We start from the raw sequence: 64,308 nt of genomic DNA, 5'->3' as shown, positions 1-64,308 counted from the left end.
TTTATTTTTTTAAAAAAAATTATTAATTTTTTAATTAAATTAATAAAAAATTATTATGCTGATATGGTAAAATTGTGCGTTTTAAATTGGAATTTCGATTGACCCGGGAAGTAAATTTGCGAAAAAAAAAAAAAAAAAAAAAAAAAAAAAAAAAAAAAAAGTAAAAGTTAGGGAGATAAAAATTTTGGCGTATTGACCCAAAGACTTTAAATATATTTACCCTAATTTTTTTTTATATTATTAAAATATTATTTCTTTATATAATACAATTTTCCTATCTGTCCTAATGTTTTTTTTATATAAAACTAGCCTGCAAGTCTGCAACCTGTGCGATCCACAGGATGGTTTTAAAAATTTCAGAAATGAAATATATATATATGCCCTAATTATTTTTTTAATATTATTAAAATATTATTTCTTTATATAATACAATTTTCCTATCTGTCCTCATGTTTTTTTTTATATAAAACTAGCCTGCAAGTTTGCAACCTGTTCATTAAAAATTTCAGAAATGAAAAAAAAAAAAAAATATATATATATATATATATATATATATATATATATATATATTAAGTAGGAAGCATGGGAAAAAAGTCTTCTATAATTGAAGAAAAAAACAATATAAATGCTCCATGAAAAAAAAAAAAAAAAAAAAAACGAAACATAATAATTAAATAAGGAAAATATAGCAAACTGATATTACATAGAGTTTCAGCAAAAACCTTTTATGGTAATTGAGTTATAGCTTCAACACCTACTGTTTTGCTATATTTATATGTAATTTGTACCAAAAACTATAAAAAAATACTTGATGAAAAAGAAATAGATAAGTCTTCATTAATACATGTACATTTGTGAAATAAAATAAAAAAAAATTAAAAAAAAAATGTTTAATAAAGTTTAATCATGATATTTTCAATCGGCTAGGACCACGCTTAATGAAGCGGGTAATTAATTCAAATCCCCTCCCTCTCTTGTACGTATATGTCAAAAAAAAAAAAAAAAAAAAAAACAGCATGAAGGAACATAATGGTAGAATACCAAAAAAAAATCACCATAAAACACATAGTTATTAGTTATTATTAAAGGATAATACGGATTAAAGTGAAACATGCAAATTGCAACTTTAAGTTGGATTCCATTATATAATTTTATATATATAATTTTGTTTTTTTTTTTCAATCCACCATAATTTTTCTCCACCCCCTTGCATGAACACAATAGCAATGGAGATTAAAGTTGAGATAGTCAAGAGAGAAACCCATGTCGAAACTGTAGAAAGATCCCAAATGAGTATTCTAACAAAATGAGTATTTAAATTTTATTTTTTTTATTTAAAAAAAAGGAATAGAATGATCAGTTTACGAAAATGGAAATGGTTTTGACGAACTTTTAACTCTTCAAGACCCTTTTTCATAGTGAGCCTCTTAAAAACATTAATGTAAATGACATTTTTAAAGACAAACGTTTCAGTTTTCACCAAAAATGAGAAAAGAAGTCTGGAAATTTCTCTTTAATCCAAAGCGCCATCTTTGCATTCAGAGTTTTATGTGTTTGAACAATATGAGTATTCTAACAACCAAGCGGACGAACAAAGAGCTGGAATACAAAGGCACTCCTAAAAACACTGTAAGTGGCAGTTTGAAAGGCATAATTGAAGCAACATATACCATATAGAAACATAGTAAACACAATATAAACTAAATTTTAAAAATATATATAATAAACTTACTCGGTGTAGATAGAGGGAAGTTTCAGAGGATAGTGAATTATATGAAGACTGAAATAATTGGAAAGAACAGCGGAATAGAGGAAGAAAGGAAGATCGTTATAAAACTGGAACTGTTTGTTGTAGAATGAGATATTTTCACTTTGTGGGTAAAAGAAAATGTACAAACGTTATCTGTTTTTTACACTTGATGGTAGTTGAGCGTGAGGAGAGAGAGAGAGCAGTTTGATAAAAAAGTGCGAAAGATACTAATAAAGCCTAATGAAGCGATGTAATAACATGTGTTTTGATTTACAAACTTAAACGCACAATTTTCTTTAGGATAAAAATATCTTAAATCCCTGAATCAACCTGTTAAAATTAAAAACTCTCTAAGTTTTTTTATCAACAATTTACTCTCTGAGTCAATCGAAATACTAATAAACTCTTTACCGTTAAATATTTTTAACAACCGTTAGACACCTTATTAAAATATTAATTTAATTTTAAAATTTAAATATAAAAAAAAAAAAAAAAAAAAAAAAAAAAATTGAAGAGGTGGCCAGGAGTGGCTTGTGAGCCACCCAAATCCCCGATGGGATGGCCGCAATTTCTAATTTCTATCATCATCGGAAAAATAAAAAATAAAAGGAATAACTTCAGAAAACCCCCCTGAAGTTCCAGCCGATTTGAAAAGACCCCCCTGAATTTCCAAAGCTCTCACTTAGACCCCCTGAACTTTGGTTTTCTCTCACTTTGGACCCCTTTAACATTAAACTACGTCGTTTTGGATGTTTTATACCCATTTTACCCTTCCTCAAAACTATGTCGTTTTGTGTCCTAAAATCACAACACATATCCAGCCCAAAACGACGTCGTTTTAAGCATAATTTTTTTTTTTAATTAAAAAAAGTAAAATATATATATAATAAAAAATAAAAATAAAATAAAAAAAAAAAAAAAAAAACGGGGGTGGCTCCTTGGCCAAAATGGGGTGGCCGGACCACCCCATTTTTGGCCAAGGGGGTGGCTATAGCCACCCCCTGGCCGATCTGGGGGTGGTCGAGCCACCCCCATGGCCAAGGGGGTGGTCCGGCCACCCCCTTGGCCCCAAAAAAAAAAAAAAAAAAAAGGGATGGGGTGTTTTTGGGGGTGGCCGGACCACCCCCAAGGGGCTGGGGTGGTTTCGGCCACCCCATACGGCCGGTATGGGGTGGCCGAAACCACCCCAGCCCCTTGGGGGTGGTCCGGCCACCCCATATGCACCCCCCCCGCCCCCCGTTTTTTTTTTTTTTTTTTTTTTAACCCTTTTGGGGGTGGCCGGACCACCCCCATGGCCAAGGGGGTGGTCCGGCCACCCCCAGACCGTCCAGGGGGTGGCTCTGCCACCCCCTTGGCCAAAAATGGGGTGGTTCGGCCACCCCATTTTGGCCAAGGGGGTGGCTGAAGCCACCCCAGTTTTTTTCTTTTTTTTTTTTTTTTTTAAATTTTAAATTTTTTCTTTTTTAAAAAAAATAAAAATTAATGCCTAAAACGACGTCGTTTTAGGCTGGGTAATTTTAGGACACAAAACGACGTAGTTTTGGGGAAGGGTAAAATGGGTATAAAACATTCAAAACGACGTAGTTTAATGTTAAAGGGGTCCAAAGTGAGAGAAAATGGAAGTTCAGAGGGCTTAAATGAGAGTTTTGGAAATTCAGGGGGGTCTTTTCAAATCGGCTGGAACTTCAGGGGGGTTTTCTGAAGTTATCCCAAAATAAAAATTAAAAAAAAAAGGGAAAAATATAAAAAAGCCCCCCAAACTACCAGCCGTTTTCGATTTAGCCCCCTAATGTTCGAAAAGTGATAAAGTAGCCCCCTAAACTACCAAACTATTGCATTTTGGCCACTCCGTTAGTCAAAACCGTCAGTTTGGATGGAAATAGCAAAACGACGTCGTTTGTTACGAGTAAGTTACTACAATACCTTTTTGGGAAAAATATAAAAAAGCCCCCCAAACTACCAGCTGTTTTCATTTTAGCCCCCTAATATTCAGAAAGTGATAAAGTAGCCCCCAAACTACCAAACAATTTCAATTTGGTCACTCCGTTATTCATTACCATCAAATATGATGAGAAATTTAAAACTACGTCGTTTTGGCAATGGTAAGTTACCAAAATGCCCTTTTTGAAAAAAAAAAAGAAAAAAAGCATATTAAAACAAGCAAGCAAAACGGCGCCGTTTTGCTTGAAATTAGGGTTTCCTTACACTTACCAAAATGACGCCACTTTGGCAAGTGTTAGGAATTAAAAGAAAAAACTCTAGACCCCACGCAGGTGACCCACGAAAAAACCCCCAACCCTAGTTTATCTCTCTCCCCAAAACCGCCGGCCACCACGTCGTCTATCTCCGACAGCCTGTAAATCTTACCCATAACTCAATCTTTTTATTGTATTTCATGGTATAGCTGTCGGATCGGTGTTGTTTATCTACGAACGTGGTTTTTTTGTTTGATTTCTACAATGGGTAAGAATTTTTCGGTGGCGCTTCGTAGCTAGTGGATGGTGTGGCCGGTGGTGATGGATGGTGGTGGCAGGGGCAGTCGGTTTTGAGAGAAAGAGAGAGAGGGGTGTTGCATTTTTTTCACTTGAGGGAGAAGGTTGCCGGAGATAGAACGACGTGGTGGCCGGCGGTTTGGGGGAGAGAGATAAACTGGGGTTGGGGGTTTTTTCTGCATGGGGTTTAAGGTTTTTTCTTTTATTCCTAACACTTATCAAAACGGCGCCGTTTTGGTAAGTGTAAGGAAACCCTAATTTCAAGAAAAACGGTGCCGTTTAGCACGCTTGTTTTAATATGATTTTTTTTCCTAAAAGGGCATTTTAGTAACTTACCCTTGTTAAAACGACGTAGTTTTGAATTTTCCATCATATTTGACAGTAATGACTAACGGAGTAGCCAAATTGCAACTGTTTGGTAGTTAGGGGGCTACTTTATCACTTTCTAAACATTAGGGGGCTAAAATGAAAACGGCTGGTAGTTTGGGGAGCTTTTTTATATTTTTCTCAAAAGGGCATTGTAGTAACTTACCCGTAACAAACGACGTCGTTTTGCAGTTTCCGTCCAAACTGACGGTTTTGACTAACAGAGTGGCCAAAATGCAATAATTTGGTAGTTTGGGGGGCTACTTTATCACTTTTGGAACATTAGGGGGCTAAATCGAAAACGGCTGGTAGTTTGGGGGGCTTTTTTATATTTTTCCCAAAAAAAAAAGAAAAGTTTGTTATCTTTTAATCTCTATGATCATCTCCTTATTTTCCTTTTTCTTTTTGATGGGTTTGAGTTAACTACTTATTAGTAAACGAAAAAGAAGAGTAGAACAGGGAGAAAATTGTGACGTTGTGGGTTGTGAAAAGAGGGCAAGATAGATGTGTTTTTTCCTTCTTGCGCTCTTGTTCCCTTAGTTCCCTCTCAAAACTTTGCTTTTCGGCTTCCAATTTGATTTCTCCCTTTGTATTTCTGTTTTTCAGGTCCCTTAACTCTGTTTGGATATACTGGGATTCTGATAAAGTTCCAGATATGCTAGTGTTTTCCATTAATCCATCATCCAGACAAATGGCTTCAATCCACGATTCAGGCTTTTCCCTTACGCCCTGGTCAGCCAAAACTCAGTCAACCTGCCGCCATTGCTGCTGTGCATAGCAGAGAATGACTTGGTGATAGACAGAGATGGAGTATTACGAAGCCATGAAGAAGGCTAACAAGGAAGTGGAGCTGTTGATTAGCCATGGAATGGGACATAGCTTCTATCTTAACAAAATTGCCGTAGATATGGACCCAAATACGGCTGCCCAAACGGATAATGTTATTGCAGGATCAAAGAATTCATCAAAAAGCACTAAATTAATGATTACTTGCATTTAATTACTAAGCAATTTTCTATTATCCCTGCAATAAGAAAATTTGTCCCTGCAATTTTCTATTATCCCTGAAAATCTGCCCAAACGGCCACCCCTACCACCCATGGGATGGCCATGGGTGGCTGGGGTGCCCACCCCATAGGGGTTGGGGTAGCTGGCTACCCCTTTAATTTTTTTTTTTTTTAAAAAAAAATTAAAATTAAATTAATAAAAAATTAATATTTTAATAAGGTATTTAACTGCTGTTAAAAAAAATTGATGGTAGAAAGTTTATTGGTATTTCGATTGACCCAGAGAGTAAATTGTCGGAAAAAAAAACTAGGAAGTTTTTAATTTTGACGGATTGACTCAGGAACTTATGATATATTTACCCTTTCATTTAAAATAAAAACTACTTGTCAGCAAAATAGAATACCACATGTCACAATATTAGTCTCTCCTTATGAAAACTCTCCTATTATATATACTAGCTTAGAACCCGTGCTATGTGCGGGATTATTCATTATAATTTGATTTTGAAACTTAAAACACATATCCAATGCATTTTTTATTATAGGTCAAAAAAATTGTGTAAAAAAATATATCATGCCTATTTCAATAGAAAAAAAAAAATACAAAAGGTTATTCAAGAGTATATTGTTGAACATAGTGACACAATTACACATAAGTTTGCATGAATATATAAATTACATAAAAATATATTATCATAAGAACCATATATAATTTTAGTTTTAATCCATATAAATTAAAACATATTAAAAAAATTTCATATGTGTAATTTAAAACCAGTTGGAATGAGTTAAAACATAAGACCCTTAAATCATAAGACTCATAAAACATATTAAAATATTTATTCTCATATGAGTAGTTTTATTTCTTGCATAAAAAAAAGAGATAAAAAATCGTTGAAGGAATATTGGAACACAAAAAAAAAAATAATGAACAACAAAGTCAATTAAATTTACAAAAGAACAATAAGAAATTTGAATGAAAATAATATATAAATTAGAACATAAAATAAGAAATGAGTAACCCTAAACCCTATAACAATATATTGAGAATGGTAGCAAAATTGAGAGCAACCCTAAACCCAATAGGTTTTTGTGTAATACCTATTATATTTCAATACAAATAAAACTCATAAAATTTTGGGCATTTAAAAAATAATACAAAGCAAAATAACAAATCTTTTTTTTTTTATTATTTTTATGGATACAAAAATAACAAAATCTTTCACTGATCAATATTTAATGCAATCAAATAAATCATTTCAATCTTCCTTTAATCTAAAAAATAAATTAAAACAACCTAAATTCATCCCCATATGTGTAGTTTAAAATGAAAAGCATAAAAAATAATAATAAAAAAAAAAAGGCAAGAAAACATGAATTTTGATTATCAAAGCATTAATATAAAATTAGCATAAAATTTTAATATTTTTGGTGTAATACCTATTATATTTTAATACAAATAAAACTCATAATTTTGAACCTTCAAAAAAACAAATGAAAAAAAAAAAAAAAATGAAAAGCATTGTAAGCACTCTCAGATATTAAAAACATGGACACATGTCGCAATTCTAAGCACTCTCAGATATTAAAAAAATGAATACATGTCGCAATTCTAAGCACTCTCTACGTCAAAACTAAACAAAAATCGTGATTTAGGGTAAGAGAGATAAATGTGAGTTAATAAAAACAAAGGTCAAAATGAATTAATTAAGGAAAAATCGTACACTTAATTCATTAAAAAAAATAGAAAAATGAAAAACCCCTTTTAATATTTGCACGGTTCAATTATTAATAATTATGAGTAAAAAAATTTAAAATTTAAAGAAAATATTGTTGGTGCGAAAAAAAAATGGTTATAATTTCATTTATATTATTTGTTTCCTTATTTGATTTGGACATTAATAATACTTAATTTATTGAATAATTTATGTATGGAAAACTCTTGAAATATAATCAACACAATTAATTACGCTAATTAATGACCAGAAGTAAAAATAAAAAAAAACGGTTCAGATACTAAAAACATGGACACATGTCGCAATTTCAAGTACTCTTAGATATTAAAAAAATGAACACGTGTTGCAATTCTAAACACTCTCTACGTCAAAACTAAAAAAAAATCGTGATTTAGGGTTAGAGAGATAAACGTGAGTTAATGAAAATAAAGGTCAAAAGGAATTAATTAAGGAAAAATCGTACACATAATTCATTAAAAAAAATAGAAAAAGGAAAAACCCCTTTTAATATTTGCACGGTTCAATTATTAATAATTATGACTAAAAAAATTTAAAATTTAAAGAAAATATTGTTGGTGTGAAAAAAAAATGGTTATAATTTCATTTATATTATTTGATTTGGACATTAATAATACTTAATTTATTGAATAATTTATGTATGTAAAACTCTTGAAATATAATCAACACAATTAATTATACTAATTAATGACCAGAGGTAAAAATAAAAAAACGGTTCAGATATTAAAAACATGGACACATGTCGCAATTCTAAGCACTCTTAGATATTAAAAAAATGAACATCTATTGCAATTCTAAGCACTCTCTATTTAAACTCTCAGATATTAAAAAAAATGAACACCTGTTGCAATTCTAAGCACTCTCTATGTCAAAACTCAGCTTTTATTATATATATATAAGTTAAAAAATCTTTAAAAGATTATCAACAACAAATTTTTTAAGGGTATAGTAAAATCACAGTTTAACGTATCAGTGCGAATTCGCTCTCAAGGTTCCTCCGTCGGCTGATGGAAATTCCGATTTCGCAGAAACTGATGGGGATAATGGGAAGGTGCAGCCTTTGAGGTGGCACTACCCATTGTCCGTCAAGGCCATTAGGGAGAAACCGGGATTTGGCTGGACGGAGGTTATACCAGGATCGACTTATTGATTTTATTTACGTTTGTTTTTCCAATTAGTTTTCTCTCTGGGACCTTGCAATTCCCTGGGTAGAAGGAACGGTTTTCCACGCCAATATAGGAGGTGGAAGGAGTACGAATGATGAATCAAGAACAGCAAATGGCAGAGGATTTGTCTCGAATGTGGGCAAGTTTGTCTCTTTAAGAAGTGGAGAATTCGGAGTTGGAGATCCAGAATCATGTATGGGAGGTAGGTGCTCAAAGGGGGAGGACGTGCGTGGTAGGAAAATTGATTGCAGACCACTTAGTGAGCAAAGAACTCATATGCTCCACACTAATGAGAGGATGGAAGCCATCAGGGACACCATCTTTTAAGGTGCTGGGGGATAATCTTTTCCTGGTGGAATTTGTCAATGACAGGGACAAAAAACGAGTATTGGAGGGGAGACCATGGGTCTTTGAAAGAAACCTATTTGCTGTGGAGGATTATGATGGCGTAACATCTCCAGCAAATTATAGTTTTGACAAAGCATCCTTCTGGGTTAGAATGTTAAACCTTCCCCTAGCCTATATGAGTCTGGCAGTGGGCCAACAAATTGGTTCATCACTGAGTCAGGTGGAGGAGGTGGACGTGGACGAGGGAGGCATGGGTTGGGGTGCATTCTTACGAGTCAAGGTTACCATTGATCTCCACAAACCCTTGGCGAGAGGGAGAATGCTGAAAATCAATGGATTGTCAACATTGGTAGGTTTTCAATACAAAAGACTGCCAAAGTTTTGTAGTCGCTGTGGAGTACTTAAACATGGATCGACTGGTTGTTTAGCAAACACTAGCTCACGGAAGCAAAATGCTACTATTGAATACAAGGCCTGGCTTCGCGCACCATCGCTGAAGAGAGTTTTTGGAGGCAGATTTGGTCATAGGGCGGATCAATGTGAGCAACAAAGGCGAGAACATACCAGGGAGTATGGGGGATCGGGATATAGCAAATGGAGCTCCCCCAAACGGCCACGCCCTGCATCGGAGGGGCAGGAATGGGGTGGAACTACTACTGACGCAGCGGAAGATGGGATGGGATCCCCTTTGGCAAGCGAATATAGGAGCACTAAATGCTTTCCTATTGAAACATTACCCGTTAATCAGGATTTCGGCAAGAATAATGAGGATTTTGGCAAGAATAATGGGGAATTGCATCCAGGTGGGAATCGAGGAATTAATATCCCTGAGGAAACTGCAAGGAATATGGACACTGATAGGGTGGAATTAGAAGGGAAAGATACATCACAGAAAAGAGAAAAATCCGGAAAGAATATTGTAGGTATTAACTCTGGTAATAAATTCCAGAGCTCCCAAAATATGAAGGTGACAGCTAGCGGCTATAGCATGGAAGACATACAAGCGGCAATGCATGGGACTGAAATTGGCATGCAAGGTAGTGAGGAGGCACGCAGCATTGAGAGCCACGTAAGGGCATCGGGCCCACAGGGAGTTGGGTTTGTTCTCACGCTCGCAGAGGTGGAACATTGTATCAAGAACACCTATACGGATTCTAGTGTTAGGAGAAGAGCCAGCGACCCTTCGTGGACATGGGAAACAAAGGAAGGGGGTGGAGTGAAATTTCAAGGAGAATCTGATGGTGGCAATGGGAAAAGGAAAGTGAGAGAGTTCTCGGGAGGAGGGAAGGAGTTGGCACAAAAAGGTCGAACAGTGGGGGGAAGAACTAGCAAGCCTAGTGGAGGGGCATCAAAAGACAACAAATATGGTTCGGGATTGGCGGTGGCTGTGCAACAGGCTCGCCAACCGCAATGAGTGTATTGAGTTTGAACTGCAGGGGGCTTGGGAACCTTTGGACAGTTTTGGAGCTTCGCTGTTTGGTGAAGGAAAAGAAACCCACGATAGTTTTCTTAATGGAAACTAAATTACGAACGGACCGCTTGGAAAGGGTAAGAATTCAGTTGGGCATTGATTATATGTTTGCGGTAGACTGTGTAGAAAGGAGTGGAGGATTGGCACTGTTTTGGTTAGCCGAGATGGGAGTTGAAATTCGAAATTATAGCTGAAGGCACATTAGTGCAAACGTGCGCTTCTCTATCAAACTCTATTATTGGCCAATGAGATTTGTTCAATATGAAATTTATCTTTTATTTTCTGTTTTGTGGGAAAATCTTTTCCCGTACTGCATCAATTTTGGTATCGAAGCTTTATGCTCAATTGTTTTCTAAAACAATCAACAATCTGGGTGTTATATTCTATAAGCACATTGGTATTCGCTGACGAATGAAGTTTGTTGGGGCTTAGCTAACTCACTGTCAACGTCTTCAAATGAAGAAGGGCTGAACCGTATAAGAAGACCTTCAACAAACATTGCCCAGGTGGGCGTTCCATGGCTTGTTTCATACCAATCATACCATTGAACGACTTCCCCTTCAATATATCCAGATGCAATGTTAACTCTGGAAGTTTTTGGTGTTTCATAGAAACGAAAAAATCGTTATGCTTGGGACACCAAACCAGATGGATCATCTTCATTCAAACGAGAAAAGTACATCTTCATGCGCGATAAATTGTGTTCATAAATGTGATTACGTACTTTGTGCTCCTCCTCGATGATTTGAAAAATAAGCTCATTGAACTGCTTAAAAAACCTTGAGAAATTCCTAACATTTGGCTTTTGGTGGCGTTTGTAGAGCATACAAATTTTATTTTTGCCATTATACGGAATAGCCTATCCTCAGAATAACAGATTCGGGGTTAAAGTTATCTTAAATGCGTATCTATAGATTGTAGTTCTACTAATAATCCAAAATAAACACTAGTTACTTAAATGCGTATCTATAGAGCGTAGTTCTACTAATAACCCAAAATAAACACCAGTTACTTAAACGAGCTTGTACCCCGTGCAATGCACAGGTTGTACGTTTTTTAAAATGACAGGACAGGAAAAAAAAAATAATAATAATAACAATTAGTGGATGTATAAATGACCGAAGAAAAAAAAAAAGGTTTCAAGCATGGAAAAAAAAAAAACCCTTCTATAAAGCTTTAAAAGAAAAAGAAAAGCCCCATACTTTGGTCCGGATCCGGCTTAGGTGCGGTAGTGCAAAACTACCGCACCATGCGGTAGCCCAAAACGACCCAGTTTGGGGTCGTTTTGGGCAATAAAAAATAATTTTTTAAAGTAAAATTAAAAGAAAAATAAAAATATTAAAAAACTAAAACCATTAATTGCGATTTCAATAAGTGTGATTTTAAAAATTGCGTTTTTAAAATCGCACAGGCGTTTGGTAAAACATGCTAAAAAGTATTTTTTTTATTAATTGAGTGTTTGGATAACATTAGCATATAATTACGGTTTCATGACCAAATTACCAATAATGATGAACGAGACAAAGAGGATGAAGAAAAAAAAAGAGGGAAAATAAGGGTTTTAATATATTTTAGGTGGGTATTCTTAGTATTTTATTAATTTTCACTATAAAAAAGGTAACTATTGCGCCAAATATCTTTTTAATAGAAATCGTAATTTTGTTTTAAATTCGCACTTTTTCAAATAAGCACCATCTAATCAGCTTATGGAAATCGCAGATTTTTTTGCGATTTTAAAATTTGTGTTTTTAAAATCGCAATCCCAAACACCCTAAAATTACGATTTGGTTTAAAATCGCAGATTATTTTCTTAAAAACGTACTCCCAAACGCTCGCAAACGCACCCTAAAAAAATGACAATTAATACTCCTTCAAGTCCTGGAGACCCAGAAGCGCAGAATTCCTCCTCAAGCTCTCCAAAGTGATCACCCCCTTGTACTTGTCCATCAGCAACTGATACTCATTACAGAGCTCCCTTATAAGCCCATCGCCACCCAGTTTGTCAGCCATCATCGGCAGCATATCCTCAAAAACAGCCCCTTTGCCGATCCCTGCCATTGATGATGAAGACCCTTTTTGTTGCTTGTGATTTCAGAGAAAAGAGAGGGAAATGAAAACAGAGTTGATCGCGGTTGTCAATGGTTGAGGCAAAGGGACTGAATGAACACACACACATAGCCCATAGGGAACTGGGAAGAGGGGATCAGAAGGAAGGGGTTCTTGGAAGGAACACGTAATGCCCAAAACAACCCTAAAAAATTATTTTTTTTATTGCCCAAAACAACCCTAAAAAATTATTTTTTTTATTGCCCAAAACGACCCAATTTGGGGTCGTTTTGGGCTACCGCATGGTGCGGTAGTTTTTCACTACCGCACCTAAGCCGGATCCCGGAGGTCCCTCTTTAGCTTGTAAGCCAGCCAACCAAAAGCCCCATACTCCCCAACCACCACACGGCGGCGCAAGAACAGCAACAGGAAGGAGAAACCGCAACAGTGGAGGAACAAAAAAGATTCAGCAATCAACGTAATCTCCCAAGAACGAATGCTCTGATACCAGAAATTTGAGAATCCTATCACAGCGTTTTATAGCTGAGAGTGTTGTAGCATAGAGGATGTCGGTGCTGATCGCGACGAGCTTAGGGGACATAGTGGTGGATTTGCACACTGATAAGTGCCCCTTGACCTCCAAGAACTTCTTGAAGCTTTGCAAGTGAGCCATTTATCTTGGAATTTGCTCGTTTTGACGAGTTTTGTAGATTCTATATCATTAATTTGAGCTTCCGTAATTATTTTGATGAATAATCTTTTTCTATCTTAGAAACTATGGCTATATGAAATTTATTTTCTGAGTAGGATGAACGATATATCTAAGAAACTATGGTTATACGATATCTCGTAATTTTTATTTGTTTCCGTCGTTGCAGGATCAAATACTATAATGGGTGCCTATTTCACACAGTTCAGAAGGATTTTACCGCACAGACAGGTGACCCGACTGGAACAGGGTCAGGTGGCGATTCAATCTACAAGTATGAACTTCTCTCTAAGTCTAGAAGTGATGTATATAACATTTTCCCATGCTATATACCAAAATTGTGCCGGAGATTCTCTATTCTGATGGCCGTGGCCGTGGCCGTCTACACTTCTTGCTTCTTTGCTTGTAATTTCATGTGACTGTGCTTTGTTGTTAGACAACTTGGGTAGTCTATTTCTTGGTATCTTCTTTGATAAGTAAACTTTAGTTCCTACATAACAGAACTTAATTGTTCCTCACTAATTCTCCTTTCAGATTTCTATATGGTGATCAAGCTCGCTTTTTCAGTGATGAGATTCATCTTGACTTAAAGCATTCTAGGACAGGCATTGTTGCCATGGCCAGTGCTGGAGAGAATCTTAATGCTTCTCAGGTATGAGAATATTTTAGTTGCTAAACAGTATTGAACACTCTTTTCCAATATATATCTTCACGACGATGAAGAAACAATCAGAGTAATCTTTGCAGCTTGTGGAGAATTATACTTTACTAAGTTTTAATTCTAACCTATTTGTGTGCTTATAATTGCTTTTTTTTTTTGGGTCAGTTCTATTTGACATTGCGTGATGATCTGGACTATCTAGATGGGAAGCACACTGTGAGTCTCTACCAATCCCACTGAACCGTTGGTTACATTTCCATTAGCAATAATTGCTGCTTTCTGAAAAGAAAAAAGGAATGTTTACTTTTATGATTGTTTCATTGGCTAGTCATCTACTTTTGTCGTATTGTATGCAATTTCAATCCCATTGGTTCAATTGAAGATGCAGACACAGTTTTCATGCTGAGAAAAACCATTGCAAGAATTGTTCCTTCTTTTTTGGTATAATCATTGAGGGGTATAATTGAGATTTCACATGCTTTCTTCGAGGGTAGAGTTTTGTTTGGTCGGCAGCTTAAGGGAAAAGATTGATGCTAGGTAAGTTGAGAGCGATGAATGTTGTGGTGGTGGAGTGGTGTTTCATGTCCAAGAAGAATAGGGAGTCCATTGATCACCTTTTAATTCATTGTGAAGTAGCAATAGATTTATGAGCTCTATCCTTAATCTGTTTGGTGTTGATTGGGTTGTTCCTAGAAGGGTGAGAGATTTGTTAGTGAGTTGGGTAGGTCAGGTAAGGCATGACAATATTATGGAAGTATGGAGGTTGGCCTTGTTGTGTTTAATGTGGTGCCCTTTGAGAGAGTGGAATGCTCAGAGTTTTGAAGATGTAGAGACTTCGGTGATCGAACTACGAAGGATTATGTTCAACTCTTTATATACTTGATATCCGCACATCATAGGCTTGATTTTCTAGTTTTGTGGAATTTTTTTTTTTAGCTTTTGTTTATATTTTTCTCCTGGTTAAGGGTTTCCCTTGTATACGTATTGTGTACTAGGGTTGCGCCCCTCTACACTTTTTAATGCGATTGAATAAAAAAAAAATGTTTCTGATTGAAAAATAACTAAAGCATAATATTATTTTTATTTTTTTATTTAAAAAATTAGAAACAGAGGGGGATTATTGAAAATCAAGTAAAATTCAAGGTACTAGCTTTTTCTTTTTTTGTTTTTCCATAAAAAAAAAATGCTTTTAAGAGGAAGTTTTAGCAAAAGAAAAAGAAAAAAAGCGAGAGATATCATGTTTCGAGGATTGAAGGAGGTGGTGATTTTATAAGATGCCTTCTTGTTTAGTTAATTTAGAGTACGCTCTTGAACATGAGATGCTTCTTTATTAGTTAGTATGGCTTTTTTGAGCATTTGGATAACATGTAATGTGGGTAAAATTTTGAAGAAAATTGTTGTTGTTTGTCTCACTATCTGAATATGACGCAGCTTCTGTAATCGTGTGAAGTCCTGTTATGTCACTCTTTTTTGATTTAGTTTCTCATTATAAACTAGTGCTTGAGTAGGGGCAGAACCACCTTAATGGGTTGGGGGGGGGGGGGGGGGGTTCTTCAGCACCCCCAAAATTTTTAAAAAGCTCCAAAATATATTTTTTTTATGAGTATTCTCCTTGCAAAAATAATTTTTCACCCCCCAAATTTTGTTTTGTGAAAAATGCAAAATTAGTCCATGTGGTATACCTGATTTACAATAAGCTCTTTTTAGTATCAAAATGTTTTGAGAGATCCCTGAGGTATTCATAAATAACAAAATACTCCCTACTGTCAAATTTTGGGGGTTCTTCAGCACCCCCAAAATTTTTAAAAAGCTCCAAAATATATTTTTTTTATGAGTATTCTCCTTGCAAAAATAATTTTTCACCCCCCAAATTTTGTTTTGTGAAAAATGCAAAATTAGTCCATGTGGTATACCTGATTTACAATAAGCTCTTTTTAGTATCAAAATGTTTTGAGAGATCCCTGAGGTATTCATAAATAACAAAATACTCCCTACTGTCAAATTCCGTCAAAAACTTAATGGATTTTGTTAGTGTGCCATTTTTTTTTTTTGATAAGTAATAATGCATTAAAGAGCGCAAAGGGGCGCAACCCAAGTACATAGGTAGTATACAAGAGAGCGACTAAGTAAGGGAGAAAGAAGAAGAGAACATAAAGAGAAAATCAGGAAAATTGATCACTAAAGGAGCAAGCCAGCCTGTAGTCCATGTGAATAAAGTGTACAAAAAGAAGTGAATAAGGTCCTCAAGATTCCTCGACACATCCTCGAAGCATCTCGCATTCCTTTCCTTCCAAAGACACCAAAGAAGACAAAGGGGAGCTATCTTCCATACCACAGCACTACTCGTTCTACCGCCTGCCCACCAACTGGCAAACATCTCCTTTACGCTTCTAGGCATAACCCAACACATGTTAAAGCGAGAGAAGATAACATCCCACAACTTGCGTGCGACCCCACAATGAAGAAAGAGATGATCCACGGACTCCCCATCCGCCTCACACATACAACATCGATTAATCACAACGATACCTCTCTTCCAAACATTATCCAACGTGAGAGGTTTCCCAAGGGCAGCCGACCATGCGAAAAACGCCACTCTCAAAGGAGCCTTGGTGCGCCAAATGCTTTTCCACGGGAAGTGGTTAGACACCTTAAAGGCAAGCATCCTATAGAAAGAGCGTACCTCAAACTTCCCTTTTCTTGAAGGGATCCACCACATCCGGTCCTCCCCTTCCCCCCGAATCGAAGACGAGTACAAGAGCGAGAAGAAAGAGGCTAAGGCCATCTCCTCCCAATCATGAATACTACGGGTGAAAGTAACATTCTAGTGAACCATCCCATTTACACACTCCCGGATATCCGCAATGGAAGCATCCATATTGCGAGCAATATTAAAAAGACCCGGAAAGGCATCCTTGAGAGACGTCTCGCCACACCAACAATCCTCCCAAAATTTGACCTTCCCCCCCAAACCAGGAACTAATCTGAAGTGACACCGAAACAACCTCCAAACCCCACAAATGTGTTTCCATAACCCCACCCCATGCGTTCCACGAGGAACTTTAGAACGCCAACCACCCCAATCCACCCCATACTTTGCCACCAAAATACTTCTCCACCAAGCTTCTTCCTCATTAGCAAATCTCTATAACCATTTCCCCAAGAGAGCTTGATTAAAAAGACGCAAGCTCCGAATCCCTAGACCTCCCTCAGCAATCGGAGAACATACCTTGTGCCAACTAACCAAATGGAACTTAGTCTCATCCTTGAACCCCCCATAAAAAATCCAGTTGAATTTTCTCAATATGATTCGCCACGGAAATAGGAATGGGAAAGAGTGACAAAAGATAGGTGGAGAGATTGGATAGGGTGCTCTTGATGAGGGTGAGCCTCGCCCCCTTGGACAAATAAGAACGCTTCCAAGGGGCCAACCTTCTAGCAATTTTCTCCAACATGTCATCCCAAATAGCCAACTGCTTGAAGGATGCCCCTAGCGGAAGACCCATGTACTTCAAGGGCAAAGAACTAGTGCCACAACCCAAAACACCAGCCAACTCATCCATCTCTACCGAATCTCCAACTGGGACCAAAACAGACTTGACCCGATTAACTTTTAACCCTGAGACCGCCTCGAAGCCAATAATGAGAGCTTTAATAAATCTAACATGTTTAGATGCTGCCCCACAAAACACCAGCGTATCATCAGCAAAGAGAAGATGGAAGACAGAAACCCGCTCATGCTCACCGGCACCCACATAGAAACCATTGATGAAACCTCTACTGATAGAGACATTAATCATCCTGCTGAAAGCCTCCATGACCATGATGAACAAAAAAGGCGAGAGGGGGTCACCTTGTCTAACCCCACGCGAACTCCCAAAGAAACCGGAAGGTGAACCATTGATCAACACTGAGAACCGCACCGACGAGATACAATGTTCAATCCAAGAGCACCATTTGTCACCAAAACCGCACCTTTTTAATAAGTAGAGTAAAAACTTTCAATTCATGTGATCGTAAGCCTTTTCCATGTCCAACTTACATAAGAGACCGGGATCCTCAGATCTGAGACGGCTGTCCAGGCATTCATTGGCAATAAGCACCGAATCCAAAATATGTCTACCTTTGACGAAAGCATTCTGCGGATTGGGGATGACCCGGTTCATGACTCCCCTCATTCTATTGGCTAAAACCTTCGCAATAATCTTATAAATCCCTCCCACAAGGCTAATAGGATGGAAGTCCTTCAGATCGGATGCCCCATGCGACTTCGGAATAAGAGCAATGAACGTAGCATTGAGACTTTTTTCGAACTTGCCTCGATCATAGAACTCCACAAAAACAGCCATGATGCCCTTTTTGATCACCTCCCAGCAATCCTGGAAGAAAGCCATAGAAAAACTATCCGGGCCTGGGGCCTTATCCCTATCCATTTTTTTGACCACCTCCCATACCTCCCTTTCCTCAAAAGGGACTTCCAGACTAGAAGACTCTTCCTCTTCCAACATATCGAATTGAAGATTATCCAACCTACGAAAGAAGAACATCATTATGACGGAATGGTGTTGTATGTGCAAGAAGAGTGGCGAATCTATTGATTACCTTTTAGTGCATTGTGAAACTACTGTTGAGGTATGGAACATGATTCTCCAACTATTTGGTATAACGTGGGTGATGCCGGGGAGTTTGAAGGAATGCTTGGGAAGTTGGAGAGGGCAAAGGGGAAAGCGGACAGTCATGCACATTTGGAGGATGGCTCCTTTGTGTGTAATGTGGTCATTATGGAGAGAAAGGAATGCGCGGAGCTTTGAGGATCGTGAAATGGGAATTATAGAATTGAAGAAAAGGGTGCTCCAAACACTCTACTCTTGGAGGGTCATGGGGTCTTCTTCGCAAGCTTCAACGCTTACGGAGTTTATAGATTTATGTGCGTCCTTTTCAGTTTAAAGCTCGTGTAGTGGGCTCTTTTGTATACTTCCTGTGTACTTGGGTTGCGCCCCTTGCGCTTTTTATACAATGATTTTTACTTATCAAAAAAAAAAAAACTGGTCTTTGATGAGAATTTTAAGGGTGCTCTCATTTTATGTGAAAGATTTGTTACCCAAAATTAATTTGATATCGATATAGCCTGATCACTGCAGTGCAGTGTCTGTTGCACCTAATAAATACATTTTGAAGAGCTTTTGAATATTGAGTCCAACATGTAAGACTGTGTTTTGAGCTTTGATTTGGCAAACCTTTTTTGGTTATGACTACGTCATTCTGTACCAGCATTTGGAGACAAAAACCTTTCTATATATCTGGCGCTTCCTGCAGTAAAGTCGTCATAATCTGGATGCGATATAAGTGGAGTTTGGGTGCTCTTTGTGGTTCTAAGTTGCAGTGTCAAATTGGGCAATGAAGATTAATTTAGGCTTGTCATGCATCAGATTTCCTTGGCAGTCATCCAGCACAAATATTAGGTTCTTGCTTTAACATGTTTGGGATGCTTGACCTTCCTGAAGGCCTTTTGTATGGAAAGACTGAAGGGAAGTTCTTGTATTTACTATGCCGGTGTTGCAAATTAGAGGTGACAATTGATGATTGGAAAAATTTAGGTGGGATAACTGCATTTACTTTTTTTCCCTTCCACTTGACTTTTTATGTTCCTTTGTGAATTTGACAAGGAACCTTTGAAGAATAAAGATTTGGTTACTTGGGAGTGGGGACCAAAACTTTTCTAGGAAATACTGATTAAGCCAGTGTGAGGGTGCAGAGAGTGCGTTTTCATTCTAGACAAAGTTTTTTTTTTTTTTTTGTTATTTGATCCCAAGGGGAATGAGAGATTCAAACTAGTGATCTCTACTTCATTCTAGATAAAAAAAAATAATAATAAAAAGAAATTATATTTGTATCTGAGAAGATTTTATGGTGTAGTATCTACCTGAATAGTATTGTTGGGTCAAAATACTATCTACTCAAAAAAGTATTCATTGTTGCAGGTTTTTGGGGAGGTAGCTGAAGGGCTTGATACATTGACTAGGATAAATGAAGCTTATGTGGATGAGAAGGGCAGGCCATATAAGAATATCCGGTTGATTCTTCTTCCCCCGCTTATATTTTTTTGATGACAATGCATTATGTTTATACAGTTAAATTTTCTTACCTCTCTCATCATACCATAATTTTTTGCATTTTCATTTATTGAACAGAATCAAACATACATACATTCTGGATGATCCTTTTGATGATCCTTCCCAGTTAGCTGAGTTGGTTCCTGAGGCTTCCCCAGAAGGAAAACCAAAGGATGAGGTAATGACAGTCTGCAGATATTAATTATTTATATTTGAGGAGGCACGAAGCCAAATTAAAATGAGCGATAAGTAATTTACATGGAACTTAGAGGCATAAGTTCCTTAGGTCAGATGGTTACTGATATCAGATTTATCAAAATGATGATACGATTGCTTTCCCTGTCTATCAAAATCCCTTACTTCTAATAATGTCAAGGAAAGCTTACTCATTTTCTTAATATTTGGGAGGAACTTAAATGCATCATATCAAGTGCTTTGAAAACCAAGTTGGAATTCTTGCATTTTGATGGCATGTTCCTTATCTAGGAATTCATACTCGGATTCTGAGTATTCTAGACTGCAGATATTCGGTTGTTAGTTTTAAAATTTCCTAAATAATGCAAAATATATTTCTGTTACTTGGTGCTATGCATTATATAAGGTGAATAGAAGACAAAACTGGGTGAACTTGGTTCAGTCAATTTTTTGATGGGTATTTGAGCATGTGGTGGTTACCTGGCTAGCATCTTTTCTTCATAGTCATGACTGATATGTCTGTGTTGTAACTAGGTTGATGATGATGTGAGGCTTGAAGATGATTGGGAGCCTATGGATGAGCAACTAGGTCCTGCAGAGCTTGAGGAGGTTCTCTACTCAAAAGAAGCACATTCAAGGGCAGTTGTACTTGAGAGTGTAAGCATTTGATACATATATTGATCACAAGTTTTTGGTAACAAAAATTTTCAATTTGATTAAATAAGTCCTTGTTTCTGTTTTATTTGTTTATATGTTTTTCTTTTATTTGCATTATGTGCATACAGATCGGAGATATTCCTGATGCTGAGATGAAGCCTCCCGATAATGTGCTATTTGTTTGTAAACTGAATCCAGTTACTGAAGTGAGTGCTTTATTTCTCATTGTGATAGGGAATCTCTACCATTCCTATGATTATGAAGATGCTACTCTAGAATCCAATAATTAAATGATACCCTTATTGAGTTCTTTGTTAATGAATTTTTCATTTAAGGTCATATCTAATAGTTACTTGTTTTTACTGCAGGATGAAGACTTGCATACCATCTTTTCACGTTTTGGAACTGTATCATTGTAAGTGATGATGGAACTTGTTTTTTGGTATTAATTAATGCTTCTGGGGGTTGTAAGATGCATTTCTCATTATAAACAAATGCTGGTGACAGGGCTGAAATAATTCGTGACTTTAAGACTGGAGATAGTTTATGCTATGCATTCATAGGTGAGTGGAAATGTAATTTTTTTTTTTTGCCCATTTTCTACTAGGATATGTTTAATCTCTTATTTACATTACAGCACATGAAAAAGCATCTCCAGTCTCTGTTTTGTAAGGGTTTTTTCTGTGTTTTGATTTGAAAAGAGTTTTTGATGTGATAGAAAGTTGAGAAATGTTTTCGGTGGGATCCCCACTTAAAAAGTGGTCTGCGGGGTTCACAAAAAAATTGTGAAAAACTCGGCGGTGGCCTAGTGACCACCCCCTTTATTGTGTGGCCATCCTTCGATTTTTTTGAATTTTAAATTTTATTTATGTATTTATAATTAAGAGTGAACCTCTACACATGACAAAATAAGCACATGCTTTCTCAAAATATTTTTTTGATAAGTAATTGGCCGCAAGGGGAAAGAGGAGATGTTTTGAGAATTTCACTAGGACTATAGAGGAACTTACTCATTTTTTCTTCTTTACTCTTTACTCTTGGACGGCCACTTGGCTTGCTCTTTTAGTGATTAGTTTTTCTGACTTTCTCTTTTATTTCTCTCCCTCTTAGGCGCTCTCTTTTTATACTTCCCATGTATGTGAGTTGCGCCCCTCTGCGCTTTTGCTTTATATCATTATTACTTATAAAAAAAAAAGGGGGAAATAAGAGATTCAAACTAGTGATCTTCGCTTTATGAGATATGATTCTCAGCCATTGTAGGCCTTGTGGTTGTGCTTTCTCAAAATATTTATGGGAAAGTTTTCTAAAATATGCTTTGTGTTTTATTTATTGAAAAGTATTTTGTGTTTTATTGATTGAAAAGTTTTTTTCTTTTTGTTGTTTAAAAATGAGTTTTCAGCACCTTTTTCTTCCCCTTCTGGTTTCCCTCTAGTGTTCCCTCTTAACATTTTCTTTAAATTCCATATGCAAATTGAATGGACTACCGTCATCACACTTTAATACGAATTTTCTAATTTTTTTTTATTTTTTTTTTATTTTTTTTTTTATGTTAGTGTTATTGTTATATGTTAAAATATTAATCAAATAACTAAATTAAACATTTTCTATCAGCTTAAACTTTTGGGATAAGTAGTGATTTAACATATTATCAGAGTAGTAGTCTTGAGTTAGAATTCTATTTTTGTAATCACCTCCCATTTAAATTAAATATTTCATGTGTTAAACCTCACATAGTAAAGAGGACTTTTGAGTCTGAGCATGAAGGAGAGTGCTAGGATATTAATTAAATGATTAAATTCATCATTTCCTATTTGTTTAACGTGCTATAAGAGTTTGAATTGTTTTTGTAATTCACCTCCCATTTAAAATAAATATTCAACCTCACTTGTTGAAGAGGAGTTTGAGCCCATGCTTGAGGGAGAGTATTAGAATATTAATTAAAATTTTAAATTCATTATTTCCTATCAGTTTAAGCTTTTAGGATAAATGATGATTAAAATTATCATGTAATTGTTATGACTCTTTCCAAATTGAAGAATTTGTTTTTTGGTTCTGTATAACTGTTCCCTACTTCTTTAGGTTGACACTTGACCGCTATCCTTAAGTTTTCACTTTCACATTTATGAACTCTGCGATGAACCCCTGTTTCCACTTCCAACCAACTGCAAAATGAACAAAGGAGGAAAGGAAAGCTGACAACAGCATTCACGATTATTCATCTTACTGATCTCAAAAAGATTTTCCACTAAATAATGGATGCATAACTTTCAATGGATATCAACATTTTTCTCTCTTTATGGTACTTATTTTGTGGTTCTTTTATGTGTGGTGGCTAAGTGATGTCCGTACCTTCATTTCCTTGGATAATAGTGTATTCCTACTTTCTAAAATACTATCAAGTTTCTGATATATAATCTGGTTTTTATCGATTTCCTTTTCCCAAGCCAGAGTTTGAGACAAAAGAGGCTTGTGAACAAGCATATTTTAAGGTATGTTGAAGCGCTGAAATTATCTGTCCTTTAGTCACATTGCTTATTTCTGTATGTACTGGCATATATAATGACCCTGATGTACTAGCTACATGCATCTAGTTCTTGTGATGGTATGGTAAGCACATTTTAACAACTCCGGTGAATATTGTTGTGTTGGGGAGAATCTTAAGGTTCTTAATTTCTATAATTTTATTTTGACGACATATGAAATATAGGACTGTACTTTTCTGCCCTACAATAGTGGATTATTGTTCTTCCCCATCCCTCTCTTCCCTTCTCACGCACACAGACACACACACACACACACACTTATTTTTTACTACATATGAACTATAGGACTGTACTTTTCTGCCCTACAATAGTGGATTATTGTTCTTCCCCATCCCTCTCTTCCCTTCACACACACACACACACACACACACACGCACGAATGAGGCTAGCAATAATTGAGTGTCAAAGGGCAGCTAACAAAGTCCAACGTAACTTCCTAACATCCCAAAATACCAAATCCAGAAATATCATACACAAAATTTAGGTATAATGAAGCCCCTGACGCTAGGGTCCAGGAGCATTATTGGCCAACAGGTGATAAATGAAAAATGACTACTACTTCCCTTGACCTTGATACATTTATCCATGAGGCCCATTCTTTGCTTATTGGGCTGAATGGCAGAAAGGATTCCACTAAGTTGACTGCTTTTGTGAAAGAGATAGCCATGAAGTGGTTAATAGCATATCATATGTTAGGCAGTAACATATCTGTCACACATTTGAGCTTGCCACATTGCTGAAAATCCTTGCTAAGAAGAACCTAGTTTAATGAACTCCCCCGTTCACATTGAATAACACCCTTTGATGTCCCTTACGTAAATATTCTGTGGATTTTCCCTCTACTTCCAGAAACCACAAAGCTGCTAGCTACAAGCACTTTCACAATCACATTAACATTTGGAGAGGGGTAAGGAAGTGACTTTCTGGTTTGGAAAAACAATTTTGATCACTGTTTATGGAAAATCCTCAAGTCTTTTGTGGCGACACTCCTGTAGACTTTCTGCTCTATCTCTTTTAGGAAGGGGGCATTTAGTTGTGTCTACACACTAAATGGGTTTCGATTCATCGCTCTTTTGGAGCTTCTGGCTCTTTGTTTGATTTAATTGATTTCCTTAATTTCAGGATTTGAGCTTTAATTCACTTTTTCTGCTCTCTTTGTTGGATGCATTTTTTCGCATACTTTTTGTATACTTGGGTTGTCCCCCCTTTGGCATCGTCTAAACATTCCTTTATTACTTGTTAAAAACTATTGAGGTGCCTTACTTATCTTCTGCTTCTGTCATCATCCAAGTATTTACCGGAGTTTTATCTTTAACTTGAAATTTGAAAAGATTTTAGAGGATAGAAAGAGAAACTTGTGTTTTTCCATTCATACTGATGCGGGACAATTCACAAAATAGAGAAAACCTAGAAAGAGAGAGATTAAGTAGAGAGGAAGAAGCAAGCAGAGAAGATAAAAGCCAAGAGAGGAGAAGAAGAAAGCTCGGGAGAGAGAATTATGGGGAAGAAGACGACAAATCCATGTCAATAATATTATTCATCAAAAACTGCCAATACAATTGAAAAATGTGTTTAAATAGGCGAGGGCTAAATCCTAACCCTAACCCTAGTAGTACTCGGGCTAACGGCCCACTAAAATAACATAAGGCCCAAATGTAAATAAGTGAAGTTCAAAATAACCCGTCTGAAAATTAATACTAAAACAATAATAAACGCCCACAATAGTATATATATTATTTTGATAAGTAATAATCAAATTTTATTAAAAGCGTAAGACGCCCCTACGTACATTGGAAGTATACAAGCGGGAACACCTAATTACAAAAAGAAAAAGAAAGAGAAGAACCTGAAACTCACCTACAAAAGAACCCCAACAGACCCACCCAAAATCCCTCAAAGCAAACACCCAATAGACCCACTCAAAAACCTTCAAGAACAAACACCCAGAGAATCCCAAAAGCCCTCAAAACCCACACAAATCGGTAGAACACACAAGCCCCAAGATACAAGCCCTCCCACCCGAAACCCAAGACCCATAAAGAGGCTCAGTGTTGTCGCCCTTGCACCTTGCCTTTCCCTCGCCGATTGGAAGTAAAATGATCGCCATAGTTAACTGAGCTCTTCAAGTTGAGCAGCTCCCTAGTGCCTTTATACTTCGCCCGAGCAACTTTTACTTCCTTATGAAAATCCTCTTCAATGGCGTCCAACAGTGCCAAGGCCGGATCCTCCTCTTCGTCATATTCCCAATCAAGGGGGTTGGGAGAATAATCCCACTCATCCATCTCCTCAGATGGATGGCATATATCCAGAGGGACAGGAAATACACATTCTCCACCATCCCCACCACCCTTTTCCCACACAATGATCCCCCCAAACTGACCGTCTCCTTGGGGTTTCGGCAGATCATGCGGCACCTTAGGCGAGCTAGGCTTCGATTTTGGATTAAGAAAACCTCACCGTAGAAGGCTAGGCTTCGAAGCAGGAACAACCCCAAGAGAAGACACCGATTCAATCTTTGAATTGCTCGAAACCTGATTAATAAACCCAACAAAGGATTGGAACTGCACCGGAGGGTCACTGAGAGCCTCCATCGCCTCCAAAATTAAGGATTCTCTCACCGTTTTGCCTCTTGCTTCCCTAGCTCTCCAGTAATATTTCAGAAACTGCTTTGGCATCGGAGACCGGAGCCTCCCTTCGATATCACTGGACGCGACTGGAAAAGGCGTAGCAGAAGGGAGAACCGAGACAAGAGAAGAAGACGGCACCTGGTCAGTCCCCTTGGGGGACGGAGGCTCCATATTCGACGCAAGAGGCGAGTCGGGGTCCAAAACTTGACCAAAGATGTGATTTGAGCCCATACCTGATCCGGGTTCTAAAACGGGATCCAGATCTAGATTTGAACCAAAAAACAGAGCGAAAACCAACCTGGTATCTAACCTAGGATTCAACCCGGAAATCAACCCATAACCCAACCCGGTGCCCGTGATAATATGTGTGGCCCTCATCAATGTCCATACGCACGTGTGATCAGCGGCCCGTGATGTCCCTATCAACTCTCTCGGGGTGGGAAAAACTCGACCTCGTCAAGTGTAACTCCATGCAACTCTGGTAGTACTCCAATGAGTCAAGATCAAGCTGCTACAATGTGTCCGCAAATATCCATAGACAATCTGAATCTGGTCAGCCCTTCCACTGGATTAGGAAGCATTGGACTCCTCCATCCCTAGCAAAAACAACCAGCTCATCTAAAACACCACCAACAGTTTCTTTATGTGCTGGTGCAAAAGGACATGTATAGCATTGGACTCCTCCATCCCTAGCAAAAACAACCAGCTCATCTAAAACACCACCAACAGTTTCTTTATGTGCTGATGAGAAAGGTATGTGTATAGAATATGGGTATGGGTATGGGACAGGGGGCGGTTCTTCCAAAGGATCATTCGGAAGAACAGAGCAAATTGTATGAGCAATTAGCTTCCCTAGATTAGTCCAGCCCACTGCAACACTTTGAAAGGCTTGGCACTATTATATTGCAATTGTCGAATGGGTCCAAGAGGAACCCATTCAAGTCTAATATGGGCTATGATATCATTTTTGTAGAAGGATGAGTTGGTGTGGTTGGCGCGGATTATAGAGGACTTGGTGGCAGTGGAAACTTCTGAGGCTTTTTGGGACCAATCTAGAGCAGGGTATCCACGGATAATTGCGCAGAAATGCTCCAACAGACATGGGCGGTTCCTGACGGTAGAAGAATATGATGGAAGGCAAAGGAGTGGCTTGATTATTATCCCAGAAGGTTGATATGGTCAAGGATGGGAACGTCTCATCTCGGAGGTGTGTCTGGCTAAGTCTTCTTTGTGTGAGTTTAGGGAGGTCAAGGAAGAAAAAAAGAATTACGAAGGGGCGAGAAGGAGGAGTTATGCGGAAGTTTTGGGGTTGTCGCTGCAATCGGTAGATGACTGTTTCAATGCTTATTCTGAGCCAATAGCCAGGGTGCCAAGGTGGCTGAAAGAGGCCTCTGCAGAGAAGGATAAGCAAGTCTAAGCTTCTATTGAACAGGTGGTGGGTTCGCACAAGACCACAATTCCGGTGAGGACGGTCGGTGACTGTGTGGAGGGCCCAAAGAAGAACCAGCCCTTTGGTGTGGAGGGAACGTGTAACCCAAAGGTAGGGGAGCCACTAGGTGATCTCAGCAGGGCTCCGGCGAGCAAGTTTCCGTCTCCGACTAGTAGGTTGATCACCACGGCGAGGCTGACAGCATCAGAACTTGGTGCTGACCACGTGAAGGGATGGGAGGGGGTAGGTTGCCACGACGTGCAATCCTGGTTTTGTGTAAAAATTGATCTCATTAATGCAAAGGAGTTGTTGAGAAGGCTGAGAGGTGAGGTGGACGTGGGTCTAGATAGACTTGATTGTGCTATCAGATATTTGGAGGGCCTGAGCGTTTCTCCTAGGACAGGTGGGGTTTGCGACTGTGGGCTGGCATGAGGAGACAAACACAAGCAAGGTGCGGCCCAGCCCAAGAAGGTTAATATGGGACGGCCCAAGCAGCTTCATGGAAAGGGCTCTCGACCGGTCAAGATGTATTTTAGGAGAAAGACTGCTCGGCCCTTGGAGAAAGGGGAGGAATAGGACACAGGTCCGAAGCCGGTTGGTGCGCCGGATTGTTCGACGGGAGGTCCTACTACTTCGGTGGGCATCGCCGGTAATTCTGTAAGCCCCGCTTCTAGGTCGTTGTCCTGTGCCAGGGAGGCCCATGATGTTTCTGTCTTGCCGATCGTCTCCACGTCTCCGGCAAAGGTGCCGACAAAGGAAGCTTCGTCTAATCAAGGGTCAACGAGGAAGATTTCGGCAAGGGTTGGTGCTCTGGGATACGTTTCGACGGTGGGCTCCACGAGCAAGGCTACATCGACGATGGAGTTATGCGATCAAGCATCGGATTTTCTGGTTAAGTCGCAGGTGGTACTTCTCAGTCTTGCTGATCAGTGTTCTTCGAAGGGGGGCTCGAGCGTCTCTGCTCCGGAGATTCTGGGTAAGAAGCCTGGTAAGTGGGCGTCACCGGTTTTCTCTGGGTCTGCTGCCGATGTCTATGAGGAGTCCGGGAGGGAAAAACTTTTGGGGAGCAACCCCGTTGATCAGTCTCTAGGTGTTTCTGCGTTGGGTATTCTGGGTAAGGAGCCGGGGTTATGCGCGTCACAGGTGGAAAATTTGGGTGGAGTTTCTATCGCAGTGGAGGGTTCTACTTCCCAGGAGGCTTTTGTTCCAAACTCTCTACATGAGGAGCTGTTGGAGGAGCAGGAGAGGATCTTTATCACTAAGGCATGCAAGGAAGTTGGCCAATCTTGTGATGGAGAAGAAGGAAAGCTTGAGGAGACCATTGGGTTACTTATGGCTGACAACAAAGGCAATGAATTGGAAAGGGAAGAGTGTACTCCTGTAGTTAAAAACGGTAAGAGGGAGCTTTATAATTTGCAATCTTCTGTCAATTTTTTGGAGTATTCGTCAAGGGACAGGAACAAGGGGAGGGCCAGTCGAGTTAAATCATGAAGCTCAAGATTCTTTCGTGGAATGTGAGAGGGTTGAATGAGAGGGATAAGAGGTTGAGGGTTAGAAATTTGCTTAGAAGTTGGAAGGCAGATGTAGTTTGTTTCCAAGAGACGAAGATGGATTTTATTTCGTATAACTTAGTGAGGAGTTTATGGGGCTGCCCGTATATGGAGTGGTGCTATGTTCCTTCCATTGGGGCTTTAGGGGGTATTTTGCTCATGTGGGACAAGAGGTCTGTCGAGAAGGTAGATGTAGTGTTAGGGAGTTATGTGGCGGCTTGCTCTTTCAAGAATGTTGAGGATGGCTTTGCATGGGTGTTTGTGGGGGTGTATGGACCTAACAGAGTAAACTCTAGGCGTTTTCTTTGGGAGGAGCTGGCAGGGGTCATGAGCTGCTGGGACGTGCCGTGGTGTATTGGTGGGGATTTCAATGTCACCCTCTATCCAAGTGAAAGGTCGAGGGGAGCTCATTCTCAGTCGGCAATGAGGGATTTTGGTGAGTTCATCTCGGAGCAGGGTCTCATGGACCTTCCCTTAGTGGGGGGGATCTCTACCTGGTCAAATAATAGTTCTTGGTCTAGACTTGACCGCTTTCTTGTCTCCCCGGATTGGGAAGTCCGCCATCCGGACTTGCGTCAAAAGAGGATGCTTCGGGTTTGTTCCGATCATTCACCTATTATTGTGGACTGCAATTCTTACTCGGGAGGCGAAAGGCCTTTCGAATTTGAGAATATGTGGCTCAAAGTGAAGGGTTTTGTCGATAAAGTGTGCAGTTGGTGGAACTCGTACCACTTTCAGGGTACTTTTTTTTTTATAAGTAATAATGATATATATCAAAATCGCAGAGGGGTGCAACCCATATACACGGGAAGTATAAATAAAGAGCTCTTAAGAGGGAGAGAAATGAAAAAGGAAGTCAGAAAAACTAATTATTAAAGGAGCTAGCCAAGCGGCCGTCCAAGAGTAAAGAGTAAGAAGAAAAGATGAGTCGGTTTCACAAGGTTCCTCTTATGCAGATTATCATGAGTCAAAATTTTGCCTAGGGCCGCGGTCCACCCGAAAAAAGCCACTTGCAAAGGCACCTTTGTGCGCCAAATACTCTTCCAAGGAAACACCTCATGGTCAAAATTAGACAAGGCCTTGAAGAGCGACTTAACCTCGAACTTGCTTTTCTTAGTCGAGGCCCAGCAAATACGATCCACTGTACCTATAGAGATCTTGCAAGAGTACAACCGATCAAAAAAAGGAGCAACCAAATCTATCTCCAAGTCCTGAACTGGCCGCACAAAAATGACATTCCACTCCACAACCCCATTCTGCCAAGTAAAATTATCCTTCACCCAAGCTTCTTTATGTCTAGTGATACTGAACAAGGATGGGAAATCCTGCTTCAAAGAATTTTTCTCACACCAAATATCATGCCAGAAACGAACTTTCGAACCCACCCCCACCTCAAACCGAATACCTTTGGCAAAGAAACTCCAACCTTGTCGAATATGCTTCCATAAGCCCATACCATGAGAACCCGAAACCTCTTTCATGCAACACCCACCTTCCTGGTCTTCATACTTAGCTTTGATAACCTTACACCAAAGAGCCTCACTCTCATTCGCATATCTCCAAAGCCATTTCCCCAAGAGAGCTTGATTAAACTGATGCAACTTTCGAATGCTAAGACCATCGCAGTGCAGGGGACGACAAACTTGGTTCCAATTTACAAGATGCAACTTAGGCTCATCTCCCATCCCTCCCCACAAGAAATCTCTTTGGACTTTCTCAAGCCTTTTAGCTACACTCATAGGAATCGGAAACAGAGACAAAAAGTAAGTCGGGAGATTAGTCAACGTACTCTTGATGAGAGTTAAATGGCCTCCTTTAGAGAGGTACATCCTCTTCCAACCTGCCATTTGTCGCTTCATTTTCTCAATCACATCATTCCACATAACCGTATCCTTATACGGCACCCCAAGAGGGAGACCCAAATACTTCATAGGCAAATCGGCAACACTACACCCAAGGATATTAGCTAGTACTCCAATGTTCTCCACCTCTCCAATAGCCACAATTTAGACTTTCCAAGATTAACTCTCAAACCCGAAACAACTTCAAAACATAAGAGAATGAGACGCACATACCGGATTTGCTCGAGAGAAGCTTCACAAAAAATCAAAGTATCATCAGCAAATAAAGAGTGAGAAACCACCAATTCCGAGAAGACCCTATCTCCCACCGAGAAACCTGTCAAAAGTCCTTGGTCAACCGTCGCATTCACCATCTTACTCAAGGCCTCCATAACAAGCACAAAAAGTAACGGAGAGAGGGGATCCCCTCGCCGAATTCCCCTCGAACTGTTAAAGAACCCTTTTGGGGAGCCATTCACTTGAATGGAAAATCTTACCGACGTAATACACCACTCTATCCAAGCCTTCCACCTCTCACCAAAACCACACCTATGCAGCAAATACAAAACAAAGTCCCAATTTACATGGTCATATGCCTTTTCCAGGTCCAACTTACAAATAACACCCGACACCCCTGACTTCATGCGACTATCCACACATTCGTTTGCAATGAGAACCGAATCTAGGATTTGGCGACCCCCGATGAAAGCATTTTGAGAGTAGGAAATAACCTTAGCCAAAACAGTTCTCATCCTATTGGCGAGAACCTTAGAAACAATTTTGTACACCCCTCCCACCAAGCTAATGGGCCGAAAGTCCATCTCCACCGCATCCGCCTTTTTCGGTATCAGGAAATGAAAGTTGCATTCAAGCTCTTCACCAACTGACGTCTACGATGGAACTCATCAAAAACCGCCATAACGTCTTGTTTAACTACACCCCAACAAGCTTGAAAAAAAGCCATGGAGAAACCGTCTAGACCCGGTGCCTTATCACCATCCATGCCTTTTATCACCTCCCAAACCTCCTTTTCCTCAAAATCTCTTTCTAACCACCTACTATCCTCCTCATCAATAGACAATAAAGGCTGGTTATCCATTCTAGGCCGCCATGAACTTTGCTCCGAGTATAAGCTTTGATAATACTGCACAATATGATCTTTTACATCAACTGGATCATTGGATAAGATGCCATTAATACAAAGCACTTCCACACAATTGTACTTGCGATGAGAATTCGCCATCTTGTGGAAGAAACGAGTATTTCGGTCCCCCTCCTTAAGCCACAAAGTTCTCGATTTCTGGCGCTAGTGAATTTCTTCACACAAGGTATTCTCCAGAACTTTCAACATATTCACCTTTCGAATCTTTTCCTCCTGATCTAACCCTCTCGACTCTGCCAACTCATCCAGCTCCTGAATACCTCCCATCAACTCCTTTTTCCTCCCAATATCGCCAAACACCTCCTCATTCCATTTTTTCAAATCCATTTTGAGGGATTTCAGTTTATTAGCTAACACAAAACTAGGTAAGCCCTCGAACGAATAAGATCCCCACCAAGAGCTAACCTTGTCGACAAAACCTTCGGCTTTGAGCCACATGTTTTCAAATTTAAAATACTTATTACCTCCGCAAAAAGCCCTACAGTCCAAAAAAATAGGGAATGATCGGAGAACATGCGTTGAAGTCTTCTTTGTGACACTGCTGGGAAATGATCTTCCCAATCCGAGGATAGCAAAAACCGGTCAATTCTAGACCAGATCTCATTTTCTTGATTATTGGATCAAGTAAATTGTCCCCCCATCATCGGAATGTCCACCAAATTGTTCTCTGAAATGAAGTCTGAGAAATCCATCATGCCCGAAGAGTAATAAGAAGCACTAGAGCGCTCACTAGGGAACCGGACAATATTAAAATCCCCACCAAGGGACCTCCCACACATTCATCAAACCAGCCAGCTCTTCCCAAGGACCCTCCTCTCCACATCCTCATTCGAACCATACATCCCCCCAAACTCCCAAACCCAGTTGTCCTCCACATTTGAAAAGAGCACGCCAGGGTGAACTGCCCCACACACTCCTCCTTACTCTCCACCACCCTCCTATCCCACATCATTAACATCCCTCCCGACAAACCATTAGACCCTTTATACTTCCACCCCACATGTTGACCACCCCAAAGACTGTGGACCACCTCACGGGAAATAGTCTCCATCTTAGTCTCAATCAAACATACTATATCTGCTTTCCACTCCTTCAATAGACCCCTAAACGCAGCCTTTTTTTGAGGGCATTCAACCCTCTCACATTCCATACTACGATGTTAAGCTTCATGATCCACCAATTTGACCCCTCCCACGACCCCTACCTTGCACAGATATCGTCTGGCCCCTGTAAAAAAGAAGAGCACTATCTGACTCCTTAAATCCTTTGGGGGCAGGACCATAGGCAAAAAGGTCTCCCAAATCAGAGTCAAACTACATCCTGGAAGCTTTAATAGAATTGAACAAAGTTGCCAACTCCTCCTTCTTCCCCTCATTAGAAACACTAATTTTTGGGCAAAAATTGAGGCAGCTTTCAACTACCCAGCTGGAAGAAATCTCTTCTGATCCTAATTCCTCCAACCCGATTGATGCTGAGACACTGTCCTCGTCCCTACGTGACCCAGGCCTAAGTAACACCAACGCCGCTCACTTCCAATACCTTTTTGTCCACTTTGAAACGACTGAACCAGGTTCATTGCCTCCCCCCGACAGACCCCTGCAATCATCCCAGAATTCTGACGAGATGAGAATACCACCGAAACCTGATCTGAGGCAGAGCCCGTGTCCTCATCAGCCTCGCCTGTCTGCACAAGGCACTCCGGCGAACCCTCACCAGCATCTCCGGTCTCCATTTGGCGCCCCGGCAAGCTCTGTGTGTTCTTCGGCAAAGAAGGCATCTTCGGCACCCTCTAGTTAGATTCCGGCAACGACCCTAGAATCCCTTTTACCTGCCCAGAAACCAAAGAAGAAGCTTCTAACGAGCCCACCATTGCGGCGTTCCACCTTTGCGGCCCAAACTTCCTCCTCCTATAGGTCACCATGGCTTGCCCTTTCCGGTGGGCTGTGCCTCGATCGCCGGACTTAGTGGATCCTTGCCACCAGGGCCGACAACCGCCTTGGAAGCTTCTTCAGCCGCTGACCCAACCCTCCTGTCCACTGATAAGACCCTTGCGACCACCGATGATGGACTTGCTGACCTAGCCAAGTCAGGTCGCAAGCCATACGCAACCTTCTCATGCTTCTTCGTCGGAACCACCTCTTCTGAACTAACTGCTTCTATTGGTCCAGCATGCCTTGGGCCTTAGGAGCCCATCGTTCCTTTAGGCTTAAAAACAGATCTCTTCTTCACCCTCAACCATTTATTGGGTTTAGTGACTTTCCTTTTCAGCCCAGACTCCTTTATCCCCTTCGACATTGACTTCCTCTGGGCCAGCTGAATTTTTGTCTCCTTGTCCAAGCCCAAGCCCACTACCCTCCATATGCTTGAACGCCATGTCAATCTGCGACAGCCCCACGTCACACTCCTGTTTCAGACGTTTCAACATCTCCTTGACTTTGAGGAGCTCGAGACTTACCTTAGAGTAGGTCTGCCCGGCATGATGCCCCTTACCCCCCTGTCCCGTCATGCGATCAGAAGCAGTCATCGAGTCATGCGATGTCGCCGGCGTTTGGGAACTACTTGCCGGAGCTCTGAACGAACACCCCTTGCGACTGCCATCCTTCGAGCCATGCATTCCAACCTCTACAGGTGCTTGGACATACCTCGCCGGAAATAAAATCTTCGTCTGAACCACCCCGGGATCGCCGTGAGCCCTCTCCGATGCATGGGTCTTCGTCGAAACCAATGCTTTCTTGCCAAACTCATGGGTTTGCTATTCCATATGACCAGAGGTAGTTTTCGGCCACCTTTGCACCCTTGCGAACTGTTCTTGGCCGGAGGTACAACCCTCTTCGGTTTGCTTCGACGACATTCTCACCGCCTCCGCATAACTCCTGCGTCCCTTGACCTCCTTATCTCTCTTTTCTTCCCTGAACACGCGATGCTCACTGACCACTCGATGCTCATGTGGAGAAGAGTTTGCCACTAGCATTTCCTCACCGAAACTATCTCACCCTATCCCACGCTGTCCTTCTGGAATGATGATCGAGCCACACCTTCTTCTTCCATCAAATTCCTTCACCGTCAGAAAACGTCCATGCCTATTAGCACACTTTTGAGCTATTATTCTAGGATACCCAGCTCTAAACTGATCCCAAAAGACTTTTGAGTTATCCATTGCTACCAAATCCTCCACAATTCGCACCATCCAAGCTAGCTCATCCTTCTTCATGAAAATGGACCTATTGAGTCTTTTACTCCTCTCAAAAATCCTCACCCCTGATGCCCCTAGCTTAATCAGCACCTCAAACTCCTTGGATTCCACCGACCACCTTCTCGAACCAGCCATGACACAGCCTAAAGCTAACACCAAACAGCTCTCACGCGCCACCCACGCGCCGACACAAGGCGGGAGTGGATGAGAGAGAGAGAGAGAGAGACACTATCAGGGTACTTCGAGTTTCATTCTTTCTAAAAAAATGCAAGCTCTAAAGTGGGATATTAAAAGATGGAATGCTCAAGATTTTGGCAACGTGGGGGTTTGTATTAAGGCTCGTATGGAAGATCTTAAAGCTCTGGATAGGGTGGAGGAAGAGAGAGGTTTATCTACGGAAGATATTGAGAAAAAAGGGTGCTCGAAAGTGAGCTAGAATCCTCCCTCCTTCAAGAAGAAATTAGTTGGAGGCAAAAATCTAGGATCTGTTGGTTGAAAAAGGGTGACAAGTGTACGAAATTCTTCCATCGGATTGCTAATGCCAACAGAAGACAGAATTATATTGAGTCTTTGAACATTCATGGCACTATTACTTCTGATCAAAAGGCTATTAGTAATCATATCACTCGTTTTTATGAGTCGCTCTTCACAAAGACTCTTAGTTGGAGATCGAGGTTGGATAATCTTCATTTCGATATGTTGGAGGTGGATGAGTCTTCTGGTCTGGAAGTTCCTTTCGAGGAAAGGGAGGTGTGGGAGGTGGTCAAAAAAAATGGATAGGGACAAGGCTCCAGGCCCGGATGGCTTTTCTATGGCTTTCTTCCAGAATTGCTGGGAGGTGATCAAAATGGACATCATGGCTGTTTTTGCGGAGTTCCATGATCGAGGTATATTAAAAAAAAGCCTCAATGCTACGTTTATTGCTCCTATTCTGAAGTCACATGGGGCTTTCGATCTGAAGGACTTTCGCCCAATCAGCCTTGTGGAGGGGATTTATAAGATTATTGCGAAGGTTTTAGCCAATAGAATGAGGAGAGTCATGAATCGGGTCATTTCCAACCCGCAGAACGCCTTCGTCAAAGGTAGACATATTTTGGATTTGGTGCTTATTGCCAATGAATGCCTGGACAGCCAAATCAGATCTGGGGATCCCGGCCTCTTGTGTAAGTTGGATATGGAGAAGGCTTATGATCACATGAACTGGAAGTTTTTACTCAACTTGTTAAGAAGGTGCGGTTTTGGTGAGAACTGGTGCTCATGGATTGAGCATTGTATCTTGTCGGTGCGGTTCTCGGTGTTGATCAATGGCTCTTCTTCCGGTTTCTTTGAGAGTTCGCGTGGGGTAAGACAAGGTGATCCCCTTTCGCCTTTTTTGTTCATTATGGTCATGGAGGCATTTAGCAAGATGATTAATGTTTCTATTAGTAGGGGTTTCATCAACGGCTTCTATGTGGGTGCCAGACAGCCTGAGCAGGTAATTGTTTCTCACCTTCTTTTTGCTGATGATAGGCTAGTTTTTTGTGGGGCTGATCCTGAACAAGTTAGATTTATTAAAGCCCTTCTTATTGGCTTCGAGGTGGTCTCAAGGTTAAGAGTAAACCGGGCCAAATCTGTTTTGGTCCCAGTCGGAGATTCGGTCAAGACGGGTGAGTTGGTTGGTATTCTGGGTTGTAGCACTAGTTCTTTGCCCTTGAAGTATGTGGGTCTTTTGCTAGGGGCTTTGTTCAAGCTTTTGGCTATTTGGGATACATGTTGGAGAAGATTGCTAGAAGGTTGGCCCCTTGGAAGCGCTTGTATTTGTCCAAGGGGGCGAGGCTCACTCTCATCAAGAGCACCTTATCTAATCATTCCACCTATTTTCTGTCTCTTTTCCCCATCCCTGCTTCCATGGCGAATCGCATTGAGAAGATTCAACGAGATTTTTTAGGGGGGGGGGTTCAACGACGAGCCTAAGTTTCACTTGGTTAGTTGGCACGAGGTTTGTTCTCTGATTGCTGAGGGTGGCCTAGGGATTCGGAGCTTGCGTCTTTTTAATCAAGCTCTTTTGGGGAAATGGTTATGGAGATTTGCAAATGAGGAAGAAGCTTGGTGGAGAAGTATATTGGTGGCAAAGAATGGGGTGTATTGGGGTGGTTGGCGTTCTAAAGTTCCTCGGGGAACGCATGGGGTGGGGATATGGAAACACATTTGTAGGGGTTGGAGGTCGTTTCAGTGCCACTTTAGATTGGATCCTGGTTCGGGGGGGAAAGTCAAATTTTGGGACGATATTTGGTGTGGCGAGAAGTCCCTCAAGGATGCTTTTCCAGGTCTTTTCAATATTGCTAGCAATAAGGATGCTTCCATTGTGGATATTCGGGAGTGTTTAAATGGTATGGTTCACTGGAATGTTACCTTTACTTGTAGAATTCATGATTGGGAGGAGATGGTCTTAGCCTCTCTCTTCTCGCTCTTGTATTCGTTATCAATTCGTGGGGAAGGGGAGGACCGGATGTGGTGGATCCCATCAAGAAAAGGGAAGTTTGAGGTACGCTCTTTTTATAGGATGCTTGTCTTTAAAGAGTCCAACCACTTCCCTTGGAAAAATATTTGGCGCACCAAGGCTACTTCGAGAGTAGCGTTTTTTGCTTGGTCGGCCACCTTTGGAAAATCTCTCACCTTGGATAATGTTCAGAAGAGAGGTATTGTTGTGATTAATCGTTGTTGTATGTGTGAATCAGATGGGGAGTCTGTGGATCATCTTTTTCTTCATTGTGGGGTTGCGCGCAAGTTGTGGGATGTTATCTTCTCTCGTTTCAACATGTGTTGGGTTATGCCTAGAAGCGTTAAGGAGATGTTTGCTAGTTGGTGGTCGGGTGGAAGAACCCGTAGTGCCGTGGTGTGGAAGATGGCTCCCCTTTGTCTTTTATGGTGCCTTTGGAAGGAAAGGAATGCGAGATGCTTTGAGGATTTGTCGAGGAACCTTGAGGACCTTGTTCATTTCTTTTTGTACACGCTTTTCACTTGGACTGCAGGCTGGCTTGCTCCTTTAGTGATCAATTTTCCTGATTTTCTCTTTATGTTCTCTTCTTTCTCCCCAGTTTAGTCGCTCTCTTGTATACTCCCTGTGTATTTGGGTTGCTCCCCTCTGCACTCTTTATTGCATTATTACTTATTAAAAAAATATGTCAGCTTCAATTTTATATTGGGCATGAGTTGCTTGAGTATGCTCACTAGTCTCCTTATGCAAACCATGACCATGCATGGTTTATGATATCATTTTCTACATTCCAAGAGGAACCCATTCAAGTCCAATATGGGCTATGATATAATTTTCTACATTGAATACCTTGACATGCTTAAATATGTCGGCTTCAATTTTAACCATGACCATGAGGAAACCATTCAAGTCTAATATGGGCTATGATATCATTTTCTACAATGAATACCTTGACATGTTTACATATGTCAGCTTCAATTTTATCTTGGGCACGAGTTGCTTGAGTATGCTCACTAGTCTCCTTATGCAAACCATGACCATGCCATGCAAATGGGTTGGCTGACTTAGACATTTTAGCAGGAAGGAACATCAAAATAATGTCTAAAGGTCTCCTAGGCTGATGACAATGCATAAATTCCAAGGGACTCACACTCACAGACCTATTGACATGATCAATTTCACTGCTACCCTCAGGTTGACCTATGTGAAGTGAAGTAACTTGAATGCATCCTAAATGGTTAGGATTGCCTGAGCATTCCTCATTTATGTCCTCAAACTCATCCGGGTCAGGCTCATAGATTAGCGTCTCAACACCACCCTCTTCCTTCACATGCTCCTTCCCATCAATGATATGGGCTTTGTTGGGACAATTGGCGGCAACATGACTGAAACCTAGACATCTCAAGCACCGAATCCTAGAACTCATCCTGTGGGTCTCATTGGCTATGCCCTTTCCTTTGTCATCCCTACCCACTAGTATCGGGATTCACAGGCGGAGGTCCTAACACAGAATTGCTCTCCGAAAGCAGAGACTTAGTGGTCGTGTTTTGTGTGTCCGTGTGCTTTGTAAATTGGGTTCGGGTGACTAACTCATAATCTTGGACTAGGGTATACGCTTGGTCAAGAGTATCAATACCACAAAGCACAAGTTCCTTCCAGGGATCATTTTTAAGACCTCTCCTGAATCTACTCAACGGCATAGCTTCATCTTCAACTACAACGCATCTCATCTTATACTCATCAAATTGTGCTACGTAGTCTATAACAGGCCTATTACCCTGTTTCAGATTATTCCATTGATCTGACAGGTTACCTCTATATGATTGAGGTAAATATTTTTCTTGAAGTTTAAGCTTCATTTCCACCCTATCAGTGATAGGAGGCTCATTCCTCCCAATGAGGAGGTCCTCAACACTCTTCCAGAGAAGTTGGACACTACCACTTAGTCTCATTTTAGCAAATCAGACTCCTAATTGGTTGAGCATCGGGGTCTACATAATCATGGTGACCTTGAGCAAGATGGTGGTAGTAACCACCTTGATCCGGAGGGATGCGTGCGATGGCCTTGCCCTCATTGTGACCCTCCACCCTATGGTGAGAACCCTCAATTGTTCCAACCCTCTCAGTGAGGCCACTAGTTGGCCTTGCAGGGCCTTGAATTGGTTGAGAAAAGTCTCAAATTGGGCGGGATCCATGACAGGTTGGGGTGTAGGACTAGACAAAAGGTGACCACTACGTAAATGCATGCAACAATAGTCTACGAATGCAACAAGACCAACAAAACTCGGCAACTAAAGACCAACGCAAAATTAAAGTCCTCAATTTTTTTTTGACAATCAAAACCCAAATAGACAAAATTGCAAACAACTAGTCCCAATTCTCCAAGTGTAAAAGATGACCAATGGAAAGTCACAACCTTCCACCGATTCAAGTAAGCTCCACAATTAATAAAAGACTAGCCAATGGGAATGGTTTATTTTTTTGGCACAATCTGCAACGAACAGTTAAAGGGCTGTATGGAAACAAAATATAGGGTACTGGGTGTTCACGACAAAAGAAAAGTTAATGTTACTTTTAAAGAGCGGGTATAATATATACTAAAGAAAAAGAAGAAACAACAAACTTAAACTTGAAAAGTCCACCAAACTCACACTCCTACTGTGCGGTGGGGGTACTACTGTCAGGGACATGTGGGTTTGCTCCTTTTACTTTTCAGTCTTAAAGCCAATCTCTTTCCTTCAAGAAACTTCACACACACCCAAGCTCAAAGGAGACTTCACGTACAACAGAGATTCGAAAGACGCTAGACACGGTGCTGTTTGAGCTGTGGGCTGGTGGCGTGGAAGGCCGGAAGGTCGGCTCGGCGCTGTCTGGTGGTGGGATGACGGCGAGGAAGGCCGGCCAGGGAGAGGCGCGGCTGGGCGGTGCTGGGCTTGCGGAGAAGGCTGGCGGGTTAGAATGTGGTTGGAGTGCTGTTTTCTGGTGTGGGCTGCTGGAGGTGGTGGCATGGTTGTCTTGGACCGGTGGCACGCAGTGTTGGGTTTTTCTGTTTGGATTCTTAGATTTTCCAGTGGGGTGGCAGCGGTGGTTTACGGTGGGTTTTCTTTGACTGGCTATTTGGGTATTTCGGCAATGAAGTGCAACAAAGGATGGAATTGAACGTGGATCGCGATTGTTGTAGGAAACAATCCAAAAGCTACTCAATAAATAACGTTGATGGGGACATTAGACATGGGCCACGGATCACATGCGTGTATGGATGTCGATGAGGGCCACATATATTATCGTGGGCGTTTTATTATTGTTTTAGTATTAATTTTCAGACAAATTGTTTGAACTTTATTTATTTACATTTGGGCTTTATGTTATTTTTAGCGGACCGTTAGCCTAAGTACTGCTAGGGTTAGGGTTTAGCCCTCGCCTATCTAAACACATTTTTCAATTGTATTGGCAGTTTTGATGAATAATAGGATTATTGACATGGATTTATCATCTTCTTCCACCTAATTCTCTCTTTCCGAGCTTCTCTCTCTTCCTTTCTCTGGCTTTTCTGCTTCTTCTTTCTACTTCTCTTCTTTCTTTTTCAAGCTGTGTATTGTCTTGCATCAACTTTGGTATCAGAGCTCAATTTTGATTGTTTCCTACAACAATCATTATCCCAAGCCTTAGTCATGGATGCCACCCAATTCGACACTTTTATGAAGATCATGGAAGGCATGAGCAACCAAATAAGCAACATCAACAACCAACTAACCACCTATAGTGATTGGCGGCTTAAGAGTAACTGACTAATGACCTATGGTGATTGGCTTAAGAGTCGGAATCACCAAGGCCAAATGCAAGATCGCTTTAAGGTCATCCAAAATCAAGTGGACGAACTCATCGAAAACTTCGTCACTAACAACACGCCATCAGAAGCCACAAACACCCAATCTCCACTGCTGCCACTAGTACACCCAAGCACGAAGTCGGAAAATCCCACAAACATAGCCACTGACACCAACAACCCAGTGGAGCCCAACCCCTAATTTCTTCTGTTTTCTCCCCACCCTTTCTAAAGCTTTCCTACAGGCTTCTTCCCTCTCTTGGCTTTATTCTCTTTGTTCTCTAAGCTTTATTCTTAAATTACTTTTGCACTCGGCATGGTCAATGGGTGGGATTTTCATTGTGGGCGAGGCCGTGAGTCTGGTGGGGCTGTCACGTTGGTGGGTTGCGGTGGTGCCCTGGGTTTGGGTATTGCTGGTGATATGGTTCGGTGCCTTTGGTTTGGTTGATGGTTTACTTTTCTTGGTTTGTGTTTTCTTCTCGTCAGGTTTTTGGCTGGATAGAGTTTCAGGTATCTTTGGGTGGATGGGTTTTTCGGTTGGGGTGTTTTTGGCGACGGTTTAAGGGCATGTGGCTGTCAAGTTTTCGATGAGTTCGTCCACTTGATTTTGGATGATCTTGAAGCAGTCTTGCGTTTGGCATTGGTGATTCCGACTCTTAAGCCAATCACCATAGGTCATTAGTCTGTTACTCTTAAGCCGTCATTCACTATAGGTGGTTAGTTGGCTGTTGATGTTGCTTATTTGGTTGCTCATGCCTTCTATGATCTTCATAAAAGCGTCGAATTGGGTGGCGTCCATGACTAAGGCTTGGGATCGTGATTGTTGTAGGAAACAATCAAAATGGAGCTTTGATACCAAAGATGATGTAGGACAATTCACGAAATAGAGAAACCCTAGAAAGAGAGAGATTAGGTAGAGAGGAAGAACCAATCAAAGATAAAAGCCAAGAGAGAAGAAGAAGAAGAAAGCTCGGAAGAGAGAATTAGGGGAAAGAAGACGACAAATCCATGTCAATAATATTATTCATAAAAAACTGCAAATACAATTGAAAAATGTGTTTAAATAGGCGAGGGCTAAACCCTAACCCTAACCGTAGTAGTACTTGGGCTAACGGCCCGCTAAAATAACATAAAGCCCAAATGTAAATAAATAAAGTTCAAAACAACCCGCTTGAAAGTTAATAAAACAATAATAAACGCCATACGCGCGTGTGATCAGTGGCCCACGATGTCCGCATCACATACCCTTGACATTGTCTTCTGAAGTCTGTGGAGATAATTAATTTGTGATGCTTTGGAGTGTGCTTTGAAAGGCATGAAAAATATTGAGTTAGTGCTTTTAACCTAATGGTTATCAGGAAACCTGGTGGCAAATTGAAATAATAAACTTCTAAAACACTCTGAAGAATCCAACTACTTTAGCAAAATAAATAAATAGGTAGATTTTAATGTACCTTACTGTCATTTGGCCTAATTATGCTTTACCTTTTTTGCTTGTAGAAAATTACACTAAACTTCCTTATAATTTGAATTAAATTGATATATTTTGGTGAACCAATCAAGTAATGCCACACCATCATCTAATTAACATCCTATACACTTTCTTTTTTCTCTCTCCTAATCACCAAGTTGTCCTTGTGGAGTAGATTAATAAATTAATAAGTTTTGGACTAAGTGTTTGAGAAAATTGAATCAGGAAAAAGTTTGCATGTATTCAATGTGTCACATAGATTTATGTGGCATTACTTTATTGGTTCATCTAAATTTATCAATTTGATCCAAGCTGTAAGGAGTTGTAGTGTAAGTTTTTAGTTAGGGACCTTAAGTGTAATCAGGTCTAACCATGCGGAGCTAGATGAATTGGTAAATAAATAAATAAAAATATATGATTATGAAGAATCCAAATACCTTTTTTTTTAGCTGCAAAATTCTTATTTATATATTTATCATTTTTTCAAACTCGGTGTTTCTAATCTTGATGTCAGATGGATAATGCTCTGATTGATGATCGACGGATACATGTGGATTTTAGTCAAAGTGTTGCAAAACTGTGGTCCCAGTACAGACGCAAAGATCACAAAATGGGTAAAGGTAAAGATTGCAATGTTTTAAGGATTCTTGTTTCTTCTTTTTTCTAGTTCATTTATGTATGTTTCCATGTGGTTCGTCATTTGACTGTACTAATTTTGAACTTATCTTTTCCGTACATGTACCTTTATTTTTATTTTTTATTTTTATTTTCAATAAGTAATTAACAAATATCATTAAAAGCGTAAAGGCAGCTCTAAATACACATGAAGCATACAAGAGGAAGCATTTACCTAGAAAGAGCAAAAAGAACAAGGAAACTACTATAACTAATTGTCAAAGAAGAAACAAAAGCAATTGTCCGAAGAAACAAAGTTTTGAAAGACTTAATCTCCTCAAAAGTCCTTTTACGGTCCTCAAAATTTTTTATCATTCATTTCCTCCCATAAACACCATAAAAGGCACGTAGGCACCATCTTCCACATAGCAGCACTCCACGTAGTGCTGATAGTCCACCAACAAGCATACAAGTCAACTATACGTCTAGGCATAACCCAAGACAACCTAAAACAACTGAAAAATGTAATCCAAATGCCATAAGGCACATCACGCTGAAGAAGAAAAAGGTCTATGGACTCTCCATTCCTCTTACACATACAACATTTGTCCAACACAATGACGTGCCACCTCCAAAGGTTGGTTATCCATGAGAAGGATCTTACCTAGAACCGTTGACCAAGCAAAAAGACTGCCCTCACGGGAGCTTTAGTCTGCCAAACACTCTTCCAAGGGAAGTGACAGCCTTCACTACAACAAACCAAGAAACAATAGAAGGAACTAACCTTAATCAACCCTCTTTTGGAAGGGAACTACCACAACTTATCTTTACTTCCTCGTCTCACTTGAATACAACACCTGAAGAATGAAAGTAAAGACATCAACCTTCCAATCATGAGCCGCTCTAGCAAACCTCACGTTTCAATGATTGGAGCCACCATAAAACTCCAAATGACTCGCAACAGAGGCATCATTTGCCCCCACATCCCCATACCACTGATCACACCAAAATCTAATCTTGGAGCCATCTTCCATCTCAAATTTGGTGATACGAAAATTCTCCATAATCCTTCCAAATATTCTTCCATAACCTCACCTCAAACTTTTCAAAAGGCTCAATAGAATAGCACCCACTCCACGAGTTGCCAAAGTTAGAGACCACCGCCCATCTCCACCAAGCCTCTCTCTCATGAACATTGTGCCAAAGCCATTTACCTAAGAGAACACTATTGAACATAGGTAAGTTCCGAATTCCCAAACCTCACTCAAGGAGTGGCAAACAAACCTTGGACCAGCTAACCATGTGATATTTGAACTCTTTTCCTTGCCACCACATTAGAGCTTCTCAATTCAGTTTGCAACACTCACTGGAGAGGAAAGAGGGACATAAAATACGTAGGCAAATTGGAGCCACCCTCCACCAGGCCTATCTCTCATGTACACAGCGCCAAAACCATTTACCTAAGAGAGCATGATTGAACACCCGCACGTTTTGAATTCCTAAACCTCCCTCAGAGAGCGGCAAACAAACCTTGGACCAACTAACCAGGTGACATTTAAACTCTTTGCCTACCCCACCCTATAAGGGTAACCTGCCACCGTTGAACTAGTACATCATTTTTAAATTTAGCCAACCATCGCTCTACCTTATTAGTAACACCTTCCCAAATTTGTAGGGCCTTATAGGAGGCCCCCAATGGTAGGCCAAGATACTTAACTGGCTAAGAGGTGACCCCACAACCTAGAATACTAGTCAACCCTTCCACATAATCAACATTTCCACAAGAATCCGTTCTGACTTAGCCAAGTTAATCTTCAAGCCCAAAGCTGCTTCAAAGCATAGGAATAAGCAACGCAGATGATTTGGATTAACACCACAAAAGATCAAAGTATCATTAGCAAACAGAAGTTAAGAGAAATCAAACCCACCAACATTACTCACACAGAAACTAGACAACTGCCCCCCACTCACAACAGCAAAAATCATTCCATCCAACTCTCCATCACAGGGCCAGACAACGAAGAGAACAAAGGTCCCTTTGTCTCAAGCCACGGGAATTATTGAAAATACCTATTGGAGTGTTGTTCACCAAAACCGAGAAACGAATCAAAGAAATGCAATGGGCTATCCAAGAGCATCATTTTCCCTCCAAAGACACCTCCTCAGCATATACAACAAATAGTCCCAATTAACATGATCATAAGCGTTTTCTAGGTCTATTTTGTAGATAACACCCGGCTCACCATATCTTAATCTACTATCAAGACATTCATTGACGATAAGAACAAGATCTAGGATTTGCCTACCTCTTATGAATGCATTCTGTAACTTAAAGATAATTTTCTCCAACACCTTCTTAAGTCTATCTTAGCAATAGCTTTGCAATAGCCTTAAGAAGTCTCAAAATTCTGTTTTCTTTTCCTATTTTGCCAGCTTTCTAGGAAACCAAACGGCAGCTAAATTACAAAATAAGGAAAAATGAAAACACACCAAATTAGAAAAATGTGTATGAATTTAAATAATAAAATGAATAAAAAGCAAAACCTTTTTCACTTGGAACCATCTGAGCCCTGATCATCTATTACTTCTCCACTGTTCTCCATCCCCACTTGATCAAACACCCAAAATTTTCTTTCACTCCAAAAAAAAAAAAATACTAATTACAACAATAAAAAAAGAATCAAACATTCCACCAAAACCCAAATGTTACAAACCCAAAAAAGCACAAGGACTCTCCTTTAATTTATACAACAAAATGCCAAACTCCCTGATGATAGACGCTCATAATTATTGAAATCGAACTGGTTCTTCCATAAATCAGTGATCAGATGAGGTAAATAGAGAAAAGTATGGAATTCGATTATAAAGAATTGGGGGGAAAAGTTTGTTGCGGAATTTCTGGGAAATGACAACTGAGAGGGAAAAAGAAGTCTCAGAGAATTGAATTCCACAGGAATCTAAAGGAAGTGCGAGGAATTTAGAATGAGAGAGTGGAATTTGAGCTGGGAGTGATGAAGGTTTTCCTAGGGTTTTTTGATTTGGGGGGAAATAGGAGGGAAAGAGGGAGGTCAGAGAGGGAGTGAGTTAAATAGATGAGAGAGAAAGAAGAAGATGGTAACAGAGTGAATGATTTACAAATTTGTCCTTGATTTTTTACTCATATGACTCTTGGGCCCAGTTTGGATTAGGATCTAGGGATGGGTGGGTTTGGGTCGGATTGCCCATGGATCCACCCATTCATCTCAACTTTTTCTCTTCTTCTTTTTCCCCCTCAAATGCAATCCCAAATAGACCCTAAGAAAAACAAAATTTTCTTTTAAACTGAGTTTGAAGAATTTCTTTTAATTTAGTTTCTTAAAATGACATCGGTTCAAAATACATGTAATTTTTATATGTGTTTTTAATAGACATATCAACTTAATAAATAATTCCTCTGACATAATTTAGAGAAAAGCTATCTTTTCTAGCACCATTAGCTTAAAATGGGAAATGAGATAACCATACACCCCCACCCCACCCCACCCCACACACACCCCCCCACCCACCCCCCAACCCCACACAAGACAAAGGGTGAAAGAGTGAAGATGTTAATTATCAATCGTATTAAACATACTGTGGAATGACAGGATACTGGTCTTGGTGTCACCTATCTTCATCTGGATTATTCATTGAAAAACTTATGGGAACTACATTTTCCCCTCTTCAATTTACCATCCAATTTGCAATGTCCCTCACCAATCTTTCAATTTAGTTAATGTACTGTACTAAGCTCCCATTGGAATTGCAATGCCCCACTTCCGCGACCCAAAATGGCAATTTGTTTTGTTTTTTTGGTATTTTTATGTAGAGTATTTTTGTCGGAAGGAAGACATTGCAACTTCCATGGTAGATTGGTAGGATACATGAAATAAATTGAAAGATTGAGGGGAACATTGCAAATTGATTGTGGGGGTAAGTTTAGTTTCCCAAAAACTTAAAATAAATTACTTGGCACATACCTTGATATGAAGTTCTATTAAAGCAATTATTATATGGTCATTAATGTGAGACAGTAGTTGGAAGGCAACAGAAAGCCGAGTGAATCTTTGTCATCCCTTTTTACATATAATTAAATTCTCACCCTAGGATTGTATCCTGAGTTTGATATTCATTTTGAAATCTCAGTATTTTCTAAAATCCTCTGAAATTAATCTTTCCATATGGCTCTAGAAAGAGGTTGCTTTAAATGTGGTGCTCTTGACCACATTGCCAAGGATTGCACCGGGGGCACAGCCGTCAAACAGCAAACTCAAAAGTATATTTTAAAGGATGATAACAGACAGCGAGGTGGAGATAACAATTCTAGGTTTGTAATCTTGCGTTTGATTGTGGATCTCTCTCTCTCTCTCTCTCTCTCTCTCTCATACTGGTAATTTTTGCAGCTATGAAATGGTATTTGATGGAGAAACTCAAGAAAGTCCAAAAGAAGAAAAGAGTCATCAAGGAGGCCATGATCCAGATGACCGAGGTGAGAAGCAAAAGATGTTAAGGCGATGTTCCGAAGACCCAAGGCATAGAGATCAAGAAACTAAAGAGTGGAGTGATAGGCACAGGCACAGGCACAATGATAGAAGTCGAGGATACACAGAGGATGAAATGAACCGTGATAGTAAATCAAGGTTATATGGTGGAAGTAAAAGAGATGGGGATTATTTTGAAGAGAAAAGGGATAGAGAAAAGTACAAACGTAGAGATGTAGATGATATCGACAAAGGTGAGCGGGTTTATAGAAAGAGAACTCCAGATAATGATGGCCATGTAGAAAGGAGGGATGATGGAGATTATAGGAAGAGAAATAAAGATAATAGTTCTAGTCATGTGGATGTGGGAAGTAGGAATCAGAAAGAGTATAGAAAGAGAGGCGAAAAAAATAATAGCAGTATAGGAAGGAGCAATGGTAGAGATTATAGAAATGATGATAGGCACAGGGAATGGAGGGATGACAGAGATTATAGGAAGAAAAAAGCAGAGAGTGAGAGGCGAGAAACGACAGATGAGGCAAGTGAGAGAAAAAGAAATGCAAATGGTGATAGCTATAGCCATAAAGGGAGGAGGGAGAATGCGAAACACTCGAGGTGAGAGGAGGAGATGATGAGGCTTTGTGAGCAATGAAACTTGGGTTATTTTGGAATTAATTTATCTACTCTTCTAATCTAAATTTTTTACTTGTCTCATGAAATACCCTACGTAATATTCAAGTTAGGGGAAGTAATACAAATTCACAAGTAAAAATTGATATAGCGCATGAGACCTGCAATATGCGGTACATGTATCCTGCTGGATCTGATTTTGTTTAGCATTTTGTTTATATATATCTGTGTTTTAATTCTAGTTCTTCATTTTGCATATTCACATATACAAAAAAGCTCAGGGAAAAAAATAATAATTTTATTATGCCAGGGAGAGAGCGAGCGCTTGGAATTATGCAACACAACTTCTTTAAAAGCTGTAAGTGAGATTGGCTTAGTTTTTTCTAGCCGAAGTTTAAAAAGAGGAATAAATGGGTAGAGTCAAATTAAATTTGAGAGCCGGACCTGGTTGCGGAGAAAGCCAGTTGAATTACCAGTGATTTTTAAAAAATAGTTTTACAAACTTATAGATGTGACACTTGGATATATTAAACTACCATTTTGTAGCAAAAGGCAACTCTGTTAAAGTGAATGGAAAAAATAAATTTATCTTTCATAATTATTAATTAGTAAAAAAGTGAATTAAAAAAAATATAATAATAATAATAATAATAACCATCTAAGGCAGCCGAACCACCCCAAGAAGAGTGATGTCAGCCAACCAAATGAGAAGGGTTTGGGGAGGGGGAGCTGGACGGTTGCAAGCCAATGTTCCTCTCTGATTTTGCTCTCATGGCGTGGTTCGGTCACCTTTGGGTTGTGTTGACTTTTTCTTAAAAAATTTCGTTTCATTTTATTTTATTATTTTGGTTTTTGAAGAAAATAAAAGTATTATATGAAGAGAGACAGAAAAGTATTCACGTGCAAGGCATGTAACTACTTTTCCATCCAACTTAACGGTTGAGGGTAACAAAGCATCATATTTGTCACAAAATGGTTAATTTGATGTATTCAAATGTCGCACTTGCCAATTTATGAAGCTTTATTTTGAAAATATTTGATAGTTCATAGAGCGGTATATTTAACCCTGGTAAGTACTACTAAGATCATTTGAAGGCACGCATTTATAGGATTTTTTTTTAAGGTACACATATCCTCAAAGTATAGCCTCATTGTCAATTCCTCCCACCCCCAAACTATAGATTGTGTCAATGTCTTGCACAAATTACCAAAATCTGTTAATATACCCCTTATGTCTTACAAAAATGTTTGGGAATAAGATTGCAAATTAGATATTTGCGCACCGGAAGGTATTGAATTCTCATGCCAAAATCATTTATGAAGAACATGTGAAAAGCAATTGTTATTTAAAATTAAATTTCAAGAACAAATAACACTTACTTGGATATTAACGGCCACTCCTGGCTTTGAACAAAAATCTTTTTGCTTTTCCAAGAACATGTTCTTTCTTGTTCAAGAACACGAAGAACAATTTCTTCTTTTTCAAGAACACAAAGAATAAATTCTTCTTCTTCAAGAATACGACATATTTCAAGGATGTAGAGACCTATAGATCTTCTCACTAATGACTGATAATAACCAAAAGAGTGTGGGCTCTTACTTGGCTATTCAAATTTTAAAATTTTGTTCTTCGTGAGTTAACACAAATAACTATTAATTCTCAGAAAGTTTTTGAGAATTAGTTATCAAGAGAACTTAATAGAATTGAAAGAGTGATTTGAGAGCCTAAGCTCTTCTTTATTTATGAGCTTAACAGGAAGGCAGAGAATTAGATTTAAGCAATGTGGGATAAGGAGCATTAGAAAACGTAGTTCAATAAGAACTACCAAATGGGAGTGGACGGCTAGGGCTAGGAAAACCCTAGCCTCCACTCCTCTAGTGGCCGCGTAGGGCCGAGGATTATTTCCCTAGCCCATGCGTCTTCTCCATAGCTTTGAGCTTGGGTTTTTATTCCAAGTCCTAATGCTTTTACCCAACTGAAGAGCAAATGGCCTAGAAAATATATTTCCTTGGTCTAATACATTCCACTATGCTCATTAGGCCTCTAAGTTTTATCGTAAGCCCAATTACACTATATCTCTCTAGCCCATATTTTAAATAAATAAAACACTTAGCTCTATAAATAAGAAAGTCTTACTATGGTTAAATAACATTAGCTTGGTGATGGACCTAAATGAAAAAAATATTATTGGCTTAAATATGTTCATAACCATGTCCCCCTGACATTTATTACGAAACAATACTTTAATAGCAATTAATTCCACTAAATAATTGTGGTTGAACTTCAATAAATAATTTTAATTATACTATTAATCCATTTGACTTTGATTTATGATTCTTCCATGAAATATTCCGTAGTAGAATTAAGACTAGGATACTACCACTTAATTCTCTACCTCTTTATCCTTGAGTCACTGATTTTACATTATTCTCATATATGTGAAAAACACATCTATATATTTTGGTATGCCAACCAAAATGCTTCGATTGAAGGCTCTCAGAATAATATTCATAAATCTAAAATAAGGAGAAATTTCTTATCTCTTTGTTTACTAACAAAGGATTTGGTAATCAAGATAGACTACCAAGATTCGATATATAACAGTCTTACTCAAAATGGAATGCCAATTCTATTTACCGACTGTGAACTTTATACATTTAAGAATACAAAGGATTATGGACTAAGACTTGTGTGATAACTACGTTACTCGCACCTATAGCCATATTCAATGTAATCCTATGACCTTTCACATGCATAACAAATATGATAAACTTGGTAATAAGCATGTAAAAGACATTTTATATGTTATATGCTCAAATCATTTTAATCAGTAAATATAACATATATATAATCATTACAAACATTTGAATGTCAACATAGATATAAAATCATTGGGATTCAGGGTATAATCCCAACAAAAAAGAAGAAGCAAAAATGCCTCCAACAATTTTTTAAGAAGATAAAAATACTTCTATAGATTTGAGATAAAAAAAAAAAAAAGGTGAAGACCCATGATGCTGCCGTGAAGTTTGGGCCTTGTTTGTTAAACAACAGTGCTTTTCCAAGACACTGCTCACAATAAAAAAAAAAATTAAAAAAGAAAATAATGATTGGTATAGAAAAGTGGAAAATTTTTGTTTTGTAGTTATTTTTTATTTGAATAGTAGTAAAAAATAAATGATGTGATATATAAGTGAGAATGTTTTGATGTTGATTTTCTTTTTTTTTTTTGAAAAAAATGAAGTGAATAGTGTGTGGGGGTGTTGTGTTGTTTATCAAACACCCCCTTGATGCTTGGATCAAGCGGGGGTGAACAACTATTTGGGTCACACTAGTGACAGATGTTTTGTAGTCCAAGCATCACTCTCTGACATGACATAGTGCTTGAGTTTCCAAATGTTAAAATTGGGTCTAAACATGTGTGTTTGCCAAAGGACTTGAGAAATGAAGTGGACTGAAACTATAGCAGATTTGATTGATATGAGAAAAAAAGTAAGAATGTTTTGCATAAAAAAGTGAAAAAAATTTGTTTTGTAGTGATTTTTTTTTATTTGAAAAGTAATAAAAAGTAATTGATGTGATGTAAAAAGTAAGAATGTTGGGGTTGATTTTGAGAGGAATAGTAATTTTTTTTTTTTTTTGAATCCTTTGGCAAACACACCCCATGGTAAGTGAGCGTTGCACACTCCAGGCAATTCATTCATACTCTATGTTTTTTTGGGATATATAATTTTCAGAAGTAAAGGTATTTTAGAAAATTTTGGTTGAAATATGATTGTATTTCAATTATAAAATTTTGGTAATTCATGTGTCCAAACGATCATGCATGTATGATCATTCTATTCCACCTTCTTGTATTCTTGGTAATATTTATTCATACTCTTAGGTAATCATCATTCCAAGTGTATTAAACATACCCTAACTCTCTCTAGCTTGCCTACAATATAAATACCTTGGGTATATTTGTTAATATATTTTGAGGGTGTTGTTTTGTTTTTGATTTGAAAAAGTGTCAAAGTAAAATCTGTTATTGTGCTTTGAGGAATACTTTGTGTTTGTTAATGTTTTTACTTTCAAATACTACACCTACAACTTTTTTACAACTTGCTGATCCGTATCAACAAATTGTTAAAAAAATTTGTAGGTTAAAAATTTTCCAAGAGAAGAAAAAGGCACAAACAAATGTAACCCTTGTTTGGAATAAAACACATCGATCACTTTATTGTTATAAGCATAAGCAGATTTAATTAAGAGCATTCTAATAGCTAATTATCTAAAACTCTTATATTGTCTAAATTTAGACAATATGAGCCAAATTAAAATTCATCTCCAACAGATTATGCATCGATTATCTAAACCATAATTTTGTGAGGCATAGCATTAATGATTTATGGATGGTAAAAATCTATATTCTGGTGTTTGATGAAACAACAAATTTATTGAACACGGTAACTCGACAAATAATGCATTAAAAAAATAGATATGGTGTTATCGATCTCCTCTAATATACAAACTTGGTTATGGACACGTACATGCATATGATTGCATCCATATATATATCACGTTCCCAGTTGCTTATATATATATATATATATATATATATATATATATATATATATTCTAAACCTACTTATCCGGCATTATCTTCTTATCTGTCAACAATATTGTTTATGAGCTACGGATCGGAAGAAACAAGTCTTGGGTGTTTATAATTTAGAGAAATAATTTGAAATTAATTTTGAGTGTTGACCAATCCTTATATAATATTATAACAATAAAAGCTTGAGAGAAGCTCAAGCTGGCGTCAGGCGTCGATCAGGTGAATTTTAATCTAAGAATGATTTTTGGAAAGAGGCTCCTTAAAAATGACGAGAGAGAGCCCATCATCGTTATTAAAGAAAAGGAAAAAGACAATACAGAGAGAAGAAAGTTGACACGTGCAGGCACACCATGCTCTCACCACTCTCCCTCTTCCTTTTCAGCTTCCTCATCCTCCTCCGTCCCACACTCTCACGCCCAAATGACCCACCCACGGTCTGCATCATCGGCAGCGGCATCGGCGGGTCCTCCGTCGCCCACTTCCTCCGCCGCTACTCCTCCGACCCCTTCTCCATCCATATCTTCGAGCGAAACGGCGTCGTCGGGGGCCGCATGGCCACGGTCAACGTCTCCGGCGATATCTTCGAGGCCGGCGCCTCCGTTCTCCACCCCAAGAACTTTTACGCCTTGAACTACACCCAATCCCTCGGTTTGAAATTCAAGACGCCCTCCTCCTCTTCTTCCAACTCTCTCTCTCTCGGCATTTGGGACGGCAAGAAGTTCGCCTTCAAAACCCTACTTGTTCGCTCCGACCTCCCGTTTCTCGACAAGATCGTCTCGCTCGCCAATTCCCTGCTCATGTTCTTGCGCTACGGCTTCTCGCTCCTCAGAATGGAAACCTTCGTCGAGGTCTCTCTTCTTTTGCTCCGCTTTCTGATTCTGACTTCTTTTTTTTTTTTTTTTTGTTTGCTGGGAAATAAAATGAAGGAAAAGCTGGAAATTCCTTTTTTGCAAAGATTTGAAATTTCGATGATTTTTCAGTATCTGCTCAAGCTTTCTCCTTTTTCTCTCAAATTGCTACTAGTACTCAGACAATACTTTGCTCTAGCTCTACTATGTCGTTTTTGGTTTCCTTAAAATGAATATATAAGAAGAAAACCTTAGTAGCTGAAGCTGACCCTCCCATCTTTTCGGTCTAATTTCATTGTTTTCTCTTTATCTCTCTCACTCTCAGAGTTGTTAAGCTGAATTCATGTGATGTGTGTTTGTGATATAGACTACTGTGGATAGGTTCTTGAAGTACTATGGAAGCCTTGAATCCAGACCCGTTTTTGAGACCGTGGATGGGATGCTTCAATGGGCGGGTTTGTACAATCTCACCACCCGTACTCTTCAAGAGGAACTGGTTGATGCCCAGTTGTCTCCCTTATTGATTCAAGAGCTTGTCACTGTAAGAACGTCTAGCAATTTAATTCAATGTTTCTTGCCTTATTATTTTCTACACGTTGGTTGAGTGCAATTACAATTTACAAACACTTATTTATTTATTTATTTATTTTTTAATTTTTGATTTGTCTTGGAGAATGTACTGTCTTTCAAATAGATGTAGGTTGAGTCTGGTTCTACTCCTGGGATGTGTTATGGGCTCGTCACGTCACACGCTCGCTTTCAGATCTGTTGTAGGGTGACAACCATTAAATGATGATAAAAAGATTTGTTTGTTATATATTCATCCAAAGTAAAAAGATTTTTTTATGATGAATGTGACATATATGGACCGCGACTGGACATATTTACAGTTTAGTATAGTTGAGATGAAGATTTTGGGATGAATAACTTAAAGAAACCATAGATTCTAAGATCATGAATGAGTGAATTTGGTAAAAACTATAATATATCCTGTAAAGATACTTAAATGGGTCAGCTGTGGTAATATAGACATACTTGATGAAAACTAGCACCTTTGAGATATTGTAGTTGTTGAGAAGATGCCACGGGGGTTTCAAAATATTGTAGTTGAAGTGGAACTTACACTTGCACCTTCAAGTTATTAAAAAGGTCAGAAGCAAAACCATCACCAACACTGAAGATCTACCTGTAGAAATTCATATATTTGTGCATTCACTTCCTCATGTAGGGCATGAACATATAGAAGGTCACTTGCCCTATTTGAAATGGCCTAGCTTCAAGTTTAGACATCATTTCCTTCTCTTTGGCTTTTGCTGTCTCTGAAGAACATTCTAGTCTGGTGGGCGATTGATGGTGAGACGATCGTCTACTATTGCATTTGGTTTGAGTTAAAAATAAGTGGTGTTTACTTTCCTTAATTGCTGCTATACCAATTCTTTTAAGTTAACAGTAGTTTTCTTGAACCTCATGTGTCTGGGATTCTTCTCAACTGATTTATATCAAGGTTGTAGCATCCTTTAGTATATTTTGCAAGCAGGATTCTTACTTATTCTCAATTTAATGAAAGATGTTGGCTTTGGCTATAATTTTGATATGTTGAAATACATAATTTAGTTTAAGGGAAAAATGCAAAATCAATCCTTGTGGTTATACTGATTTGTAGTAATCAGCATGTGGTATAACAATTTGTTGAGAGCTAAATGCCATGTGAGCACCAATCAAATTATGACACGTCACCAATAATAAAAAAAATAAAAAATAAAATAAAATATATATATAAAAAAAAAGGTAAAAAAAAAAAAGGGCTAGAAGTCATGGGTGGTTCGGTCACTCCCTCTTCCAGCCTTTTTTTCTATTTATTTATTTTTTTTAATTCATAAAAAATATATATTTGTAGTTTTTATATATATTTTCTTTTATTATGGGTGACATGTGTCATAATTTAATTAGTAATAAAGTGACATTTAAACAGTTTCCGTAAAAAAATTGGACTTCATTGGATGCAAAGACTTATTTGTTATTTTTGTATACCACAGTGAGCTTATTGCAAATTAGTGTAACCACATTGACTGATTTTGTATTTCTTCCTTACTTTAAACTTGAGCAGTATAGATATTTCAAGATTCATCAGCATTTTGATTCTGTTAATTTATTATGCAGGTTATCACAAGAATCAATTATGGGCAAAGTGTCTTTATCAGTGGACTTGCTGGTGCAGTTTCATTGGCAGGATCTGGGGGAGGATTGTGGGCTGTTGAAGGAGGTAATTGGCAGATGGCTGCTGGACTCATTAATCGTTCAGATGCTGCATTGCACCTCCATGAAAAAATAGAATCGATCTCTTATCTTGGAGACTATTATGAGCTTAACTCTACGTTAGGAAATAGTTACACATGTGATGTTGCGGCGGTTGCCACTCCTCTGGATGAGTCGAATATTCAATTTACCCCACAAATTTCAATTCCTAAGAGAAAATTGCAGCACACACATGCAACTTTTGTGAGGGGCCTTTTAAATCCTGTGAGTTGCAGTTGCTAATACACTTTATCGGTCTCTTTTCATGCATGGTCCATAATTTATATATACTTTTTCCTAAATCCGTATGTATTGTTTTGGCAAAAGGGATATTTTGGCCTAGATGCTGTATCAGAAATCCCTGAACTGGTGGGCACAATAGAGGATCCTGATCTTCCATTCTCAAGCATTTCAGTTCTCAAGCAACATGGTGAGAAAGATATGACTTACAAGATATTTTCCCGTAAACCCATGGCAGATGTCTTACTGGATAGCATCTTCAGGTAATATTTTACACATAGTATTTTGTAGCATACGTTTTTGTGTTTTTCTTAACTTTCTTTGTTTCTATTTTGTTGTTTCTTTCCTCCTTCTGTTTTTATTCTCTCTTTTGGAGAACATTTGCAATATGGGAAGTTGATTTGTGTCAATTTTAGCCCGAGTGATTCACTACAGAAGTTACCCACTTGCATTTAACCAAGTAGCTAAAAATTGTAGTGGTTACAGGAGGATCTGGGTTCATTTCTTGATACCTAATAGCTAAAATTATGTGGGAAGTTGATTTCTGTCAATTTGCTTAGCTCAGTTGGCAAAGTAGCTAATCAGTAATTCAGGAAGGATCTTGGCTCTGTTCTTGATGCCTGGTTAAAGATCTTAAGTTACCAATGTGATTTTCTCTAGTTAATCTTTATAATTTTTGGTAGAGGTTTTTGCTTACGACTATCCAAATACTAATCCTCCCTTCAAATGATGAAGTAAACCATGAATCTTTATAATTAATGTTTATTTTGCTTGTATGTTAGCGTGAGGCGGGAGACAATTCGAATTAATTGGGGTGCTTACCCGCACTACAATGCTCCTGAAGTATTTGCATCATTTATCTTGGATGGTCGGCATTTGTACTATGTGAATGCTTTTGAGAATGCAGCTAGCACCATGGAGACAAGTGCTGTTGCAGCGGAGAATATAGCACGCCTAATCGTATCAAGATTTTTTAACCAACTACCCTTGACCTTAGCTAACATGAGCTCAGATTCTGATGAACAGATTTTGCATTTGGATCTGTAAATTGTAATTTAACATGGCAAACAATATATACTCAAAACTGATATGAAGTAATAATATCATGTTTGGACACCGCCATGTAGAAACCCAAATTTGTGTTATAAAAGGGCCACTCCTGCTTCAGTTTTCTTCATCTCTCATACTAGTTCTCACGAACAAAATTTCAGAGTCCGAGGAGAGTTGAGATATCAGAACCAAGGCCTTGCTTATGTTGATACAACAAGCTTCTTGTGTTATTGAGCCAAGAGTCGTGTTCGTTTGTTGAAGGCTCTTGAAGTGGAGATCATGCTTGGAATTTATCATATTAATTTATCATATTTCTCAAGACCCGTGAGATGTGAAAATTAAGAAATCAAAAATTAATCACACGATACCAAGATTTAAGTTGTTAGGCTTAACTAGCTTACATCTACTGTCGAAATGACCTGGAAAAAATTTACTATTAAAAGATGGAGTACAAACAGTAGTAAGGAGAATATCACTCAAGAACCCAAAGCTCTACAAATAGTAGTAAGGAGAATATCACTTAGAACCCAGAGCCCTAATACATTGTTGAGAAGAAAGCAAATGAAGTGATACTTCAAATGTATGTGCTTCATTCTTGAATGATAAGATGGGTTTTTTGGCAAGAAAAATGGCGCCTTGACTACCACCGTGTAGAATGTCATTCTCATTCTTCTTCCTTAACTTATCCAAAAAACCTTGTAGCCAAACCATATCATTTCCAACTTATGTCATAGCTACATACTTAGCCTCTGTAGTGGAAATGACTACAATTTTTTACAATTTTGAGGTCCAACACACAGCTGTACTACCCAGAGTATATACAAACCTTAATGTACTTTTTATGCTATCAACATAACCCGCTAGATCAGCGTCTACATAACCTTGCAACTTCAAATGCACTTATAAAGCAAAGGGATGTATCTGACATACCTCTCAAATACCTCAAGATCAAATACCTCAAGATCCACTTGACAGCCTCTTAATGTTGCTTCTCTATATTACACATGTACTTGCTCACAACTCCCATTGCATGTGCAATATTCGGTCTAGTACATACTATTGTGTACATCAACTTCCGATAGTTGAGGCGTAGGATACCTTACTCATGTATGTCTTCTCTTGATCTGTCTTTGGTGACTCATCCTTGGTTAGTTTGAAATGACTTCCAAAGGGTGCTAACTGATTTAGCTCCATCTATGCTAAAATCTGTTGAGAATTTTCTTCACATACTTTGTTTGTGAGATCTTCAGTGTACCATTGGCACCGTCTTGGATGATTATCATCCCAAGGATTTGTTTAGTAGCTCCCAAATCCTTCATTGCAAACTACTTTGACAACTGGTTCTTCAACTTGTTGATCTCTTCCATACTAGACCCTACCACAAGCATATCATCTACGTACAACAATAAATTGATATAAGAGTTCTTAAAACTCTTGATATAACAAAAATGATTTGCATTGCACCTTGTAAATCCAGTAGTACACATGAAGCTATCGAACTTCTTGTGCCATTGTCTTAGAGCTTATTTCAGGCTATACGAACTTCTTCTCAGTTTGTACACTGGACTCTCCTTTCCTTGCATTGTGAATCCCCATGGTTGCCGCATGTAAATGTCTTCTTCCAACTTACCATGAAGGAATGCTGTCTTCACATCTAACTGCTTAAGATGTAAATTCTCTGCCGCCACAATACTTAGTACAATTCTGATTGTTGTCATCACAATTGGAGATGTCTGTGTAGTGAATGCGTTCCTTTTGTTGGAATCTCTTGACTACCAATCTCGCCTTCTAGCACTTGCTACCATCATATTCACCATTTATTTTATACGCCCATTTATTGAGTAAAGCCTTCTTACTTGCTGGCAATTTTGTCAGCTCTCAGGTCTGGTTAGTCATCAATGAGTTGTTGAATTTTCAACCTACAAGGTTTCATCAAATGTCTTTGGTTCACCGCGATCTGTCAATAGAATATGGAACAGGGAGGGTGAAACCCACTGTGGAGGTATAATGGTTCTGGTAGACCTTCAAACAATTGTTGTAGGTGTTCCTTGTTCAACTTGTGAATCTGCACTTTCCTCATCTTGTTGATCATTGTTTGGAACTACATCTTCAGAAATCTCATCTAAGTGTACACACTCAGACTCTTTCGGTTCCTACTATGTAACATTTCTGCACTTGATCAATTCTTATACACAACACACTTATTAAAAATCACATTCCAACTTCTAACGATCTTCTAGTTCTGATCATCTTAAAACTGATAACCAAAGGCCTCATTTCCCATATCCAATGAAGAAACATTTTCTAGAATTAGTATATAGTTTACTACGAGTATTAGAATCAATATGAACATATGATACACAACCAAAAACTCTCAAATAAGAAAAGGTTTACCTCATTTTTACTCTAGACTTCTTCTGGTAATATGAGCTTAGGGGAACGAAAGGTTCCCTATTTATTAAGTATGTAGCATTGCTTATTGCATTAGCTCATAAAGTATTTGGCAATCCTATATGCAATCTCATGCTTCTAGCACGCTCATTGAGGGTCTTGTTTATGTGCTCAGTCACACCATTTTGCTGTGGTGTTCAAAGGATAGTCTTTTCCATCCTAATCCCATTTACTACACAAAACTATTTAAACCATCCATCTTCGCATTCTCCTTTATTGTCTGACCTCAAACACTTCAACTTCAAGCCCGTTTTAGTCTCAACCATGGCCTTTTACTTTTTAAAAGTCTCAAATGCATAGATTTACTTTTCAAGAAATAGGCCCAGACATTTACGCTTGAATCATCAATAAACGTGATATAATACATTTTTGCTATGTAGAGTGAGTTTCAAGCTTTGCTTGATAATAACAACTAGCAATCACAATGTTATACACAACAAGTGGGTATACAAACTTATTAACTTAAACAGAAACCTGATTGATCTATTGAAAGATATATGGCTAGACTCATAGCAAAGGGTTTTGAGAAGGGGTGCAGCGATGTTTTTTTGTGTGGAGGTCCGAACCTACATAAATAAATAAATACATAGATATAGATAGTCATTTTATGTGTGCATGTCTGCACATTTATGTAAAAAAATAAAAAGCAAACAATTCTTAAACTTAATTTTTTACCAAGTCATAAATCATAATTGTATACAAAATACTTAAATTACTTATTTTAAAGACAAGTATTAGTTTAATAGAATAATTTTTTTAAAGAAATAAATATAATTTGGAGGAATTTTATCTACCTATCTAAATTACGGTGTTCCATTTTAATTAGTACTTCTACTAAAAAAGGCAGACATAGCTTTCACACTGCCAAATAAATTCCAGTACTACTACACTAACACATTTTTCTTACCTTCCTCATACACTAATTAATTTTAGAAACTATCATTATCTGGGCATAACATATGCCAAATAAAGTAGTCTAATAAAAGTCAAAATATAAATTGATTATTAATGCCATTGCCACCTATAAATAAATTATAAAAGAAAAATATTTAATTTGACTTTTATTTTTTTCTCCATTCATAAATTTCTAGTTTCTAGAGAATTGTGTCATATTTTTTTTTTATTTTTTTTATTTTAGGAAAAAAATGTAAAATTAGTCAATTTGGTTTACTTGATTAGCAATGAACTCTTTATAGTATTAAAATGAACTCAAAGGTTCAGGAGGTATGCCAAAAAAATAATTTAATCTTTACAATCAAATAAAATTGTGATACTTGTCCTATTTAAGTCAATGTCACACTAACGGAATCTGTTAAATTAGTAGACGAAATTTGATTGTAATGACTAATTTTTTTTTTTTGCATACTTCAAGTACCTTTGAGTTTATTTTAATACCATATGGAGTTAATTGTAAATCAGGTAAAAACTACAAGGACTAATTTTGCATCCCCCCTCAAATATATATATTTTTATTATTTTTTTTAATCTACAAGTGAGAGCATTATCAATGAACTTTCTATTCTTTAGCTACAATTTGGCTAAAAAACTCACTTTTTCTAGTTTAACTAGTAGCTATGCAAAAGTACAAAACAATAAACTCTCTAAATTTTACTATATTATATTTAAATATAATTTTAATTCTATCTTCGTTCATTTTTTATTTTCAAAAGCACCATACAAAGTAACAAACCCATAAAGGTGAGGGAGAGAGAAAGTGAGAGGGAAAATATAAAAATATAAAAAATGGAGTAGAGAAATGATTTTATTCTCCAAATGTGAGGAGAGATTTGACAAGCCCTAAAATAGAGAGGAGAATAGAAAGCTTGATGAAGCTTGCTTTTTGTAGAATTTAACCAAATTTTGGCTAAAAGTGAATTTTAAAGAGCTCATTGAGGATGTTTTGACTAGCGATTATTATAATTTATAAATCCTTCACTTTTTAATTTCTACATAGTTCTTTACTAGTTGACTAGTTGATTAGTAAATGATCTCATTTTTGTTCGATAGCTAGGGTTATTAATGAGCCAAGCTTGACCGAGTACCCCTTGTTCGAGCTTGCCTCATTTACATCTTTCACGAGCTAAACCTTGTGCAAGCCAAGCACGAACCCTATTTCTTGGCTTGTCACGAGCTCGAGCTCGTGAAAAGCCGAGAAATAGGGTTCATGCTTGACTTGCACAAGAGTAAACCTTGTGCGAGCTTGAGCTTGAGCTCGCCTATAAGTTGAGCTCGAGCTCGGCAATGGAAGTGGCTGGCACCAACGCCAAGAAGATTGCTAGCGGAGTGGAGCAGATATAGGTAGCGGAGTTGGATAGCAAATATGAGGAAATACAATACCGAATGGGAAGAACACTTCGGGCATAACGTTGGAGAACGTCCCCCAAACTTGAATGTAAGATGCTTGTCCTGAAAAGCACAACAAAACAAAAAGAGGTTACATGGGATACTCAGAGTGATTTTTTTTTTTTTTTGTTGACATGTTCACACAAGAGAAGAGGGAGAGGAGATTCGTACTAACATTCGCTTTATGAGGCATGACCCCCAGCTGATTTAACTACCCCTTAGGGACTAACCAGAGAGATTTGAAGCAAGTGTACTTAGGTATCTCAAGTTAATAAAGAGCTTTCTACCAGATTTTAATCGAATTTTCCTTCCACAAGCATAAGAAGCCCATGGGCCTAACAAAATGGTCAGATGTGAAGCGAAATTGTTAGGCTTGAAAATTTACGAGTTTGTGCAAAACTTCAAGGCAATCATGGCCACGAAGTGATTCGAGTTCGTTTGCCCTCCCAAGTTCACTAACTAACGATAACATTTTCTGAAAGTTTAGAAGCCCCGATCTTGCCGGAACGACTCGAATTTCTTCATTCCACCTGTGGATATGATCACCTCGAAGAACTAAACACGCTTGTAAAATTTCGGCCAAATCCGATGGTGTTGTAATTTCACAACTAGGACCCAAGGCAATCATGTCGGCGGGTGCCACGAAGTGATTCGAGTTCGTTTGCCCCCCCAAGTTCAATAATGATGATAACTTTTCTGAAAATTAAGAAGCCCCGATCCTGCCAGAACGACTTGAATTTCTTCATTCCACCAGTGGATATGATCGCCTCGAAGAACTGAACATGCTTGTAAAATTTCGGCCAAATCCGATGATGTTGTACAATCACAACTAGGACCGAAGCCCATGGGCCTAACAAAACGGTCAGATGCAAAACGAACTTGTTTGGCCCAAAAATTTACGACCTTGTGCAAAACTTTGAGGCAATCATGTCGGCGGGCGCCACGAAGCGATTCGAGTTCGTTTGCCCCCCCAAGTTCACTAACGAACGATAACTTTTTCTGAAAGTTTAGAAGCCCCGATCCCACCGGAACGACTCGAATTTCTTCGTGCCACCCGTGGATATGATCGCCTCGAAGAACTGAACACGCTCGTAAAATTTTGGCCAAATCCGATGATGTTGTACTTTCACAACTAGGACCGAAGCCCATGGGCCTAACAAAATGGTCAGATGCGAAGCGAAATTGTTTGACCCGAAAATTTACGACCTTGTGCAAAACTTTGAGGCAATCATGTCGGCGGGCGCCACGAAGCGATTCGAGTTTGTTTGCCCCCCCAAGTTCACTAACGAACGATAACTTTTTATGAAAGTTTAGAAGCCCTGATCCCGCCGGAAAGACTCGAATTTCTACGTGCCACCCGTGGATATGATCGCCTCGAAGAATTGAACACGCTCGTAAAATTTCTGTAAAATCCAATGATGTTGTACTTTCACAACTAGGACCAAAGCCCATGGGCCTAACAAAATGGTCAGATGCGAAGCAAAATTATTTGGCCCGAAAATTTACAAGCTTGTACAAAACTTCAACGCAATCATGTCATCGGGCGCCATGAAGCGATTCAAGTTTGTTTGCCCCCCCAAGTTCACTAACGAACGATAACTTTTCTGAAAGTTTAGATGCCCTGATCCCGCCAGAACGACTCGAATTTCTTCATTCCACCTTTGGATATGATCGACTCGAAGAACTGAACACGCTCGTAAAATTTTGGCCAAATCCGATGATGTTGTAATTTCACAACTAGGACCGAAGCCCATGGGCCTAACCAAATGGTCAGAAGCGAAGCGAAATTGTTTGGCCCGAAAATTTACAAGCTTGTGCAAAACTTTGAGGCAATCATGTCGGCGGGTGCCACGAAGTGATTCGAATTAGTTTGCCCCCCCAAG

At 38.9% G+C, this 64,308-nt stretch overlaps 3 protein-coding genes across 3 annotated transcripts; 2 read left to right on the top strand and 1 right to left on the bottom strand.

The window, feature by feature from the left end:
• Window positions 1-10,730: 10,730 nt before the first annotated feature.
• On the bottom strand, window positions 10,731-12,412 carry LOC148586397 (calcium-binding protein KIC-like). The gene is made up of 2 exons (XM_088515610.1): window positions 12,222-12,412; window positions 10,731-10,941 (listed from the first exon to the last, which is right to left on the bottom strand). The coding sequence occupies exons 1-2, from the start codon at window positions 12,410-12,412 to the stop codon at window positions 10,731-10,733; spliced, it is 402 nt and encodes a 133-aa protein (XP_088371736.1).
• A 217-nt stretch (window positions 12,413-12,629) lies between these two features.
• On the top strand, window positions 12,630-48,815 carry LOC132177663 (peptidyl-prolyl cis-trans isomerase CYP59). Its single transcript, XM_059590084.2, has 14 exons — window positions 12,630-13,064; window positions 13,279-13,383; window positions 13,644-13,761; window positions 13,936-13,986; window positions 19,752-19,843; window positions 19,962-20,061; window positions 20,613-20,735; window positions 20,864-20,941; window positions 21,104-21,150; window positions 21,243-21,298; window positions 23,184-23,224; window positions 43,368-43,473; window positions 47,678-47,813; window positions 47,890-48,815. The coding sequence occupies exons 1-14, from the start codon at window positions 12,967-12,969 to the stop codon at window positions 48,584-48,586; spliced, it is 1,848 nt and encodes a 615-aa protein (XP_059446067.2). The 5' UTR covers window positions 12,630-12,966; the 3' UTR covers window positions 48,587-48,815.
• Window positions 48,816-53,480: 4,665 nt separating this feature from the next.
• On the top strand, window positions 53,481-57,761 carry LOC132177602 (farnesylcysteine lyase). The gene is made up of 5 exons (XM_059589989.2): window positions 53,481-54,046; window positions 54,414-54,587; window positions 56,207-56,566; window positions 56,669-56,844; window positions 57,364-57,761. The coding sequence occupies exons 1-5, from the start codon at window positions 53,549-53,551 to the stop codon at window positions 57,626-57,628; spliced, it is 1,473 nt and encodes a 490-aa protein (XP_059445972.2). The 5' UTR covers window positions 53,481-53,548; the 3' UTR covers window positions 57,629-57,761.
• The last annotated feature ends 6,547 nt before the right edge of the window (window positions 57,762-64,308 follow it).

Source organism: Corylus avellana, chromosome 4 (assembly GCF_965113065.1).
Source record: "Corylus avellana chromosome 4, dhCorAvel1.hap1.2, whole genome shotgun sequence".
In the NCBI taxonomy this organism is placed as follows: domain Eukaryota; kingdom Viridiplantae; phylum Streptophyta; class Magnoliopsida; order Fagales; family Betulaceae; genus Corylus; species Corylus avellana.
The sequence above is the reverse complement of the archived record's forward strand: the minus strand, read 5'-3'. Positions and strand labels throughout refer to the sequence as shown.

Coding starts and splice junctions, on each gene's coding strand:
- LOC132177663 (XM_059590084.2), top strand. CDS start 12,967: ATGTCGGTGCTGATCGCGACGAGCTTAGGGGACATAGTGGTGGATTTG. Junction 23,225..43,367: donor GTGAACAAGCATATTTTAAG/GTATGTTGAAGC, acceptor TCTTGATGTCAG/ATGGATAATGCTCTGATTGA. Junction 47,814..47,889: donor GGTGGAGATAACAATTCTAG/GTTTGTAATCTT, acceptor TAATTTTTGCAG/CTATGAAATGGTATTTGATG.
- LOC132177602 (XM_059589989.2), top strand. CDS start 53,549: ATGCTCTCACCACTCTCCCTCTTCCTTTTCAGCTTCCTCATCCTCCTC. Junction 54,047..54,413: donor GAATGGAAACCTTCGTCGAG/GTCTCTCTTCTT, acceptor TTTGTGATATAG/ACTACTGTGGATAGGTTCTT. Junction 56,567..56,668: donor TGAGGGGCCTTTTAAATCCT/GTGAGTTGCAGT, acceptor TTTTGGCAAAAG/GGATATTTTGGCCTAGATGC.
- LOC148586397 (XM_088515610.1), bottom strand. CDS start 12,412: ATGGCAGGGATCGGCAAAGGGGCTGTTTTTGAGGATATGCTGCCGATG. Junction 10,942..12,221: donor GGTCTCCAGGACTTGAAGGA/GTATTAATTGTC, acceptor AAAAACTTCCAG/AGTTAACATTGCATCTGGAT.